This window comes from Aegilops tauschii, chromosome 2, assembly GCF_002575655.3.
Source record: "Aegilops tauschii subsp. strangulata cultivar AL8/78 chromosome 2, Aet v6.0, whole genome shotgun sequence".
In the NCBI taxonomy this organism is placed as follows: domain Eukaryota; kingdom Viridiplantae; phylum Streptophyta; class Magnoliopsida; order Poales; family Poaceae; genus Aegilops; species Aegilops tauschii.
The window spans coordinates 60,844,947-60,916,163 of NC_053036.3; the positions used below are offsets into that span (position 1 = coordinate 60,844,947).

At 47.4% G+C, this 71,217-nt stretch overlaps 3 protein-coding genes and 2 pseudogenes across 20 annotated transcripts; 3 read left to right on the top strand and 2 right to left on the bottom strand.

Moving 5' to 3' along the window:
- Nucleotides 1–3,169: 3,169 nt before the first annotated feature.
- Nucleotides 3,170–7,443, bottom strand: LOC109746388 (uncharacterized). Of its 4 annotated transcripts, none has more exons than XM_020305504.4 (6): nt 7,214–7,443; nt 6,408–6,449; nt 5,593–5,623; nt 4,794–4,870; nt 4,216–4,518; nt 3,170–3,407 (listed from the first exon to the last, which is right to left on the bottom strand). In XM_020305504.4, exons 1-6 carry the CDS (start codon nt 7,350–7,352, stop codon nt 3,346–3,348), a joined length of 654 nt encoding a protein of 217 aa, XP_020161093.1. In that variant the 5' UTR covers nt 7,353–7,443; the 3' UTR covers nt 3,170–3,345. The 4 variants fall into 4 exon arrangements, with proteins under 4 accessions (XP_020161093.1, XP_040257525.1, XP_020161091.1 ...); XM_040401591.3 differs by having other exon boundaries at nt 6,408–6,716; XM_020305502.4 differs by having other exon boundaries at nt 4,216–4,521; nt 7,214–7,442.
- A 4,994-nt stretch (nt 7,444–12,437) lies between these two features.
- Nucleotides 12,438–13,527, bottom strand: LOC109746383 (uncharacterized; annotated as a pseudogene).
- A 5,513-nt stretch (nt 13,528–19,040) lies between these two features.
- LOC109746400 (protein neprosin-like) lies at nt 19,041–28,592 on the top strand. Of its 15 annotated transcripts, none has more exons than XM_040401593.3 (11): nt 19,041–19,397; nt 19,488–19,800; nt 19,900–20,125; nt 20,365–20,443; nt 20,929–21,005; nt 21,492–21,580; nt 21,784–22,093; nt 27,404–27,559; nt 27,640–27,693; nt 27,779–27,931; nt 28,022–28,592. In XM_040401593.3, exons 8-11 carry the CDS (start codon nt 27,515–27,517, stop codon nt 28,391–28,393), a joined length of 624 nt encoding a protein of 207 aa, XP_040257527.1. In that variant the 5' UTR covers nt 19,041–19,397; nt 19,488–19,800; nt 19,900–20,125; nt 20,365–20,443; nt 20,929–21,005; nt 21,492–21,580; nt 21,784–22,093; nt 27,404–27,514; the 3' UTR covers nt 28,394–28,592. The 15 variants fall into 15 exon arrangements, with proteins under 15 accessions (XP_040257527.1, XP_045088521.1, XP_045088523.1 ...); XM_045232586.2 differs by lacking the exon at nt 20,929–21,005 and having other exon boundaries at nt 21,784–21,944; nt 22,021–22,093; XM_045232588.2 differs by lacking the exon at nt 20,929–21,005 and having other exon boundaries at nt 21,784–21,907; nt 22,021–22,093.
- Nucleotides 28,593–42,591: 13,999 nt separating this feature from the next.
- On the top strand, nt 42,592–44,546 carry LOC141040730 (uncharacterized). Its single transcript, XM_073506849.1, has 2 exons — nt 42,592–43,349; nt 44,012–44,546. Exons 1-2 carry the CDS (start codon nt 42,592–42,594, stop codon nt 44,544–44,546), a joined length of 1,293 nt encoding a protein of 430 aa, XP_073362950.1.
- A 5,346-nt stretch (nt 44,547–49,892) lies between these two features.
- LOC109746399 (putative serpin-Z8) lies at nt 49,893–50,952 on the top strand (annotated as a pseudogene).
- The last annotated feature ends 20,265 nt before the right edge of the window (nt 50,953–71,217 follow it).

Below are 71,217 nucleotides of genomic sequence, written 5' to 3' on the forward strand. Positions count from 1 at the left end.
GTTGCCGAGGATAGGACAACAGCCGTGGCGACCTCACCCCTAAAGGAAACCCCATACATCGCCACCGTCTCCGGCCAAGACCCAAACACCCACCGCAGCTGCCGAGCATGGACACGACTGAAGACCAGCAGACCACCACCGCACCGAGCCCTGACCATGAAGAGCTCCCAAGGTGGCGCCTTCAAGAAGAAAGCGACGCCGATGCGCTGCCGCCGCCCAATCCGGAGATTTTGGGCTTTCGCCCGGGACCAAGAGGCGAAGGGCCGGGTGTAGGTCTCGATGTTGTCCACAAGAAGGAGAACGGCGCCATGGGCGTCGCCAACATCGTGACCGGCCTCGCTGGTCAAGGGTTTCCCCCGACCTAGAGCCCGCACCCAATGCCCCTCTGACCTGCAGAACGGGAGAACCAAAGGGCACCCAAATCCCGGCCGGTCGTGGAGAACAAAGCACCAGGAGGCCACCACCTACAGATCGAAACCATACTCGCTGTCGCCTCGCAGCCCGGCGCAGCCAAGGACGGCACCCCGCAGCGCCAACGCCACCCCCCTGTCGAAGAGGAGGGGGCGCCCCCTCCAGCAGTGGCCGCCGCCACCCACGACACCCGCAGATCGACTAGATCGGACGCGCCCGACCTAGCCCACGCCACCACCAGATCGGCCTCGCAGCCGAGCCCGCGCCGCCGCCTTCCAGCACAGCAGCTACCAGATCCGCGCGTCCCCGCCACCGGAGAGCTCGCCGGACCCCCCCCCCCCCGCGCGAGCGGCTAACCCGCGCTGTCGGGATCCCGACAGGGGATGGAGGGGAGAAGCCCCGCCGCCGCCAGCACCGCACGGGCTTTGCCCGGCGGACGCCCTCAGGCAGCGGCGAGGAGGAGGGGACGGGGGGAGGGGCCTCTCGTCGGCGGCGGAGATGGGGCTCCCGTGACGCGCGCGCGAGGAGCGTCGCGGGAGCAGGGGGGGGTAAGGCGTTCTATGCTCATTCAAAAGTGTGGTTCGATTTTCCGGGCGGCCTTGAGGAGGTGGTGGTGGTGATGATGTTGGAGTATTTTTCGGCAGATCCCTCGATAGGGTATTAAGGCTAGGTGAGTAGACCGAGACTAAACATGAGATTGTTACCCAGGTTCGGGCACTCATGATGGAGGCAAAGCCATACTTCCTGCTGGTGTTGTATTGCTTGAGTCTAGGGGTGTAGAATTGAAAGTACTTTTCTCAGCTCGAGCTCAAATGTTCCTGGTATGAATAGTAAATTCCAAAATAAATTCAAAAAAACTGATTTTTTGGGTGGCAAAACATTAAGTAATGTTTGGAGTGCTTGCAAAGTTTCATCATGGAATCACATTCGTGGCAGAAAATAGAGCTTGAAAATGCTTTCGAAAGTACCATTTTCAGAGCATCAACCGAAACATTCCTTAATGCCCCCCCCCCTCCCAAACAATTCAGAACTTTTGAATTTTATTGTCATTTTTTTTCTGAATTTACTGTTCATCGAGGAGCATATGAGCTCGCGAGCAGATACTCTGCATCCGTGTACAATGACGATCTGGGGATTGAGAATAATCTCTATGGTTCTCTCTCTATCAACTAGTCTAGCTCCGACCTATATGGGTACTTGCGCCTAGGGTTACAAGATCCTAGTTGGTAAGGATTGCGAAGGAGTCCTCTTGAACGCCAATTGCCTTGCCATGTACTTCGAGTTTTCGAGTCCTCATCTGTAATGTGCCTGTAGGCCGGTACAACAGTTCAGGGCACGAACCGACTTAGGGGCCATGGGTCGGCTACTCGGCTTCCGGTATGATGAGGCACCCCTGGGCCATTACACCGTCTATAGCCCCTGAATCAGTCTTCAAACTTGACGGTTTCATAGTTGGCGCCAATCTTGAGGCACCGTCTTCTATAAATTTGTCGAGGTTGTACTGTTCACAAAGCTCTCCTGTAAGTAAACATGCATAACAAGTTCTCCTAAGAAAATGGGACATGCTTCACAGCTGATCCCTTTCAGGTGTCATGTCCTAGCTTTCCACTATATCCAGCGAAAGACACTTCTTTTAAGTGATAGAAAAAAAAGCAATGGACAACTACTGTTTTTTCTTTTTTTGAAAACGGGCAAAAGATTTGCCACGTATATTAATTAAGAGAGAATAGAGTTTGTGTTACCAACACCCCCTTAACAATACACGGAAGAATCACTCTCCCGACATGATGGACCCTAGTTTCTTAGCTCCGGCCGCGACCCAAGATGATGCCTCCCTTTTGATGTTGTCGAGAAGAACCGTAGGCGGAGCGGCCATGTTGCGGAATACGCGGGCATTTCGCTCGTTCCAGATCGTCCATGTAGTGAGCATGGTGAGCGAGGCCATGGCCTTCCGGTTGGGGACGGAAGCATCAATCAAGCCAAGCCAAGCCACCAGTCTGCCACGCCTTGACCAAGCCCCATAGGCAAATGATGAAACGGTATTTGAAGAATAATCCGATTCATTCATAAGGGGCATGAGCCAGAGTTAGGCCAACCGCGCTTGGCCAATCGATCCGCGGTCCAGACTCTATTTTGGATTACCAGCCAAGCAAAGAACTTACTTTGAGTGGAGCCCAGATTTTCCACACTGCATGCTCCAAGGGAGAGCGAATGAGGCCAAGCAATTGCGCTTTGTGATCTGCTTGGATGGACAACTACTTTTAGAACAATTGACCTTGGATGGACAACTACTGTTAGAACAAAGAAATAACCTCTGGTTTAGTGATCTGCTTGTTGGCAATCTTTCCACCATTATAGAATCTTGACAACAAGATAAATGCATTTTTTGAAACTTTGATCTTGTAAGTTTCCGTGGCAGTTAGCATATTTAAAATGCGTCTGTTTGACATGGGGTCATGGGTTGCTATGGAGGGTTCAAAACAGGTCAAATTTTGAGTCTTTGTGCAGGATTTTTTCCAGGATGTAATGAATGTAGTAGGAGCAGAGGATAAGGATTGGTGGTTTCTTCTCGCTCCCAAATCCATATCAGGGATGTATGGTTTCTACCAGAACTTTTCATAGTCTAGTAGCTGATACTCACCAAATAGTAATGAGGATATAAGCAGCTCGACCAAACAAATGACTTTTATGCCCTACCATTTTCATAACAGAATTTAGTAATGGTTGTGTGCAACAGAGTTCACCATAAACGACAATAGAAGACGTTCATAAGTTTGCCAATTAATTATTTAAGGGCTGCACTAAGCTCATGGACCCCCTAAAGCTGCACTTGGCACCTGAACATTCCATGAGAAGCACCATAGAGCAACGATACTTCCAGTACAAGAGAGTTACGATAAACCATAATACAAGACAAGTTCATAATTTTGCCAATTAATTATTATTTATTGAAGGACTGCACGACCTCCTCGACCCCCCAAAGCGGCACTTGGGACCTGACCAAAAGTAGATAGATACACATGTGTCAATCTAATGAATCATTTCAAAAAGTGTACGAAAGACACTTTTTTAGGTGATACAGTAGTAAAGAAAAGCAATGAACAACTACTGCTATAACGGAGAAATAAACTCAGTTTAGTGGTCTGCTTTTGCCAGTATTTTCACAATGACAAAACCTAAAAAAAACACAACTATTTTGTACATTTTTTGAAAATTTGGTCTGCCAAGCTTGTGAATCTCCATGGCAGTAAGAGCATATTTAAAATGCCTCTGTTTTACACGGGTTGCTACGAAGGGTTTTAAACAGGTCAAATTTTGAGTCTATGTGCAGGTTTTATCATGAAGTAATGAAGCTAGTAGGAGCAAAGGATAAGGATTGGTAGCTAACTAATTGCATCCTCTCTCTACCAAAACCATATGAGCGATGTATGGTTTCTCATGATCACAGCAGAACTTGAAATTTTCACCAGTCTTGTTGGCGATGCTCGGCAAATAGTACTGGGGATCTAAGCAGCTCGACCACACAAATAACTTCTATGCCCTACACTTTTCATGACGGAATTTAGTGATGGTTGTGTGCATAATGCAAGCTAAAGAAGACTGACTGAACATAACAGATTGATGGTGGCAAAAGAACTGTCTTTATTATACCCTAAAAAACCGAAACTGTCTGCCAAGTTCACTACACATAAGAGCGGAAGACATACATGCAAATACAGGAAATATAGCTTTTATTAAACTAGATGAGTTCGTATTATAACGAAGTAATGCACAGTAGAGAAGAGCTTGGATTATTTCTCTTACCAAGAGGAGGAAACAGCCGAGCAATCTCTGCCTTAGTCATATCTGCAAATGGGCCCAGTTGAGACACTTGCGACGATCCAGAATTGTTATCTTTGTACACAGCCATTGCACAAGCCCTAAATGACCTGAACCGGTGGGTCATTTCTTCATGGTCACGGGATACCTCATGATACTTGCACCAGCGTTTATACAAGTCCCACAGGGATTCCTTGGACTTAATGGAATTCTCATCAACCAGGGGAAAGGTTTCTGGATCCGCGTCCGGCACAAAGCCGCTGAGTAGTTTTTCTTCTGACAAAGAACCTACTGCCGATCAGTAGCACAGAGTTAAAATTTGATTGTAAAATAACATCATTTGTAATAATGCTCTCAACAGAATTAATTTGATTGAAGGCAGAGACATATCAAGACAAAACAATATGGGAATTTCAGGTATTAAACCTAGATCCAAGTAAGGACAATTGCTTTGGTATTCAGGATTCAGATTTATATTCCAAAAGAGTTAGGCCAACCGCGCTTGGCCAATTGATCCGCAGTCCAGACTCTATTTTGGATGGCCAGCCAAGCAAAGAACTTACCTTGAGTGGAGCCCAGATTTTCCACACTGCATGCTCCAAGGGAGAGCAAATGAGGCCAAGCAATTGCGCTTTGTGATCTGCTTGGATGGACAACTACTTTTAGAACAATTGACCTTGGATGGACAACTACTGTTAGAACAAAGAAATAAACTCTGGTTTAGTGATCTGCTTGTTGGCAATCTTTTCACCATTATAGAATCTTGAAAACAAGATAAATGCATTTTTTGAAACTTTGATCTTGTAAGTTTCCGTGGCAGTTAGCATATTTAAAATGCGTATGTCTGACATGGGGTCATGGGTTGCTATGGAGGGTTCAAAACAGGTCAAATTTTGAGCCTTTGTGCAGGATTTTTTTCAGGATGTAATGAATGTAGTAGGAGCAAAGTTAGGATTGGTGGTTTCTTCTCGCTCCCAAATCCAAATCAGGGATGTATGGCTTCTACGAGAACTTAATCATAGTCTAGTAGCCGATACTCACCAAATAGTAATGAGGATATAAGCAGCTCGACCAAACAAATGACTTTTATGCCCTACCATTTTCATAACAGAATTTAGTAATGGTTGTGTGCAACAGAGTTCACCATAAACAACAATAGAAGACGTTCATAAGTTTGCCAAGTAATTATTTAAGGGCTGCACTAGCTCATGGACCACACAAAGCTGCACTTGGCACCTGAACATTCCATGAGAAGCACCATAGAGCAACGATACTTCCAGTACAACAGAGTTTAACATAAACCATAAGACAAGACGAGTTCATAATTTTGCCAATTAGTTATTTATTTAAGGGCTGCACTACCTCCTGGACTCCCCGAAGCGGCACTTGGGACCTGACCAAAGGTAGATAGATACACATGTGTCAATCTAACGAATCATTTCGAAAGTGTATGAAAGACACTTTTTAGGTGATACAGTAGTAAGGAAAGCAATGAACAACTACTGCTAGAACGGAGAAATAAATTCAGTTTTGTGGTCTACTTGTTGCCAGTATTTTCACAATGACAAAACCTAAAAAATAACACAACTATTTAATTTTTTTTGAAAATTTGGTCTGCCAAGCTTGTCAATCTCCATGGCAATTAGAGCAAATTTAAAATGCCTCTGTTTTACACGGGTTGCTACGGAGGGTTTAAAACAGGTCAAATTTTGAGCCTATGTGCAGGGTTTATCATGAAGTAATGAAGGTAGTAGGAGCAAAGGATAAGGATTGGTAGCTAACTAATTACATCTTCTCTCTGCCAAAGCCAAACCCATATGAGCAATGTATGGTTTCTCATGATAAGAGCAGAACTTGATATTTTCACCATAGTCTTGTTGGCAATGCTCTAAGCAGCTCGACCACACAAATAACTTCTATGCCCTACACTTTCCTTGAAACAATTTAGTGATGGTTGTGTGCAGAATGCAAGCTAAGAAGACCAACTGAACATAACCGTTGATGGTGTCAAAAGAACAGTTTTATACACTAAAAAACCGAAATTGTCTGCCAAGTTCACTACACATAAGAGCGGAAGACATACATGCAAATACAGAAAATAATAAAAACTAGATGAGTTCATATAATAACGAAGTAATGCACAGTAGGGCTAGAAGAGCTTGGATTATTTTTCTTACCACGAGGAGGAAACAGCCGAGCAATCTCCGCCTTAGTCATATCTGCAAATGGGCCCAGTTGAGACACTTGCGACGATCCAGAATTGTTAGCTTTGTACACGGACATTGCACAAGCCCTAAATGACCTGAACCGGCGGGTCATTTCTTCATGGCTACGAGATACCCCACGATACTTGCACCAGCATTTATACAAGGCCCACAGAGATTCCTTGGACTTAATGGAATTCTCATCAACAAGGGGATATTTTTCATTTGGATTTATGTCCGCCGTAAAGACTAGTCCGAGAATTTTTTTTGACAAAGAACCGCCTGCCGTTCAGTAGCACAGAGTTAAAATTCGATTGTAAAATAGCATCATTTGTAATAATGCTCTCAACGGAATTAATTTGATTGAAAGCAGAGACATCAAGACATCATGAATCATCATAAACCAGTTTTTTAAACACTTAGTTTTACTAAGAAAAATATGCTTGCCAGATGTCCGAATGAATAGGGCCCAATCTCTGCCAGCTTATTCAAATAGATCTACTGACAAGAAGAAATAATATGGGAATTCTGGGTATTAAATTCAGATCCAAGTAAGGCGGATTCCTTTTCATATCCAAAGCCTAAGAATCCTTAGTATTCAGATACAAATTCTGAAAGAGTTATAATCCAATTAAGATTCAGATCCGATTTCGGAAAGAGCTATCAAAATAACATGGGAATTTTAGGTATGAAATTCAGATCCAAGTAAGAAGAATTACTTTGGGAATTTTGGCATTCAGGACTTAGATCCAAATGACGAAAGAGCTGTCTCGGATTACCTGCAGCTGCAGACATGCGACGGATGGAATCGCCAGTCAGATAGAGCCAGGGGAGACACGGCGAGATGCCACCAGCAGTATCTCCAATGGGGCGTGATGCTAGGGCTGCCCGAACGAGCTTGGACGCGATGAAAGCCATAGCCAGGGTACGTGAGGAGGCAGCAGAGAAGAGAACCTCCTCGTCACGGTTAAACCCTGTTCGTTAGGGTTTTTGCGTGTTGCCGGTCCCCGATTTATATAGATCGAGGGCCCTCTTGAAGCCGTTGGATCGCTCTCGCCTTCGATCTCCTCCGCACACAATCATACACCGAGCGTCAGCCCAGGGCATGTGTGGGCTGTGCGGCCGAAACTGAGAGGCTCCAGGTAGGATGTATATAAAGCCCATCGGGCCAACCCAGCGAATCCAGCAACCCAAGAGAGGGGGGGGGGGGGAAGGAAAAAGTCCCCTCATCTTTACCTAATCTTTATCTTTCCTAAATGATAACGCCCACACGTATGGCACAATTCAACATGGCCCAAATGCCTCCATTATCATTCTTTTTTGCCAAGTCAAAACAGGTGACATCAGCAGGAATATTTTTGGTTTTCAGACTTAAAAATGTTTTATCTCCTAAATAAAAAATCTCTTTAAAAATCCATTTTTCACCAATAAATCCATCTCGACGACATCTCAAAACTAGATCCTATGTTGATATGTTTCAACGACTTTTTTTGCCAAAAATTGCCATGATATTTACACTAAAGTTGTAATTGTGTTTACAATAAATTTGCCATGATATGTTTCGTCTATTTTTTCTTCTAGATCTCAAAACTAGAAGCACACATATTTGCTTTTCATGGATGCACAAATTTGCTTTCACGGAAAAAAGGAAACTGTGTTTTCATAAGAAACATATATTTGCTTCCGCAGATTGTGCTTCTCGAAAAGGAGAAATAGTGAAAACCGAAACCATGCTTCCGGCTCCAGGTTTTTTCTTCCTTTTATTGCCATTCATTTTTTCAATTCCCGGTTCTGGATTTTTTTCTATTTTTTCTACTTTAGTTTGTTTTTCATTTAAAAAAGTTCGTTGAAACCTATTAACGTGAAGTAAAGTTTTGAAGATCTTGACACGAGAAATCCAACGATAAAAACGGTTCAGGATTTGGACACACGATTCAAGAGATAAAATATATGAATAAACGAATTTATGAAAAAGGAAAAACTCCGGTACGCACATGCAGTTCGCCTCAGAAGTTGGAAGTGACAGGTAACCCTTAATTAGTGATTTGTGGTAGGGTTCCGCTTGCTAGGGGGCGCGCCAATGTCTTACTTATGGCGAAACGTAGGGTAGCCTTGCCTGGGCCGGCCCAACGCGCGGGTGGCCACAGGCCACAACCTCTTTCCCCCCATGTATATATATATTACAAAAATGCCCGTTTACATAAAACATCTGAGAAGTGTATACATTTGAAAGATGTTAAATGTGTATAAATAAATGATTCTGATGTATACAAAAAATGTACAATGTGTATGAAAAAATAGACATAAAAAATTTAAGTTTTAAAATGTTAATCATTTATTCAGATTTTTTAATGTGTATTAAAAAATTGTTCCCGATGCATACAAATGTACAATCTGTATGGACAAAATAGACCTAAAAATATAAGTTTTAGAAATGTTAATCATGTATTTGGAAAATATTAAGTGTGTATACAAAAAATGTATAATTTCTATGAAAAAATAGACCTAAAATATATGTTTACAAAAATGTAAATCATATATTCCAAAAAGTTAAACGTGTATATATAAAATTTTCCTAATGTATACAAAAAATATACAATTTCTATGGAAAAAGTAGACATCAAAATATTACATGTGTTAGAAAATGATAATCATGTACTTTCAAAATGTTAAAAGTGTATATAAAAGTTAATTTTTATGTATATAAAAACTATAAAAGATGTATGAAGAAGGTAAACCCAAAAAAAAAAGTTTTCAAAAATAATAGTTCTAATCATGTATTTGAAAAATGTTAAAGGTGTATATAAAAAGGGTTCCTAATACATATGAAAAATGTACAAAGAAAACTGAAGAAAACCAATAAAACCCCCAAAAAAACAAAGAAAAAAGAAAACAAAATGGTTAAAAAAAAGAAGAAAACCAAAAAGAAACCAGATCAAAAACCAGTACAGCAAGCAATCGATAGATCCCAAAGCGGCCGAGCGAGGAGAAGTGGGCCAGCCCATTTCAAAACGAGGCAAAAACATCTTCATGCAAATGAACCATAGGACTCAGAGAGCAACTTTGCGGGGCTCTTGCAAGGGTCACTTTTATGGTCTTGGAGCGCACCAAGTGGTCCGCCCAGCGATCGCCTCGTGTCGCGAGCCGGGGCTCCTCTGGATATCGGTTTTTTAATTTTCCTGTACATGTTTTCAGGGTTTACATGGTTTTTTTTTGGGTTTTTTTCTTCCTTTTCCTAGGTTTTGAAGTTTTCTCTTCTCTAAAACATGGTAATTTCTGAAAGTTTCTAAAACATGGCAAACTTGCCATCCTTCAAATATTTTGAGACCATTTTCTTCAAATGTATATATTTTTTATTTCTCTAACATGGCAAACTTACTATATGGACCATGGCAAAATTAGTTTAGGGATCATGGCAAGTTTAATTCAAGTATCATGGCAAAATTCTTTTGTCTTATCATTGCCAAATTATATTTGTCATAAATTACAATTTTCTTTAAAAATTTGACATGGCAAGTTTAACTCAAGTCCCATGTCTAAATTTGACATATTTTTAGACATCCCTAAAATTGCCATGACAAATGATCGCTACAACATGGCAAATTTTAAAAGTTTCTAAAACATGGCAAACTTGCCATCCTTCAAATAATTTGCCACCATTTTCTCCAAATGTATTTTTTTCTCTAACATGGCAAACTTCCTATATGGACCATGGCAAAAAATAGTTTATGGCAAGTTTAATTCAAGTACCATGGGAAAATTCTTCCGTCTTATCATTGCCAAATTATATTTTACATAAATGACAATTTTCTTTAAAGATTTGACATGGAAATTTTAACTCGAGTCCCATGTCTAAATTTGCCATGTTTTTAAACAACTGTAAAATTGCCATGACAAACGATCACTTAAACATGCCAAATTCTGAAAGTTTCTAAAACATGGCAAACTTGCCAACCTTCAAATAGTTTGCCACCATTTTATTCAAATGTATATATTTTTATTTCTCTAACATGGAAAACTTACTAGATGGACCATGGCAAGTTTAATTCAAGTACCAAGGCAAAATTCTTTTGTCTTATTGTTGCCAAATTATATTTTACATAAATGACAATTTTCTTTAAAGATTTGGCATGGAAAGTTTAACTCGAGTCCCATGTCTAAATTTGCCATGTTTTTAAACAACTCTAAAATTGCCATGACAAACGATCACTTAAACATGCCAAATTCAGAAAGTTTCTAAAACGTGGCAAACTTGCCATCCTTCAAATAGTTTGCCACCATTTTCTTCAAATGTATATATTTTTTTATTTCTCTAACTTGGGAAACTTACTAGATGGACCATGGCAAGTTTAATTCAAGTACTATGGCAAAATTCTTCTGTCTTATATTTGTCAAAAAAAATTATGCAAATGCTTTTTTTAGATTTAACATGGCAAGTTTAACTCAAGTCCCATGTTTAAATTTGCCATGTTTTTAGACATCTCTAAAATTGCCATGACAAACGATCACTAAACATGGCAAAATTTGAAAGTTTCTAAAACATGGCAAACTTGCCATCCTTCAAATAGTTTGCCACCATTTTCTTCAAATGTATATATTTTTATTTCTCTGACACGACAAACTTACTATATGGACCATGGCAAAATTAGTTTATGGACCATGGCAAATTGCTTTTATTCTTTACATATCATTCTTGCCATGTCAATCCACTATGCTGTATATACTTGCCATGTAATAGAAATATTTTAATTTAGAGATCTCTGAAAATTTCCATGACAAATGTCTATAATTCATATACCTTTTTCCTTTTCTCTTGCAACATGGCAACAATTACTTTCTATGAGACCATGGCATATTTAAGTTCATGGAGCATGGCATTTGTAGTTTATGCATCATGGAAAATTACCTCTCTTTTTGCAACAATGGCAAAAAATGTACTATCTAATGGAACATGTCAACCTAAGTTCATGGATCTTGGTAAATGTAGTTTATGGGGCACGGCAAATTCTTTTATTATGTTATACCAATGGCATTTTATCTTCACGCCGCATGGAAAATTTATTTTCAAGTACATGGCAAATAATTTTTTTCAAGCATTATTTTTCTTGTTGGAGCACGGCAACACATGTCCTCCTTTTTAATGCAGACCATGAAAATTTTGCTAGTTGTGCTCTGTCATGGCATGTACGTACTTTTGTTTGTGTTGTTGTTTTAACAAGTATAACAGTGCAATTTTATCATCTAATCCATGGCAATATATATATTTTTTTTCATCAACTTTTTCTATATGAACTTGTCTAGATTTCGTGTGATTTTTACTGTAAAGTTTTTTTCTCAGTTTTTAGTTGGTTTTCTGTTTTTTTTTTACGTTTTGGGTACCTTAAATGGGCATGTTTGGCATGTTAGCACGAAGCGACATAAGGTTGTTCGCGTTGGGAGGCCTCCCACTCAGAACGAAATTGTTCGATCGTTCCTCCCTGCCTTGGGGAAAGATTCGTTCGGTCTGGGAAGGGCTCCCACCGTACGTTCCCTCAATATTGGCGTCCTAAAAGAAATGTGATGTTTCATGTTTCATTTTTTTCTCACTACCCCTTCGTTCACCCCCTCCCCCCCCCCCCCCCCCCTCCCCCGCCCTAACGAAAATCAATCACCTCAATTTTACTTTAGTTACTTACCAAATTTCTCATCAAAATATAATGTAAATCACGGGCAGTTAAATCTCAAGTTAACATACTGAATATTTATATCCCATTGCAATGCACGAGCATTGTCGTAGTGATATATTAGAAATCGACTGCCCGTAGTCGATCTCTTTCTTCTGACCGCATCGCTCTACCCCGAGTGGCTTCCACTGCTAGTGTCCACCTAACTAGGTGACGAATTTGCCTAACTAGGTGACGAATTTGCCTTTTGAATTTTCGTATGCCGAAACCCTCTACAAATACTAGCATTTCCGAACTTTTATTGCCCCAAAAATTGAAATCATCTATAAAAAGCTACATCAATTGTTCCGAGAGCATCTATTTTCACACTGAAAATTGCACGTGGCAGCTACACCTTCTTTGCTGCGGATATAGACATAAACAAATGCAGTACTGTGCACGAAACATACATGGCAAATATTGAACATCGGTCGAACCACGAAAAACAACGTGCGGAGAGGTAGAACAGCGCATGCATGCATGCACGAACGGTCGCTGGCCTGAGAATCACATGATGGTGCACGCACTGGGTGGGTACTCCTCGTAGATGAACCTCCCCTCACGATCCGGCAGCCCTTGCACCCTCTGCACGACGACGCCGGCCCGCCGCAGCCCATCGGCGGGGGCTGCATCATCTGCAGCGGCGTTGGCATCGGCGGCGGCCACGCCCCGTACCCGCCGCCGCCGCACGAGCCGCACCCTCCTCCGCAGTACGCCGGGCCTCCGCACGGCTGCCTCTTCGGGGTCGCCGGCGCCGCCCAGGGCGGGTGCTGAGGGTGGTGGGGGGCGGGGTACGCCGGCATCTGCGGCGGCTCGCACGGCCACTGCGGCTGGGGATGCGGGTACTGATGCACGCCTCCCCAGTGGCTCGGGTCGCTGCATGGCCACGGGTAGCAGAGGTTGCAGATCTGCGTGAACTGCAGGTTCACCGTCGTCGACGGCGCGGCTGGTTTGGGTTCCTCCTTGGGCTTCGGCTTCTCCTCCGGCTTCTTCTTGTCCGGCTTCTTCTCGTCGGGTTTCTTCTTTTCCTCCGGCTTCTTCTCGTCGGGCTTCTTCTTCTCATCCGGCTTCTTCTCGTCGGGCTTCTTGCAGCAGCACTTGCAGCCATCGGCGGCCGGCTTCTTCTCCTTGGGCTTCTTCTCCTCCGGCTTCTTCTCTTCAGGCTTCTTGGCATCGGGCTTCTTCTCTTCGACGATCTTGATGTCCTTGATCGCCTTGCAGGCCTTGCATCGCAGCTTCTTGGACAGCTTCACCGGGTCGAACGGACCGGAGACGGTCACCGTGTTTTTCTTCGTGTCGAAATTGATGGTCCTGATCTTCTCCTTCTCTGATCCATGGATGTTAATTGCATCGAAGTCAATAAGCAAAACACAAAATGGATCCACGTCGTATTACAGGGTTAATTTGACAAAATTAAATCGAGTACTTGACTATTGTTCACAACACCACTACTCCACCCGCCAAATCAACCATGCATGCACGCATGCAGATGAAGGTAAGCATGTATGCATGAAACAGGGCGCTCACACCTTCTCTGCCATGGCTGGAGCTGAGGCGACCTCCAACGAACGTTTAATGGCCGAGTTGCCACAAAAGGAAGAGGGAATATATATATATATAGGGGATTCTAAGAAATATATTACGGCACGAACTTTCATTGTTGCAGTGCAGCATCACACTTGTGGTCATCTTGATGAGATGACGTGGCAGTGGTTACGTTCCACCGTCGCCATGACTCGTCACACACCGAAATCCATGCCATCATCTAATGAAATAACACATTTTTTTAGCTAGGCATAATCGAATAGGAGCACTACATCTGCCCACCCACCATATATTGCACTCCAAGAAAGAACAAAAGTATAATTGCATGCAAGGCGCCGGCATAGCCGGTGAAGGAGGAATATGGCATCACATGAGCGTGATGAAGACCTAATCAGTAGTTTAAGCATAAGATTCGGGGCAACAACCTTTCCCAGCCATGATCATCACGGAGCATGAGCTAGCCTGAACATGGGACAAATAAGTCGCCGTAGTTGGTCCGGACACTGCTGGCACTACGCCTGGGCATGTTGCCAAAACGCCACGAGACGAACCTTCTCACGACTCATTTCCCGCACCGGGGTGCATAGAAAACGCGCATGTCGGCCGCACTGATGAACTATCGTCACGTACGTACATGGAACTCGATGACGATTTGGAGCCGTTTTGACGCGATCTGTGCAGGTGATGGGTGAGCTGCAACAACCCATAGGCCAACCTCATGTCGAAATGAAAATGATCACGCAGCTAGCTAGGCTGCGTACACATGGATGCCAACAATGGTCAACGAGGACAGCTATGTCGAAATGATCAGCTGGCTGGCATGTACGATTGGATCGTCGCCAACCACCGATATGGATAGGCGGCAAGGTACTGCAAACCGGGGGAGAGCATGTCGTGGAGCATCTTTCTTGTGACCTGGGTTGTTTGCTATACTGATAACTGATTAACGTGCATTTGCCATGAGACGGGCGACCGCTTTTCCCGCTTGCTGCGGTCATGCACCATCCCCAAGCGCTGTGAGGCGGCCACGGCGAACGATGGTGGACTGGCCGCGGCAGCTCGCCGGATTTGGCTTCGGCGAGGTGACGGAGTGGACCGAGGTGCAGCCGAGGTGGTGTCATCACAGAATGAAACGACCGGCCGGGTATGTTTTGTGTTTGTAACAAAGGGCTTGTTGCAATCGTTGCAAAAGGGTGTTTCAGCCCGGAAAAAAACACAACTTTTTTCTTGCGAAGGACTTATGTTGCAGCTGTAACATGACCTCTATTAGACCTTTGTTGCAGAAAACTGCAACACCGCTTTTGCTGCAAAGGGAGGCTGCTCCCGGAGGGCGCGTTGGATGGTCATTGTCGGGTCCATCCAATGGATGGTCAGCAAGGCGGTGAATATCCCTCGGTTATCCATCAAAAGACGCACATAACTTGGTATCGAAACAACCCCTATGAGAGACTATAAAGGGACCGTGCCCTCATCACATATAAGATTAAGATGATTGCTATTTCAACCATAAATTGCGACTTTTGCATCGCTTGGCAGGTTATAACATTGATTATACTTGTCTTTGGTACAATGTGTTGAATATAAGGATTATTAGAAAGTATATGATAGATTAGGATTTGGTCATGCCTTGTCTTGTATTTCAAGTTGATCTTTGTACTTCTATATATATGCTCACGAGGCTCAAGCAATACAATAACAATTACACCAATCCTCTCTCTCTTTTCTAACATGGTATCAGTTTCCGGATTCTAAAACCTAACCGCCGCCGCTTCCGCACCCGCGCGCCGCCCTCGGGGCGGTCGACCTCCATGACCGCCGCCGGGGGCCGCGCCGCCCGTACCTAGGGTTCGTCCGCCACATGTTGACCGACTGCCCTAGAGAGTGCTTTTCCGATCCTTTGATTCGGGTTTTTTTCTCTCTCTCTCTCTCGCCGGTCGCTTTGATCGACGGTTTTCCTTTTTGGTTTTTCGATCTATACTTGATCGGTTTGCGTCGCCCGTCGCCGCCGTCGACACCCCGCGCCTCTACTCCGACACCGGCGTGACCGGCCGGATACTTTACAGACCCAGCGGCCTCGCGCGACAGGTGGCCCCTCAAGGCAGTCGTCCGCGCGCCGGCCCGCTCGTCGCCCTGCGCCGGCCGTCACCGCCCTGCTCCGACCCGGACACCTGCATTGCCTACACCCGGCGGCCTCACGCCATGCAGCGGCCAATCATAACCGCTGCTTGCGCGTCGGCCCGCCAATCGATCCACCCCACCCGCCTTCGCCGTGTTTCCACGGGGGCCCTGCGGGTTGTCTCGACGGCCTCGTCCCCGGCTGCGTCGAGCCGACTGCGTCATGCCCGTCGGCTGCCTTGAGCTCGTGCGCCGCTGCTCCGTTGGTCGCTCGGGCCTCGCTGCCCGGGCGCTGGCGCTGCTTTGGTGGCCCTGGTGCCGGTGCTGACGCGCTCGTCTGCACGTCGTCCCACGCCGTCCATCGTCGTCGGCTTCATCTCGGACTACGCCGCCACCTCGTCTTCACCAAGCGGCGTCCCCGACCTCGCGCGCGATCGGATTGATCACCCGCCCGCCGCTGCGATCCGCCTCATCTACGCCGTGCGACCGACCTGGCCCGTCGGTTGCGCGCGCCTCTCCAGGCCCCGTGAAGACTGTCCCGAGTTCAGCGCGCTCCTCTACCGATCGAGCAACGGGCTGCCACTGCGTCCCTCGTGCCGCAGCGTCGCCGCCCCGTGGTTCTTCTCCCGGCTGCACCGACCCGCGTCAACGCTGTGTGGCCCCTTCGGACCGCAGCGCCCCCGGTCCACCGCTGCCCCGGGGCCGTCCGCTCCAGGCCGTCCCCGTAGCTGCACCGACCCTCGCGCCACCACTGCGTCGCCCCGTCGGGCCGTAGCGAGCATGGCACGCGGTCCGCGCCGCCGCTCCGAGGCCATCCCCGTGGTTGCACCGACCCGTGCTCTGCCGCCCCTTCGGGTTGTAGCGCTGCGCCCCGCGGTCCCTGCGACCGCCCCGAGGTCTTTCGCCGTCGCCCCGACCTGCTCGCCGCCGCTGCGTCGGCCATTCGGGCCGTAGCGCCGTGGCCCGCGCTCCACTTCACCGTCCACGCGCGTCGACTTCCCGTGGTATGCGTCGCGCCGTCTCCCTTGGCGCGGGAACGCCACCGTCAGCGCCGGTCTTCGTCACGCTGTCAGAGTTCTTTGCCTACTTCGAGCATCGCCGCCGCGCTCCTAACCTAGTCGTCGCCGCCGCCGCCGCTACCCCCGTAGGCGTCGCAGCCGCCCGTCCACCCCCTTCATCTTCGTTCAGCACCAGCCCGTCGCCAGCGTCGCCGTCATCTACCCCGACCGCTTCGTCTACTCCGACAACCGCGGGCGACACTGGCCCCGCGCCGATTGGCGCCGCAACCGTCGTCGAGTCCTTCTCTGCTGGCCTCTCGGACTTCTTCGACATGGCGTACAGCTCGTGCAGGTCCCAGTCTACGCATGCCCGGTGCTGGCAACACCGCCGCGTGCCTTCGTCCGTGACGTGTCCCCGGGCCTGGCAAGCCTGGTGCGGCGTTTCGTCAACTTCGTCTTCGTCCGTCTACGCATGCCCGGTACTGGCAACACCGACGCGTGCCTTCGTCTACGATGTGTCCCCGGGGTTGGCAACCCCGGCGCGACGCGTCGTCAACATCATCTACTTCCTGGCGCACCACTACTTCGACACCACTGCGCCCATGACTAACTCGGCGCCTCCTTGCGCCCGCGGCTCCACGACGACTTCCTCGACATCGACCACGGCATTCTTCACACGGCTACTTCGACCACGGCTCCACCACCCACGCTCTCGGCCACATCGACAAACGGCACAAAGGACTACCGCCTGCTTGAGCAACCTCGTCGGTTTTCACTCCAGTCACGACTCCACGATGCATCAACCGTTACTATGGTGGGTGTCCGCCAGCTTGCCTTCGGATTCTTCTCCAGTCTCACCGTCTGCGTCGCTACCGTTGTGACTGCGGGGGGATGTTGAGTATAAGGGGATTATTAGGAAGTATATGATAGACTAGGATTTGGTCCTGCCTTGTCTTGTACTCCAAGTTGGTCTTTGTACTCCTATATATATGCCCACAAGGCTCAAGCAATACAACAACAATTACACCAATCCTCTCTCTCCCTTCTAACACAATGGGTGTAAACATACAAAATTGTGCATCAATGATATTCAGATTATCTAAAGTATTTGCTTCTACAAAAGTTATGTGTACCATCTAAAACCAAGTTTAATGAACAAGGTTATCTACATGTATCAAGATTTTGTGCCAAGCACCACAGGTTATTCATGCACAAGTTGAGCACATAAGAAGTAAGACCACCAGAAAAAAAGATAAAATATATAGCAACAAACCAAGTAGAGAGCAACAATGCTACGAGTAAAAAATACCACAAACCAATACAAGACAAGTTCATAATTTTGCCAATAATTATTTAAGGGCTGCACCAACTCCTGGACCCACAAAGCTGCACTTGGCACCTCAAGTGTCAAGTCAGTACAAAGAACACTAGAAGTAAAAATGACATCCAGATCCGTAGACCACAACTAACGACGACAAAAAGCACTAGAGCGAGCCGAAGGCGCATCACCGTCATCGCCCCTCCATCACCAGAGCCGGGCAACCTTGTTGTAACAGACAATCGGGAAGTCGTCATGTTAAGACCCAATATGATGGAGCAATATGACTTGCACGCCAGAACAACAACCATCGCCGATGAAAAAAACATAGATCGGAAGGATCCAACCTGAAGACACACGAACACATACAATGATACGAACGAAAACCGGATACAAGTGGATCCAACAAAGACAAACGCCAACCGAATCCCACGTGATCCGTCAGAGACAAATCTCCACACACCCTCTAATGACACTAGATGCACCGCCAGAACTGGGGCTAGACAGGGAGAACCTTATTCCAACTTCAAGGAGTCATTGTCGTTTCTTCTTCCTGAACTGGACACAAACCCTAGACGAACACAGAAAAGCAGCTAAAAACGAAGTAGGAGCCTCCCGCCGGCACAAGGGGCGAGATCCACCACACATTCATACAGAAATAAGAGATGAAAGCTCCACCGAGCCTCCTCAGCGATTTGAAACATCCGACCGTCCATCTCGTTTGCTTGATGAGTTTTGGGTCGTCCGATCGAGCGCATGGAAGAGTTGGGCCGTCGGATCTGGGGCTGGCACTATAGGAATGAATAGTTACTCCCGTTTTGTGCTACCGCTCGTAATTCCAGCGCCCCCACGAGGGCATTTTCGTTATTTCACGTCCTACAGTATAAAACGGGGCCGCTCTTGTGGAGAGGAAACCTAGCCGCCGCCTCCTCGCGCACTCCTGCACTCGCGCCCGCTCCTCCCGCACGCGCGCCGCGCCCTCACCTCTCTCTCCCCCTCCAAACCCTACCCCGCGCCGCTGTCCAGGTCCAGCCCCACGCCGCCATCGTCTTCTTCGCCCAGCCGGCCGCCGCCGCACCGCACGCTCGTGCGCAGGGGCGAGAAGTGGAACCGCCGCCCGCTCCCGGAGCGCGAGGAGGACGAGGTGAGGCAGCGCCCAGATCCACGGCGGCATCGACGCGCCGTCGTCGACCTGAGCCGCCACCGTCCTCGAGGTCGGCCATGGAGGGGGGGGGGGGGGGTTCCGACCCAGCTGCAGCCGTCGTCCAGACCAAGATGCCCAAACGTGAGTCGAAAAAAGATATTTCTATCACGTTGACCATTTTTGGATTGCATCTGCTCGTTCGCTGATTTGGATCTCGTGATTTGGATGCAGAGTTCCTGCTGATCCAGACGAAGATCCTCGATTTCTTCAAGATCCAGCGGCGCCCGGCAGCCGCGGCGGCCGAGCCGCCGGAGGGGAAGAAGAGGAAGCGGAAGGCCGCCAGCGCGCTGGTGGTGTCCGAGAAGAAGAGCAGGAAGCTACCCTTCACCCCCAGCAAGACCCCGTCCGGCGCCTCACGTAGATGGCCTCGCTCGCCACGGCGCTCACGGCCACCAGCGCCGTCTTCAGCAACGACCTCACCTACGTGCCCGGCATGGCGCCCCGGTCCGCCAACCAATCCGCCCTCGTGGCAGGAGGGATGCAGGTCAGACGTTTCCTCCAATTCCACCACCCGATCTCCATTAAATTCAGTGTCACGACGCCATTTCAGTTTTGCTGAAGCTTGGGTGCCATCTCATTTCAGGTGCTGCCAAGGGAGAATGCAGAGACATTGAGCCTATGGAAGAGGATGATGGAGCAAGGGGCCTCTCCTCGTCGTCTTCAATCCGGTGGAAGGGTTAGTACTGTCTGCACAATTCGCTGCTCATTTCTGATCTTGTATGTAGGTGTAGGAGGAGTTATGGGAGCTGATCCAGGACATGGGATGCTAACCATCTACTTGGGAAGGGTTTCTTTCAAATCAGTGAATGGTAACTAACTAACCACGTGTCCACGTCAGAGTTTGATGTTAAGTGCCGATGGAATTTTGAGAGTGGTGATCTGCTCTTTCTTCCTCTTTAGTGCCGACATTTTAATTACTCGGGATATTCTAATGTCATTTGAATTGATATCATTTTTTCACTCATGTTCTTGGGGACAAAATCTTTGTTTGTTTCTTATTGGTGATGCGGTAAGCTGACTTGAACCTTTTTCACCTTCGTCTGTGTAGGATTGGAGCCCTTGAAGAATTTGAATGGAGCATATGTATGCACGTTGCACTTCATCTTAGGCGCGTGCGACTGTTACATGTTAGTTAAGACTTAGTTTTTGTGATGCATACCAGAGATAATGTTTTCTTCGATGATTTAGTTATAGTTGTCGTCAATATTTATCAAAAAGTTAGGTCAGAAAAACAGTCAATCTCAAGCTTTCTAATGAAGTCAGTGGCAAGTAACAAGTTTTTTCCTGTTTGAATTTTCTGTACTTACACCTGCTTTTCGATCTTTTTATACACTGTGAGAGTTGATGTGGAGGTGAAAGCGTGTAATTCTGTAGAGGTTGCCAACACTAAAGTTTTTGACTTTTTTTCCTCTTCGTAGTTGATTTAGTTGAATCCAAAACAATTATCACCAACTGTAGATTTGACCTGGTGATTGAGTTATGCTTCTCAAGGATTATAACTGTAGTTGTTTCCTGTCTAATATTATTTGTCAGCAAATTTCTTTATTGAAATCTTGAATAAGGGAACTATAATAATGCAGAGAAATAACGGTTTTTCTTATTTTGCCAACAGGTGCATGTTATGATTATTGTGTTGAAGTGCTGATTGCTGACCTATGCCTTTGATGTCCATTTCAGTTTCCATTTTAGGTTCTGTTAGTTTACTGAATTAATTTTTCTTGAACTGAACTGTTTCTGTGCGGCCAGTCGGCGCCCCTCTATTTTGTGTGATTGATAAATCCTTCCTCACCTTATTTTGTGTGATTGATAAATACTTGTTTCAGTGGTGCAATGCTTTTTTCTGCTTAAGCATGGTTCTGAGTCTCTGAATCTCGCTGTTACACGAGAATTGTTTTTCCTATGATGGTGGTTGTTGCTTAAGTGTCTTCAGCCTACACCTTCAATATATTTATGATAATTCCTTTTAATAGCATGTTTTTCCAATGATCTTCTGTTGCTTATTTAAGAAACAAATTAGATTCTCATGTCCTTTAATAGTTATTTATGTACCTGCCTAAGAAGATCATGCCAATTTCTTAAGCAGTGGGTAGTGGTAACGAGTTTCCTAAGCTGACTTTGAGTTTCAATTACAACATAGGCCCATCTGTTACTTTCTAACGTTTGGTGTTTCCGCAGATATGTAATGATGTTGCAATTGCTAAGATAATGGAAGCAACACTTATTTTGCCAGTTCTGAAGCAGGACCAAATATGGAAAGACCAGGCGTAAGTGCTACTTTCTCTTGTACTAGGTGTCCCTCTTTTCTGAATAATCACATTGCCTTCGCTTAATCTGCTAATTTGAGTCGTTTGTGGTTCCTTCCTAAGCTCCTAACTAACTGCATAGATACTAATTATTAGTATATTGTGCTACACCATAATTAGTGCTAAGTGAGCTGTGTCTATGGTTTACACTGTCATCCGTGAAGCCGGCGCTGTCATCTTCTCGCGTGGCTGCCTCCAGCCCATCCAACCCTCTGCTCTCCTCCACCAGGTGAAAGCAGCACCACCGCACACGCCCTGCCGTCGTGACTGCCGATGACCTACGGGCCCGTCTCTCTCTCAATCTCAATCTCCTTGTGGACTGAAAGTTGGTGCCATGTGATAATTTTATGTGATTTGATGCCTCTGGTTCTTCCATGATAATTATGTTTGTTGTCTTGAAGGATGGCGTGGTTGATGCAATCCGTGTATCCCTCACGGATCCACTTGGAACTCAGGCTGCAAACCATCAAATAGGTGCAGTAATGAACTTTTCCTTTCCCAAGCATTTCATTTTCATCTTGTTTTTGGTTGCTATACTGTAATGTTTTTTTTTCAGTAGTGCTTTGCCTTATCTTTCCCTATAATTTTTTTTAATAATAAAGCACGGATTGACTTTGTCGGGTTCACCGTCACAATACGCTTCTTCCCGTGATTTTACGCTTTCAGTTTGAATTTAAAATATATTCGAGGTGGTACTAAATTTTATAATTTCCGTCCGTCTTGACTTGTCCGTACGTCAGCTTTCATCTCGCGTCCTCAAATATTAGATTCAACCTAGGCAGCCCATTATTCTGGTCCACGACCCATTATTCTGGTCCACCTAGCCCAACAACAAATAGAAATCAGAGAGCTAAGACGAGGGCGGACTCTCGATCAGTTTGGAGTTTTCCCTTGACCCTCCCATAAATATGGGCTCAAGATTCAGGAAAGAGAGAAGGGGAGGAGGTGGATCCCCTGGAGGCGGAAGGAGCCGGTTGACGGCCGATCTGACGGGGCACTTCATCTCGACCATGAGACCGCGGTAGTATACGGTCGCACACATCAGCCATCTCATCAAGCGAGGACGCGGGGGGCGCTGCCATCGCTGCTTTTGAGAACCCACCGGTCCAGCGGACAGCCATGGTCGATTGGAGCTGCTAAGACAGCGGCGGCGCAGGCGCGCAACCCCACTTTGAGGTGTGGTGGCTCGTGTCAAGGAACCAAGTGTCAGGCAGAGCCGGGGGAGGCACGGGGAGATGCCACCAGCAGTATCTCCAACGGGGCGTGATGCGAGGGCTGCCCGCGCGAGCTTGGACACGATCGAAGCCATAGCCATGGTACGTTGGCAGGCAGCAGAGCAGAGAACCACCTCGTCACGGTTAGATCTACTCGTTTGTTACGGAGATCGCGGAAGGGAACACAATCAGGAGCAGGATTCTAGCTGCGCGAGAGCTCTATCGGGCAACTTCAGGCCGTGCCCCGCACGCATGCATGGCCAGGGGAACAATTAGGGCTGACCGCTTTGGTCAGAACCCAACTGAACATTTTATTTTTGGACGGGAACCCAACTGACCATTAGGAAGGTGATTGTACGCATGTCATATGCTTCTTCCCCGCTGACGTGCATGTCAGAAGATTATAGCCATGGAATTGTGATAAGTAGTACAATATGTAATCTCTTTTGTATGAAACCCTATGGAAATGGTTCTGGATTTAGGGTTTGTGCACGACTGCACGTCGGCGTACCCAAGTTATATAGAGCGAAGGGTCTCTTGAAGTCGCTGGATCGCTCTTGCCTTCGATCTTCTCCGCACAGAATTATACACTGAGTCTCAGCCCAGGGCATGTGTGGGCTGTGCAAACATTTTCTCAACCCATGCAAAAAAAAACATTTTCTGAACTTGTGGATTTTTTTTAACTGGGACATTTTTTGAATCTGAGATTTTTCTGAATAAACACGAAGAATTTTGAAAATTCCTCGAACATTTTTTAAAACACAAACATTTTTTTAATTGTTCAGACAATTTGAAAAATAGGAACAAATTTTGAAAATAAGAACATTTTTAAAAATTCCCAAGCAGTTTTTCAAAAAGAAAAAGTAAAAGAAAAACAAAAGAAAAAAAGAAAAGAAAAGAAAAAAGAAAAGGAAATAGAAACAGAAACAAAAAAAAAAGAGAAAAGAGAAACAAAAGAAAACAGAAGAAAAAACAGAATTCCTTTGCTAGATGGATGCAAAATTCAAGTGGTATTTACGGATGTACCGATACGCTTCGTTTATGGCAAGACCTGCTTATGGAGGTGTGTACACGCTTGGAGGCCATGGCGAGGGATACTTGTATCCGACATGAATGGCAGCAAGATCTTTCGATTGACCCTCCTACGTCTTAGGCGTTATACATACTCCATATGATTACGTCTTTTTCGGGGTTTCTTTTTCTAAACTTGGACTTGGTTATGACTGTGTGCATCTTAATTATACAAGGCCGGGTGTAATGCTTAAACATTTTAAGTAATAAAGCACCCGTGTGTACTGTGTTCAAAAAAGTAATAAAGCGCCCTTTATCAGAAATTAGCCAACAAATGCATTATGTGTGCACAATTACTAGGTAAGAGTGAGAGGGTGCGGTGGAAGAAGAAGACTAGAAGAGTGATCCCATGGTAAAAAGAAAGTTGACAATGCTATGTAATATGCATGATAAGGATATATTTAGACACGATTGACATTGAATCATCAGGAATATTTGCCTTGTTGCGACGCACAGGCAATTAACTAGGACCCTGATATTCACTACACGTGTGGCATAATGGACACACGACCACACGACTCGTCCGATCGTATAAAAAACCAGCCCACACAACCCTGTGTGGGCGAACATTAAAACTATCCACACGTGTGGCAGGAGAATCCCATGGCCCGAACGCACTATCCATCTCCCCCGACAGGCCAGCCCAGATTTTATTTTGCTTTCACAAATAAAGCCAAGTTGTTTCGTGCTAGGAAAAAATGTCATCATCTTTAAAAAGCAGAAGAAAAAACGCCATCATAAAAAAAAAACTAAAAATGCCCATGGCAGATTCGTAGTAAAAATTAACCATGGCAGGTTCATAGTAAAAAATCAAATGTCCATGGCAAAAAAATAGATGGTTTGTGCACAAATCTTAGTTGCCGTATACGAATGATTTCTATTAAAAATTGTCATTGGTCTAAAAGTGCCGGAATTGACATGGTCTAAATATTAAACAATGCCAAAGCAAAACTGCATGTTGAATATACCCATGTTGAAAATTTGCCATGACATCTCTACTGTTATATGATGATTGAACCAAAAAAAGACCTTGATTGCAAAAGATGGCAAATTGTATGAATTTGCCATGGCAAACAGTGTTGTTTCCCAACCTAAAAACATGGCAAGTTTGCTGGGGGGGGGGGGGGGCATATCAACCTTGCCATCACATAAAATTTCAAAAAAAATTGCCGTGTGTTAAAAAACAAAACAAAATCCTAGAAACTTGACATGTACATTTTGAATCGTCGATTGATAGGTACATTCAAATTGCCATGACATGCATAGATTTCATCTTAAAATTACACAGAGACCTATCAAAAGGGGACAATTGGTAGGTGGAACACACACTTTTTGAAGGATGGCAAGTTTGCCATATTTTAGAAATTTTCAGAATTTGCCATGTTTTAGAGAAAGAGCATTCGTATGTAAAAAAAATGTAAATTTGCCATGTTTGTAGAAGATAAAATTGCAATGGAAAATAAGAAAAGTAAATTTTCCATGGTCCACAAAGAAGATAAAAATGCCATGGAAAAAAGGTTAATTTGCCATGGCTATGGAATAAGATTTGCCATGGCAAATTATATGGCCTAAAAGTACTAGAATTGCCATGGTCTAAGTAGTAAACAATGGCAAAGCAAAACTGCAGATTGAATATACCTATAGTAAAAAATAGGTTAAAAATTTGCCATGACATCTCTACTGCTATATGATGGCAAATTGTATGAATTTGCCATGGAAAATATTGTTGTTTCCCAAGATAAAAACATGGCAAGTTTGTCCGCGGGGGTGCATATCAACTTGCCATCACATAAAATTTCAAACAAAATACCATGTGTTCGAAAAACAAAACAAAAATCATGGTCGTCGTCACGGAGGACGACCTCTTGGTCAGCGTCTAGGCCGGGGGAGGCGCTACATTGCCATGGTCAAATAAAAAGTAATTTTTGCCATGTTGCAAAAGAAAAAGAACATTGCCATGATCCATAAACTACATTTGCCATGCTTGAACTTAATTTGCCATGATGCAATAAAATTGCGATGGTATTAAACAAGAAACATGAGTAAATCTAATGTTGCCATGGGCCATGGCAACTTTGTTGGAAAAATGTTATATATATCATGATCCATGGACTACAAAATGCCATGATCCATACAATATAATTGCCATGATACATACATTAAATTTTCCATCGGCATAGGTGCCACATGGCGGCTCCTGGGAGCTCAGGCACATGCTATGCGGACGGCTTTGCCAGCAGCATAGTTTTGGTCAATTTTCTGAGGAGTGATAAACTATCCGAGAATCACTCATGGTACATTCAACTCATTGGTCAGCGGAGCGGAGCCCAAGTGGATTAAGGGAATAAGATTGAGAAAGTTTTAAAGGCATTTGAGCAGTAGACATTGAGAAGCAGCAAGCTGGTTTCACTAGTACAAAACCATGCTTTGCAGGCGATTTTTGTACATGGACTGACGGCAATTACCCAATCCACCTGAAAGCCTACGCCGCTAATACTCAGGAAGCCAGAGAAGGTTATCTGAACTGCCTCGAGTGGTCAGAGCACTAAATGCGGTTTCGAAACTAAGAGGAAGAAAAAAAATTCCTCTTTGTGATCTGCGTAGTGTGTATCCTCCTATAGAGTTATAGACATATACAATATGCGTATATACCGGTGTCTGTGTCCGCTCACCAAAATACCCGGACCGACCAATCTTAATCCCCCAGTAGTAGCAAAGCAATCTTAATAACCATTATTAAGAACAGCCTCTGCTTCGTGTGACGCCAGTACATAGGCCAGCTAATTAAGTGAGCGAGCAAAGCATATGCCCGTTCTCACTTCACTATCGTCCTCTGCCTCTCTTGCTCGTCCTCTTCCTCCTCTAAGGAAACACGTACGTACATGCTGTCCATGTCGAAGCATCGAACACACAATCGGGGCTTCCGTAGCTAGGCAGCATCCTGTCGCCGTACGTGCTTCGTCTGTCGATATGGTGCACGACAAAAGTACCCTCTTGATCTTCGTCGTCGTGGTGGCCGCTCATGCGAGAGCTAGCGCCACCGTACCGGCTATTTGTTCCGCTCATGTATGTGTTGTCCGGACGGGTACCTACAGTCCTTCACACATCAGAGGCGCTCCACTAGCTTAACTGCTCACGAAAAATGGCCTCGAAACGTCTCGCTCTTCCTGCTGTGGTTGCTTGCCTCGTCCAACTCATGCTACCACAAGCTCGGTGTCATGGCGTTGGAAGGGCTCTAATGCCTGGAGGGCTGCGTCATGTATCCGGCGCAAATAGCAGCAGCATCAATCATGTATTGCCTAATATTTCCTTTTTTCTTGCGTGTTTATTTTTCACTCAAGAACTCACAAGGATAATGCATATGGTCTGACGTGGCAATAAGATTGCTGTTACACATACAATAATACGAGTACAGGACTCTGCAATTGCGTGGGCATTCGCTGTTTCAAGAAGTTAAATACTTTGTGTTAACTAAATAACTAGGGTTATTTTGACGCAGTGGGCTGGGTACCAGACCGGAGAGGGGCGGGGAGGAGAGTTCTACGGCGGCAGCGCCAGGATCAACGCGTGGGACCTGGAACTGAAGCCCGATCAGGCCAGCTCGTCGGTCATGTGGCTCGCCAGCGGCAACAATCAGATCATGTCGGGTTTCATGGTACGTTCCTGCTTCACATCCCTCTCTCTCTCTAATCACCACAGGATCCACACGTCCATCATCACTCTGTTGCGTTGCAGGTATCCCCCGAGCAGTACAACGACACCGATCTCCATTTCTTCGTGTCATGGACGGTACGTGCGTGCGTGCACCATTGATAAGCTGCGCAGCTAAACCAGGAGGACTACGTGCTGATGTGGTGTTTGTTGTCTCGATCAGGCCGATGGGTTCAACGCCACGGGCTGCATGGACACGGACTGCCAGGGCTTCGTGGGCTCCACGCCGCCGGCCAGCGTCTCCCCCGGGTCGACGGTCACGCCGACGTCCGTCTACCACGGCAACCAGACCGAGTACACCGTCACCATCCTCCAGGTTCGACCCTGACGACGGCCACCGGCGAGCTGGTCTCACGTACCCATCTGCTGCTGTGCTTCATTCGGTTCGTTTGGTGCTTTGCCGCAGGTGGCTGGGAACTGGTCCCTCATCGTGGACCCGTCGGGGGAGAACGAGACGGTCGGGTACTTGCCCGGCTCACTGTTCACGGGCCTGGCGAGCAACGCGACGGTGGTCGGCTGGGGAGGCAACGCGCAGTCGTCGTCCGGCGCCGGGCCGCCGATGGGGAGCGGACACGGGCCGGACGAGGGGGACGGCGTCGCGGCCTACGTGGCCAGCATCGCGGTGTACGATTCCAAGGGGAACGCCACCGCCCCGGCGGCCGGGAACGTGACGTCGCTCACGGACGCCGGAGACTGCTACGGTGCCAGCGATTACGAGGTCGGAAAGGACGACGGCGGGTTCTTCTATTACGGGGGGCCTCAAGGTTGCAACCACTAAAATGTGAGGATGGCTTCATCATGGGTGTCGAGACTCGAGACCAACAGTAGTCATCAGATATGATGAATAAGTGGATGATTTATAATTACAGTACTACATTTTATCTAGCAAACATGCATGTGCGGTTACAAATAATGTATGCTCATAGCACAATGAGCACGACTCAAGACCCGCTTTAGGTCCACGTTACCTATTTCAACAGTCTCCTCCGTGTTGTTGCTTATTCTCCTTGATAGCAACGCATCTGAGCGTGGTTAATTATGTGATGATCTGGGCCACCGCGCGCGCGCACACACCCGAGCTAGAGCCTACACCTAGTCCATAGACCATCCCTCGTACGCCCACTTACTTTCTGCCAATAGATGCAAATGCAATCCTGAAGATACCTACTTGCACTAACAACACCGAGGATTTCTGGGCTTGGTATTCGGACAGAAAGGGCAGGTTCACGGTAGCCTCCGCGTACAATTTCTTGTTAAAAACGAAGCTGCAGAGAGAAGAGTGGTTACAGGGAAGAGGTGGTTCATCAAGTGTTCAGAGAGACGAAAAGTCCTGGTGCTCCTTGTGGAAACTAAAGATTCCCTCGAAGATCAGAATCTTCTTATGGCGGCTGACGCCCCATCATTCACTCCCTACCACCGATGTTCTAAAGAAGCGCAACATGTCAGTTCAAGATGCATATGTCCGCTCTGCGGATGTCAGGATTCATGGAGACATGCCCTAGTTTCATGCACTATGTCCAGATGCATTTGGGCGTTGTCCGATGATGTGATGGTTCAGCGCATGTCTGCCAACATGGAACCCAATGCGAGATTGTGGTTATTTGAACTCAGCGATGAATTGGATCAAGCGAGCTTCACGGCGATGGCCGTCACTCTCTTGTCCATATGGTATGCTAGACGCAAAGCGGTCTATGAATCCATCTTTCAAAGTCCCCAACAGACAATTTCCTTTGTAAACAACTTTATAGCAGAACTGGGGCAGCTTGCTAATAGCCCAGAGAGACAAAGTGCAGCAGCAATACCATCTGCACAGCCTGAACGGTGGTTACCACCTCCTAATGGCGCTGTGAAAGTAAACGTTGATGGTGCTGTAGCAAGATCCCGTCGTGGGGGAGGAGCGGTAGCAGCTGTTTGCAGAGACCAATTTGGTATGTATCTAGGCTCCTCGGCGGTGGTCTTCCAAGGAATAAATGATCCTCTAATTTTGGAGACTTATGCATGCCGTGAAGCGTTAGCACTTGCTGATGATCTCGCCGTCCAAACTATTTGTGTGGCCTCAGACTGTCAAGGAGTGGTGAATGACATCAACAAGGGGACAGGAGGTCCAAATGCTGCCATAGTACATGAAATATTGACTCGTTGTGAGAGTTTTTCTTCTTTTTCTTTTATACATGAGCGTAGGAACTTCAATTATGAGGCTCATAATCTCGCCAAGTTTGCTTGTAATCTAGGTGTAGGTGGACATGTTTGGTTGGGCGTCCCACATGACCCAAACAGTGTACCTATGACCGTTGTTTCGAATGAATAAAGATGCGAGATTTCTCAAAAAGAAACTTACTTTTAAATTGTATACTCCCTCCGTCTCGGTTTAGAGGGCGTGCGCGTAGTTCTAGGTCATCCATTTGACTAACTAAATATGGTCACATGTCACCAAAAGTATATCATTGGATTCTTAAGCGGATGTAGTTTCTAAACATATATTTTTATCACATATAATACATATATAGCTAGTTAAATTCTCAACCTAGAACAACGTGCATGCCCTGTAAACCGAGACGGAGGGAGTATTTTTTTTGAATATGCATCAACATCACATTCTTCTAAAACACAAACACGTTTATATCACATGGAATTCCTTTTAAAGAGCGTGAATATTTTTTAAAATTACCAATATATTTTAAGCACATAATCACTTTTCAGGATTACATGAACTTTCTTTTTGAGAAAAGGGTGAACATTTTTTCAATTATATGAATATTTTTTAATATGTGAACACGTTTTTCTTAAAACCGCACAAACATTTTAAAATGCATGAACGAGTTTTAAAAATTAGATGACATCATTCAAAAGGCACAAACACATTTTCAATGACACAAAAATTAAAATGTGTGAACACTTTCCGTCATTCAAAAGGAACAAACACATTTTAAATGACACACAAAATTGAAACATGTGAAGACATTTCGTGAGTTAACTACACATATTGGATTCGGAGTGTAATAGTTCTAAAAAAAGATTTGGAGTGTAATACACGTGCGTGTGGCATTTTTTTTCTTTTAATTCATTTTCTTCCTGAGACGCGTCGGAGTTTAATTCTCTTTTTTACACATCATTCTTTCTTTTAATTCTTTTCCTTCCTTCGTGAGGCGCAACTGAGTTTATTCCTTATTTTTTAGTTCCTTTCCTTCCTGCTCATATTTGTGAGCAAACGAGGACTGAATCCTCACCTTCTGCTTAGGTTCTTGAGGGCTGAAGCTGCTTATTAATTTAAATTATACTCCCTCCGTTTTAAAATAGATGACTTAACTTTGTACTAACTTTGTATTAAGGTTAATATAAAGTTGAGTCATCTATTTTGAAACAGAGGGAGTAGATGTATAGTATTAATCACTGAGATGAGATGTAAGTGAGGTGGGACAAATAGGCAAACGAATCCTACATCGCACACACAATCATGTGGTATCTCGTGGACCATGGCCTTTCTGGCTCTGACATCGGTAGCTAGTTTGGTCTCGGAGACGACAATGCCTATTTTTTGCTCTCCCGGGTTGCATGATTGGCTGGGCCGCCATTGCAGCCGGGTCACACAACACCGGGCTGTCGCAACTCACGCGAGGCCCAGGCGAGAGACGGGTGCTGCATCTCTGCTTAGACTAGTCACAACGGAAAATAACATACACTAGTAACATACACATATTCCTAGACTATATTACTACCTTTCATAATGGATAGTAACATAAAGTATGGTAACATGCAAAGTCTCATTTATTAAGTTATAGACTCATATTGCATTGGGACATGTGATGTTACAGTAACGAGCTAAGTTACTCAAACTACCTCTCTCCTCATTAACTCATTGCCACATAAGCAAATTTGTTGAGTTGGACACGATGTTACTGCTGAAGTTACTCCCACTGTGGCTAGTCTTACCTGCCCGATGTCCAGCAGTGTGTTTGGGCGCTGGCTCCGGAGCAACTTGTCCAACAGCTGGTTGACCTAGGACGTACCAGAAACGGATGGAACGTTTTCTTCCCCTAGGCGAAAACTAGGGCTTCTCTCGCTTTCGGCGACTCCGCCGGAATTTATCTTCTGATCCACTCCGTACCCCTCTGTTTTTCACCTCTCGGCTCTGGCTGATCAAGGGGGATCGCTGAGATCCTACCCGGCCTTGGTCGTGAGGAAGATCGGGGGCGCATACGGGGGACTATTTTTCCTAGGGTTTTTTCTGGTGGCTGGATCCGGAGGTGATGGCTGGTGAGAACATAGGATCGCAGGGGAGGAGGGCTAAGGAGAGCGCGGACGAACTCTTGGCTCGCCTGAACCTGCATGAAGAAGAGGACGATGACTTTGTCTGGGAGGAGGAGCTCCCAGATCAGATGGCGCCGGCCAAGTGGCTAGCTATAGCTAGGGTTCATACCCCAAAGACCTTTAGCCCGAGTGCGCTATATGGAGATATGGGCTCGGCGCGGAACCAGCCAGACCTGTGGCGTGGAGAAGGGTCAATGAAAACCTATTCACAACGCAACTTGGTTGTTTAGCGGATTGGAACAAGGCGATGTTTGAGGGGCCATGGCTTTTCAGAGGTCATGCTATGATAGACTGAATCCATCCAGCTGGATAGACTGGCAGTTTGGGCGCAGATTCATCGTCTCCCAAAGAACTTCTTGATAGAGGCAGCTGTTCAGGGGATGGCCTCACGCATTGGTGAGTGGCGGAGGTCCAGCTAAGGTTGCCTGCGGTTTTTTTTTGGCGAGTTCGTCAGAGTCAAGGTCAACATTGATATCAACGCCAAAATAAAACGCTTTGTCACAGGAAAGAAGGGCGATGAAAGAGTAAGGTACCAAGTGAAGTATGAAAAGCTCCCTACGTTTTGCTTCAACTGTGGAGAATTTGGACACTGGTATGAGGAATGTGGTGATGGGGTGCATGATGAGTCCACCTTTGAGTGGGGAGAATTTGTACTAGCTGTGGGGCTAGGTTAAACAGTGGTGGGCGTGGGATGGCTGGACCTCAGAGAGGACGGGCGGCAGCGGGAGGTACAGGAGGAAGAGGAAGGGGTAGCGGCACTTATAACCCTAACCAAAGTTGGCGTTTCAATGCTCAGAACCATAATCCTGTGAACACATGAGATAGAGAGGCGGCTGGAAAGGGGAGGAGGTTGAGAAAGATGAGGAAGCAGTGAGGAATGCCCTGGACAAGGCGAAGGAGGGCATGCTTGCCTCATACAAGCGCCCATCAATGGAGAACAACTCGAGGCCTAGCTCGTCCTCGCAGAACACGGTAGCAGACGGGGAAGGTGGTGAAGTGGACAGCTCTCTGGCAGTTGAGGGAGTCCTGGACTAAGGGGTCCTCGGGCGTCCGGACTATGTAACGTGGGCCGGACTGATGGGCCATGAAGATACAAGACAGAAGACTCTCTCTCCGTGTCCGGATGGGACTCTCCTTGGCGTGGATGGCAAGCTTGACGTTCGGATATGAAGATTCCTTTCGCTGTAACCGACTTTGTACAACCCTAGTCCCCTCCGGTGTCTATATAAACCGGAGGGTTTAGTCCGTAGAGGCAATCACAATCATACAGGCTAGACTTCTAGGGTTTTAGCCATTACGATCTCGTGGTAGATCAACTCTTGTAATACTCATATTCATCAAGATCAATCAAGCATGAAGTAGGGTATTACCTCCATAAAGAGGGCCCGAACCTGGGTAAACATCGTGTCCCCTGTCTCCTGTTACCATCGACCTTAGACGCACAGTTTGGGACCCCCTACCTGAGATCCGCCCGTTTTGACACCGACATTGGTGCTTTCATTGAGAGTTCCGCTGTGTCGTCACTGAAAGGCTCGATGGCTCCGTCAATCATCTACAACGATGCTACCCTGAGGGATGTCTTTCTCCCCGGCCAGATCTTCGTATTCGGCGGCTTCGCACCGCGGGACAACTCGCTTGGCCATCTAGAGCAGATCGACAACTACGCCCCTGGCCATCAGGTCAGGTTTGGAAGCTTGAACTACGTTGCTGACATCCGCGGAGACTTGATCTTCGACGGATTCAAGCCCATGGCAGCCGCTCCCTGCCACCGTGATGAACATGACCTAAATCTGTCATCGGATAATACCCAGGAGATAGCGCCTGTAACTGCTCTGGCCCTAGATCCGGAGCAGATTGCGCCATTCGAGGACGGGAAGCTCAACCCCGCCACGGAGGCCGTAGACTCAGCGGCGTTGGAGCCGCACACAGACCCAACCTCGAGCGGGATCCGTGTCACCAGAACCTCGAATTCGTCTCCGGCCATAGGTTCCGAACCACGTGCATCCGCATCCGTCGAGCTTGATCAGGCATCGATCGTGAATTCAGCTCCACGGACATCTTCCAGCACTCACCTTTAGGCGATGTGCTAAACTCATTAAAAACCCTCTCCTTAGTGGGGGACTCACAACCGAATTATATCCGGTTTGAACTGGGGGCTGATGATGGGGAATTTCGCTTCCCACCCACCTCCCACTTAATAGCCACTGTCGATGACTTAATCGACATGCTCGATTACGGCTCCGAAGACATCGACGGCATGGACGACGATGCCGAAGAGGAGCAGGCCCAAAACCCGCCGTTTACCGGGCGCTGTACGACCACCTCCTCATACGACGTATATATGGTGGATACACCCAAAGAGAATAACGGTGATAACGAGAAGGATCCAGTCTAGGACAAACCTCCTGAGATACAACCAAAGCGCCGATGTCAGCGGCGCCGCTCTAAGTCACGCCATGGAAAAGTTAGCAATACCGGCATGGGAGAAAACAATACTCCGGACGATGTCGAAGACAAAGAAGACCCCGTCGAGCCAACTTCCGAACAGGACGATAGGGAAGATGGGCAAGTCAGCCCTCATGAACATGCCATAAACGAAGACACGGAGGACAGTAACTATCTGCCACTCTCCGAGGACGAGGTGAGCCTCTGCGACGAATACTTATCGTGCCTGAGGAACCCGTCGAGCAGGAGCGCTTTAAGCGCCGGCTAATAGCCACTACGAGGAGCCTGAAAAAGAAGCAGCAGCAGCTTCAAGCTGACCAAGATCTGCTCAATGACAGATGTACTAATGTCCTGGCAGCCGAGGAATACGGCGTCGAGCGCCCCACCAAAAGTTACCTGAAGCGTAAACTGCTACCCCAATTCGACGACGAGGCACCTGAGCCTAGGCCATCAACACATAATGCAGCTGACCGACCACCATGTGGCCGGGACAAAGCGGCAACTCAAGCCGAACACCAGCCCATACTACCTCGCCGTAAAGGCAGAGACATAACTACTCGGGGTTATACACATGACCTGCGGCAGGACCTAGACAACAGAGCAGGTCAGACTAGATCGATCTACGGACCACGGGGGTGTGCCCGGACGCGCGACGACGGCCATCTAGCCGGACGCGACAAATACAACCATGCCCGGGCCGAACATCGCAGACGAACTCCATCCGAGCTACGCCGCGACTTGGCCCGATATAGAGGCGCGGCACACCCCCTCTGCTTCACCGATGAAGTAATGGAGCATGAATTACCAGAAGGATTTAAACCCATGAATATCGAATCATACGATGGAACAACAGACCCTGCGGTATGGATTGAGGATTTCCTTCTCCATATCCAGATGGCCCACGGTGATGACCTCCATGCCATCAAATACCTCCCACTAAAATTAAAAGGACCAGCGCGGCACTGGCTAAACAGCCTCCCAGAGAACTCCATTGGCAGCTGGGAAGACTTGGAAGACGCCTTCCGTGATAACTTCCAAGGTACATATGTCCGGCCTCCGGACGCCGATGACCTAAGTCACATTATCCAGCAGCCCAGGGAGACAGCCAGGAAGCTCTGGACTAGGTTCTTAATTCAAAAGAACCAAATTGTCGATTGTCCGGACGCCAAAGCCCTAGCGGCCTTTAAACATAGCGTCCAAGATGAGTGGCTCACCCGCCACCTCGGCCAAGAAAAACCAAAATCCATGGCTGCCCTTACCACTCTGATGACCCACTTTTGCGCGGGAGAATACAGCTGGCTCGCTCGTAGAAGCAACAACACCATTGACCCGGGCACTTCCGAAGTTCGAGACGGCAACGACAAGCCACGATGCAATAAACACAAGCGTCGAAATAATAATGAAGGAACGCAAGACACGGCGGTCAACGCCGGATTCAGTGGTTCCAGTCCTGGCCAACGGAAAAAGCCATTCACGGCAAACAGAGACAGACCATCCAATTTAGACAAGATACTGGATCGGCCCTGCCAGATTCATGGCACCCCCGTTAAACCAGCCAATCACACCAATAGAAGCTGTTGGGTCTTTAAACAAGCCGGCAAGCTTAATGCCAAACAGAAGGGGAAGGGGCCGCCCAGTGACATCGATGACGAAGAGACTCGCCAACCGAACACCGGGGGTCAGAAGCAATTTCTCCCCGAAGTAAAAACAGTAAACATGGTATACGTGACGCACATCCCTACAGGGGAGCACAAGCGCGCGCTACGGGATGTCGACGCCATAGAGCTAGTTGCCCCAAAATTAAGCCAATGGGCGGCCTGCCTGATCACTTTTGATCGCAAGGACCACCCAGCCAGTATCCATCACGAGGGTTCGGCAGCTCTGATCCTCGATCCAATTATTGATGGGTTCCATCTCACGAGAGTCCTTATGGACAGCGGCAGTAGCCTTAATCTGCTCTACCAAGACAATGTCCGCAAAATGGGCATTGATCCTTCAAGAATCAAGCCCACCACAACTACCTTCAAGGGAGCAGTATCCGGCGTAGAAGCTCATTGCACGGGTTCAATTACGTTGGAAGTCGTTTTCAGCTCGCCGAACAACTTTCGAAGCGAAGGCTTGACCTTTGATATTGTCCCGTTCCGCAGTAGCTACCATGCACTACTCGGGTGTACCGCTTTTGCTCGTTTTAATGCGGTCCCACATTATGCCTATCTCAAGCTTAAGATGCCCGGTCCACGCGGCGTCATTACGATAAATGGAAACACAGAATGCTCCCTCCGTACAGAGGAGCATACTATGGCGACTGCAGCCAAAGTACAAAGCGGCCTTATCAAGCCACGTATCTCATCGGCCATCAAGCCGCCGGTCTCTATTAAACAGGACCAACCAATCTCAGAGCTGGATTAGCAGTTCGGCCTCCGTCGTCCGCCCCATATAGCCACGAAGTTTGTACCACGCATACATAATTATGCACTTAAAATACCCTGGTCATCGGCGGAGGCTCAATACAGACAGGCCTACAACGCGGTCCGCACTCTTATAGTCTTTTTCCTTTTTCTAACTACTTTTTTATTTTTACCACAGGTGACTCAAAGCCTGGTCATCTTACGGACTCCTTCTGAGTTCGGCTTTGTATAAATAGCCAAAGGCTATTCTTGCTGAGAAGTCCTTTAACCGAGGCAAGGCAGCGCAGACGTGCGACAGGAGGTCCAAATAATTTTTGTAGACCGCACTCTTTATTTCAAACCTGTAAAGTGCCCTTTTTCTCAGCCTTCGACCCCCGGCATGTCAAATAGCCCGGATAGGGGCGTCATAATCTATAAGACTGCGTTTGACGTATCAATCAGATTCCAGTGAACATAACCCTTATTCAGTATTCTCTTTTCTCTAAGAACTGAATTTTGCTTCTGTGGTTATTTCACGCACGCACCTCGGCATATATTGCCAGGGGCTCGATACGGCAACTTACGAGTTGCCGACAAGTCTGAACAGCTTTTTAGCACACTTCAGCGTCACAAGTTTGGCCTTATATGCATCAGCTCCGAATCATGTCTTTGCTCAATAGTTGGGTTGCCCGGCTCCTGTGCTTACTACCTTACGTTCCGTTCTACCGGCTAGGGTAGTAAAGGGAGAACTACTGCGATTGTGTCCTGGTTTATCCGGATGAGCACTTTAGTAGAGAAAGCCGAAAACTGACTGTCATGATGCGGCGAGAGCTGGTCAACCACTCGATGACTCACCGGAATCTTCGCGATTCCTTCTGTATTACACGAAGGACCGTTCTTCTGGTCACCTATGTAACGCACCGTATTCGGATAATCACGCACATACCAGGGGCTATGTCGTAGACCCACCGCCAAACTCCTATGGCTAAGTGAAAGTGTTAAAGCCCTATAGTCCGATTGCCTAGTTCACCGCATTGACACCTCCTTCACGGACCAAGACGTTGGGTCAAGAGTGATCAACTGCTTTTCCGAACACCCCTGTATTATATGCGAGGGGGCTGAAGCCGACGACTGGTAAACTTTCAGATTATACAAAAAACAACCGCACAGGAGGAACCAAAACTCTCAGGCAAAATTATAAAAAACATAGCCTTAATATATCATAAATATTGTTTTTACAATTTCGGTACATTCACTCGAACATCATATCCTTCGAGCACTGACCCTCTATCAAGCGGGCACCCTCTAGGACATCTTCAAAATAATGCTCCGGCGTGTGATGGTCCTTGCCCTTGGGTGGACTCTTCGCTGCAATATCGGTGGCCTTCATCTTCGCCCAGTACGTCTTGACGCGGGCAAAGGCCATCCGCGCACCTTCAATGCACGTTGACCGCTTAACGGCGTCGATACGCGGCACCGCATCAACAAGTCACTGCACCAACCCGAAATAACTATTCGGAATTGGCTCAGTCGGCCACAGCCGGACCACGATGTCCTTCATGGCAGATCCGGATATCTGGTGGAGCTCGGCCCACTGGGCCATCTGTTCATTCAGCAACAACGGACGATTTGGCATGCTGAATTGCGACCAGAAAAGCTTTTCCGTTGCATGTCCTTCTTGCGCTTGGAAAAAACTGCGTCGCATCAGAGACACTTTTCGGCAAGTCCAAAAATGCGTCTGTAGAACTCCACATTTGATTAAGCGGGGCATACTTCGGATCTCTGAATTTAGTTTGCAATAAGAAGGGCTTACCGACCGCGATCTCCCCAGCTTGCCGGATCTCCTCCCGAGCCGCTCTAGACTCGGACCGTGCTTCTCTCGCCTCTTGTAAGGCCTTGTCGAGATCGGCCGTTCTGGCTTTGTTATCCTTCTCGAAGAATTCGCATCGGACAGTGGCATCCTTCAGCTCGCGCGCCGTGGTAGATATTCTCTCCTCGCACTAGCGCCGAGCAGCCTGTTTGGCTTTTAGCTTAGCAGCTGCCTTAGTGGCAGCCGCATCACTCATCCTGGCTTGCTCCTTGGCCCGGGCAAGCTCAGCCCAAAGGGTCTCAACCGCGGTAGCACTATCTGCAGTTATGCATATCTCAGTATATAATTCTCAGTGTCATGCTCATACTTACATATACGGACTGCCCCAAAACATACCTTGCGCCTCGTTGAGCCGCCTGTTAATAAGCGTGATGTCGTCATCCGCTACATCAAGTTTTTGCTTCAGACCTGCAATCTCTGCAGCTTGGGCAGTCGCCATGGATGTAACAACATGTGTTCCAATTAATTGGATTATTTCCTGGGTATATCTTTTTGATCCTCTGATCGCCTCCCTTTGGATGCCAATCAGAGTCTCAGGGGCTACTATCTATACACAGGTGTATTTTCCACGTAGAAGTGCAATTGAAGATATTACATTGCATACCTCGTAGCCTCTTAACAGGCCCATGAAGGCTTCATTCAATCCGCTTCTCACGGACAGAATCCTCTCAACCACCGTACCCATTAAGGTACGTTGTTCCTCTGAGACGGACGCATGTTGCAACATGCCCATCATTGTATCCGGCACCTCCGGATTCCTGGGAGCGGCTGCGGGAGTACGGACTCCCTTCGAAGGGATATGTTTACTCGACTCTAGAGTCGTCCCCAGCTGTAAACCGGATAGTCAGAGGCCTTTATTGTTGGTCCCCGTAGGGGCCGAAAGCCCCAAACCTTGGACGGCCGAAGTATCACCTTCGGGCGTAGTCTTCATTATCCCTCGCACCACTTGTTGATCGGGAGAGATCCTTCGGGACGACACCTCGGAGCCGTCTGCCCTATTGGGCGGAGAGGTCTGTGGAGGCGTCTCGCTTTCCATCATCTCCGGAAGAAGATCCCCCGAGGAGGAGGACTGTTGAGGAAGACTGCGTGCCGGACTGCAAACATATATTTTAGATGTTACCCTTGTAACCTGAAAGGAACGGGACATGTTTCGGACACCCTTGTTCACTTACGATTCGGCTAGGGGCTTGTCCTTACGGAGGAACTGCGCGTCAACATCGTCTTCCGAACCACCTGATGGGAACATCTTCCATCGCTTAGGAGCGTTTACCTCCAAATCTTCAGAGGCAGTCCTCTTCTTCCCATTGGGAGAGGGGATGTCAATTTCTCCTTCTCTTTTGTCTTCGGAAGAGGGAGTTCCAATCTCCCCGGACAAAGTGTCCGGTGTACCTTTAGAACGGAGGCCACCTTTGGCCTTCTTGCTCTCCTCCTTGTCCTCCTTCGCCGGCACTTGATATGGCGCTGGAGCCAGCATCCTTGTTAACATAGGATTAGCTGAGTCTTCGGGAAGAGGGGCTAGACACCTAATTCTTTACGCTTTCTTTATCCATTCCTAGTCGAAGATGGTTTTCTCAGCATATTGTTATGGGATATTTAACTAAGTTGTGTTCGGGAGTCGAGTGCTTACCGAGGTATCCGGATGATTGCAGTCGAGGCCGATGTCCTCGGTAGTATCTGGCCACTATTTTCATGTCCCGAAGAATAACTTCCACATGCCTCGGTGCATCGTGCCGAAGAAGTGCTGAAGGGTCCGTGGTCCTTCCGGATTGAACTCCCACATGCGGAGGGGCCGTCGCAGGCACGGTAGGACCTGACGGACTAGCATTACTTGGATTACGTTGATGAGGCCGGTGTCCTTTTCGATGAGGCTCCGGATGCGGCTTTGTAGCGTCTGCACTTCGTCAATTGATCCCCAGTCCAGCCCCTTATTGATCCATGAAGCAAGCCGTAATGGAGGGCCCGATCGGAACGCAGGTGTAGCTGCCCACTTGGTGCCACGGGGTTCAGTGATGTAAAACCACTCCCGCTGCCATAGGTTGGAAGTTTCCGTGAAAGAGCCTTTTGGCCAAGGAACATTGGTGAGTTTGCTCACCGCAGCACCGCCGCACTCCGCTTGCTTCCCCTCGACTACCTTCGGCTTCACGTTAAAGGTCTTGAGCCATAAGCCGAAGTGGGGGGGGATGCGGAGAAAGGCCTCACATATGATGATGAACGCCGAGATATGAAGGAAGGAGTCTGGAGCTAGATCGTGAAAATCTAACCCATAATAGAACATGAGCCCTCGAACGAAGGGATGGGGAGCGAACCCTAGCCCCCGGAGGAAGTGGGAGATGAATACGACCCTCTCGTCGGATCTGGGAGTAGGAATAACCTGCCCTTGAGCAGGAAGCCTGTGGGGGATTTCCGCGGTTAGGTATCTTGCCGCCCGGAGCTTCGCGATATCCTCCTCTGTGACAGAGGAAGCCACCCACCGGCATTGAGGGCTGGGTCCGGACATGACTGGGAGGATCGGAGCAATTTAAACCTTGGGTGCTGGAAATCGAGGGTGGAAAGGTTGAGGAAGGAGTTGGCATAGGGGAGAAAGGCGGGTCTGTGCCCCTTCATAAAGGTGATGAATATCAAGCGCCTCCCCTAAGGCCTTAAAACCTGCCTATTCCCAAGGAATCATGCCAACGGAACGGTTGGATTACCCACACCCGTATTGATGAGAATCCCGTAATGAGGGGACACGATCTCTGCTTCGACAAGACGTGCAAATAAAACCGCATCTTGAAGCGTGGAGCGCGGGCTAAAAAACGGTTCGAAATAATGACCGGGCAGCGATGTAATGTCACGCTACAAAAAGTTGTCAGCAGATTGGACTCGTGAAGTATTATACTCTCTGCGGTTGTGTGTGGTACTTGTTTTGCAGAGCCGGACACGTTTTCTGTACTTGAAGTCTGTTTTGGAGTATTCGGAGGAGGAACCCGCCTTGCAATGTCGAAGATAATCTGCGCGCCGGACACATCGTCATTGAAGCCTGGTTCAGGGGCTACTGAGGGAGTCCTGGACTAAGGGGTCCTCGGGCGTCCGGACTATGTCACGTGGGCTGGACTGATGGGCCATGAAGATACAAGACAGAAGACTCTCTCCTGTGTCCCGATGGCACTCTCCTTGGCGTGGATGGCAAGCTTGACGTTCGGATATGAAGATTCCTTTCGCTGTAACCGACTTTGTACAACCCTAGTGCCCTCCGGTGTCTATATAAACGGAGGGTTTAGTCCGTAGAGGAAATCACAATCATACAGGCTAGACTTCTAGGGTTTTAGCCATTACGATCTCGTGGTAGATCAACTCTTGTAATACTCATATTCATGAAGATAAATCAAGCAGGAAGTAGGGTATTACCTCCATAAAGAGGGACCGAACCTGGGTAAACATCGTGTCCCCTGTCTCCTGTTACCATCGACCTTAGACGCACAGTTCGGGACCCCCTACCCGAGATTCGCCGGTTTTGACACTGACAGTGGTTACCTCTGCTGCGGCGGTGCCCCCACTACCACCAGTGTATGTATCACCCCGGAAACATAACAAGAGGCACAAACAACTGCAAGACAAGGGAGATGAAGATGAGCACGGCAGGTCTGAAGGTCATGTTAATCAATCACATGTTGCATTATCGGCGGGCTCCTCGGAGGAGCACCGCCGGGCACAATGAGTCTCCTAGTATGGAACTGTCGCGGGGCAGGCAAACCCACGACAGTTCGCGAGTTTACGAAGAAATTTGCCCCCTCTGTATTATGCGTTGCTGAGACTCAGTTAGAGGGTATGAGAGTTGAGAATCTAGCAAGCACAATAGGTTTTGAGAGTAGTTTTGCAGTTAGCAGTACTGGTAGAAGTGGTGGTCTTGGTATTTTCTAGAATAACTCAATAAAGGTTGAGATTGTAGGTTATTCGAGGAACCATATTGATGCACTGATAGATGACATGGTGGAGTGCAGAACTCGCGTCACGTTTGTTTATGGGGAGGCACAAGTCCAGGATAGATACAAGACATGGGATATGTTGAGAGGGATTGCAGGCAATAACAATCTCCCATGGGCGGTCATTGGGGACTTTAATGAAGTCTTGCATGCTCACGAGCATGATGGAGTGGGGCAACACAACCAAGCACAAATGGACGCGTTCCGCGTTGTGATGGACACCTGTGGCCTCATGGATATTGGATCCAAAGGAAGTTGTTGGACTTTCGAGAAGAAGGTCGCAGGAGGAACGTACACGAGAGTACGACTAGACATGTGTTTGGCAAATCCGGCATGGTGTATGGCTTTTCCTACACCAGTTCTTGAGCACAAAACTGCAGCGTCCTCTGACCACGCCCCAATATTGCTAAAGTTCTCTGATGTGCAGGCATGTAAGAAGCCCCCAAGAGCTTTTAAGTATGAACTGATGTGGGAGCGTGATCCAGATCTTTTTGAATTTGTTGGAACGGGGTGGAAAGAGAAAGAGGGTGGAACGGTAGCGGATGTCCGGGATAAACTAAGCAAAATGTCCAGAAATCTTACGACATGGGATCGTACGCATTTTGGGTCGGTGAGGCTAGAAATTGCACACTTGAAAGCTGAGCTGGACCGGCTGCGCTCCTCTCGTGCTGGACAAGGGCCCAATCATGCGGAAATAAAGATCACCGACCGGCTTGTCGAGTTGTATCACAGGGAAGAAATCCTATGGAGGCAGCGAGCTCGGTTGGATTGGCTTCAACACGGTGATAAGAATACCTATTAATTTCATCTAAGGGTGAGTCGTCGGAGAAGAAAGAACAGAATAAAAGCACTTCATCGTCAGGATGGGCAATTGACAGAAGAAGTAGAAGAGATGAAGGCGATGGCGACAACTTTCTACAAGGAGTTATATACCTCCAATGGAGTGCATGATATGCACCAGGTTCTTGATACTCTCCCATGCAAGGTAACAGAAGAAATGAATTTAAACCTGAATGCACCATACAACCAAAAGGAAGTAAAGGAGGCTCTCTGTCAGATGTACCCAACAAAAGCGCCTTGCCCGGACAGTTTTCCAGCACACTTTTTCAGCGACACTAGGAGGTATGTGGGGAGGAAGTGACAAGAGCAGTCATAAGAATAGTTGAAGGCACGGAGTCAGCTGAGTGCATTAATGAGACTACGTTGGTATTGATCCCTAAGGTAAAGAACCCAACTCTCCTTGCACAATTTCGCCCTATAAGTTTGTGCAATGTGTTTTACAAGATATCATCAAAAGTTATCTCGAACCGGCTGGAGCTTGTTTTCCCTAACATTATTTCGGAGGAACAATCTGCCTTTGTGCCAGGGAGACTACTTTCGGATAATATCATTACTGCTTATGAGTGTTTCCACTTCATGAAAAGAAATAAGGCAAAGAAAAATCAACACTGCGCTCTAAAACTTGATATGACGAAGGCATATGACAAAGTTGAATGGGCGTATCTGAAAGATATAATGCTAAAGTTGGGTGTCAAGGAAAAGTGGGTGGAGATAGTCATGGGAATGGTAAGCTCAGTGAAATTCTCGGTGTTGTTTAATGGGAAGAAACTCGAGCAGTTCAAGCCATCTTGTGGTATTCGACAGGGTGATCCAATTTCACCATACATGTTCTTGATTGCAGCTGAGGGCCTTTCGTGCCTGCTAAAATCTAAAAGTAAGTCATCAAATCTTCATGGATTGCAAGTGGCACCTTCGGCGCCACCCGTAAGCCACTTATTGTTTGTAGATGACAGCCTGTTGTTTTTCAAGGCTAATGGTATGGGTGCTAATGAGGTGAACCAAGTGTTGGATGCTTATTGTCAAGCTACTGGAATCAACTATGACAAATCATCGATCTTCTTCTGCAAGGGGGTTCCTGAAGCTGCCCGAGATGAGATTAATGTTGGAAATTTGCCCTAGAGGCAATAATAAAATGGTTATTATTATATTTCCTTGTTCATGATAATTGTCTATTGTTCATGCTATAATTGTATTAACCAGAAACCGTAATACATGTGTGAATACATAGACCACAACATGTCCCTAGTAAGCCTCTAGTTGACTAGCTCATTGATCAATAGATGGTTATGGTTTCCTAACCATGGACATTGGATGTCGTTGATAACGGGATCACATCATTAGGAGAATGATGTGATGGACAAGACCCAATCCTAAGCATAGCACAAGATCGTGTAGTTCGTTTGCTAGAGCTTTTCGAATGTCAAGTATCATTTCCTTAGACCATGAGATTGTGCAACTCCCGGATACCATAGGAGTGCTTTGGGTGTATCAAATGTCACAACGTAACTGGGTGGCTATAAAGGTGCACTATAGGTATCTCCGAAAGTGTCTGTTGGGTTGGCACGAATCGAGGCTGGGATTTGTCACTCCGTATGACGAAGAGGCATCTCTAGGCCCACTCGATAATGCATCATCATAATGAGCTCAATGTGACTAAGGAGTTAGCGACGGGATCATGCGTTACGGAACGAGTAAAGAGACTTGCCGGTAACGAGATTGAACGAGGTATGGGGATACCGACGATCGAATCTCGGGCAAGTAACATACCGATGGACAAAGGGGATTGAATACGGGATTGATTGAATCCCCGACATCGTGGTTCATCTGATGAGATCATCGTGGAACATGTGGTAGCCGATATGGGTATCCAGATCCCGCTATTGGTTATTGGCCGGAGAGATGTCTCGGTCATGTCTGCATGGTTCCTGAACCCATAGGGTCTACACACTTAAGGTTCGGTGACGCTAGAGTTGTTATGGGAAATAATATGTGGTTACCGAAGGTTGTTCGGAGTCCCGGATGAGACCCCGGACGTGACGAGGAACTCTGGAATGGTCCGGAGGTGAAGATCGATATATTGGACGAAGGGTATTGGAGTCCGGAATTGTTCCGGGGGTACCGGGTGACGACCAGCGTGTCCGAAAGGGGTTTCGGAGGCCCCGACAAGCGTTGAGGGGCCTTATGGGCCAAGGGGAGGGGGCACATCAGCCCACTAAGGGGGTGTGCGCCCCTCCCACCCCATCTCACGTAACCTGGAGAGGTGGGGGCGCCTCCCCTAGGGCAGCCACCCCTCCCGGCTTGGGGGGCAAGTTTCCTAGGGGTGGGGGCGCCCAAACCCATCTAGGGTTTCCCCTGTGGCCGCCGCCCCTCCCCTAGGGAAACCCTAGGGCGCCTCCTTCTCCCCACTTCCCCCTATATATAGTGAGGGAGAGAGAGGGCAGCCGCACCCCTTCCCCGGGCACAGCCCCTCCCTCCTCCAACACCTCCTCCTCCGTAGTGTTTGGAGAAGCCCTGCAGGAGAACCGCAAGCTCCACCACCACGCCGTCGTGCTGCCTGAGCTCTCCCTCAACTTCTCCTCTCCCCTTGCTGGATCAAGAAGGAGGAGACGTCCCCGGGCTATACGTGTGTTGAACGCGGAGGCGCCGTCCGTTCGGTGCTAGATCGGATCTTCCGCGATTTGAATCGCCGCGAGTACGACTCCATCAACCGCGTTCTTGTAATGCTTCCGCTTAGCGATCTTCAAGGGTATGAAGATGCACTCCCTCTATCTCGTTGCTAGCATCTCCTAGATTGATCTTGGTGACACGTAGGATTTTTTTGAATTATTACTACGTTCCCCAACAATTAAAGGGTTACTCAATGTGCCAAACGAGACCCTAAACGAGAAATATTTGGGAATGCCTTTGGATATTGGTGCCTCAAAAAGTGGTGCCTTCAAATACTTAAAGGACCGACTTTGGAGTAAAATCCAGGGCTGGATTGAGAGCACAATGTCTACGGCAGGGAAGGAAGTATTGGTTAAAGCAGTTGCTCAAGCAGTTCTTGTATATTCCATGTCCTGCTTTAAACTCCCTAGAGGCCTTTGTGAGCACCTTAACATGCTCATAAGGAAGTTCTGGTGGGGCAGCAAGGACGGGCACCACAAACCGCACTGGGTTTCGTGGAAGGAAATGACCCAACCCAAAGCTATGGGGGGTTTGGGTTTTAAGGACTTTGAGCTTTTAAATATGGCAATGTTGGCGAAACAGGCGTGGCGTGTCTTACAACAACCTGAATCTTTAAGTGCTCGGCTTCTTAGAAGCATTTACTATCCAAACTCCACCATATTGGAGGCGACCATAGGTAACCATCCGAGTCAAATATGGAGGGCTATCCTGGAAGGGAGAGATGTGATGAAGCAGGGCTTGATAAAGCGTATTGGCAATGGTTAAAGTACAAAAATCTGGGTGGACAACTCGCTGCCTAGGGATGAAATGCTTCAACCTTATGGGTGTATTTCAGCTAACCCTCCGGAGCTGGTGTCTGAATTGATAGATACGACATCGGCGACATGGAATATAGGGCACGTGAAGCACGTCTTTATGCCGATGGATGTCTCGTTGATCTTGAACATCCCTATATGCACGCAGAATGTGGAAGACTACTGGAGCTGGAATTTTGAACGCTCGGGTCTGCTCACTGTAAGATCGGCGTACAACATGTTAGTCTCAACGAGACGGAGGAGGAAGGCTTGGCTGGAGGGTACAGCCGGGTCCTCAAGCTCAAACAGAGAAGAGGGAGCATGGAAAAGGTTGTGGAACACTCAAGTACCAAGGAAGATCAAGATGTTTCTTTGGCGGTTATCAAAACACTCTATTCCAACAGAGGATGTACGAGCTCACGGGCATATGTCAAATAGAAGCTCGTGTGCGCTATGCGGAGGACCTGATTCTTGGAGGCATTCGCTCCTAGAATGCACAGTGGCAAGGTGTACCTAGGCACTTGCTGATGAAGAATCGACCAACAGTATAATAGTAGCCGTTGATCGTAATGCAAAGTGTTGGCTCTTCTCGCTGATGGAATCTTTGCCACACTCGGAGTTCATTAAGATATCAGTAACACTTTGGGCAATCTGGTCTTCGCGAAGGAAAGTAGTCCATGAGGGCATCTTCCAAAGCCCGCAGAGTATGCACTCTTTTATTCAGAGATATTTGGGTGACTTGGAAATCATCTGAGAAAGAAGCTCAGGTCAAGGGAGAAATACGGCACAACAAGCAAGTAGAACCGTCCGCGCAAAGGCACCCCCGGCGGGGTCAGCCAAGATTCATGTTGATGCCGGATGTCGCTCGTGGGGAGGCACGGCAACGGCAGTGTGTAGAGATGATCATGGGAAATACCTTGGTAGTTCTGCAATAGTTCTCCAAGGCATTACAGACCCGGCCACCCTTGAGGCAATTGCGTGCCGGGAAGCGCTATCGCTAGCGGAGGACCTGAATATCTAGTGCATAGTCATCTCGTCTGATTCAAAGCAAGTGGTAGGCGACATAATTTCTGGAAACATGGGAAGATATGGTACGGTTATCAAGGAGATTCATAGTAGAGATCATCATTTTATGTGTAATTTCATGTATGAAAGCCGAAGTTGTAACGTTGAGGCTCATAGTTTAGCAAAACATGCACTTTCTTTAGGCCCGGGACGCCATGTGTGGCTAGGCCGGTCCTATAATCCAAGATGTATACCACAAATTGTAGCTTTTGATCGTTAATAAAGCTTGGATTATCCCCCAAAAATAGCTAGTTGACCGACAAGAAGAGAGCTCGGAGGACTGGCTTTTTGCACTACATGAGATACTAAGCAAGGATGCGTTTATACGGCTAGTTGTCACTTCATGGGCAATCAAGAAGGAAAGCAATCCATGAGAATATTTTCTAGTCATCATTGTCAATCCACGGCTTCATCACACGATACTTGAGTGAACTACAAGTGGTGAATACAGTGTCGCCGAAGCTGGTGGTAACCAGGGCCCAGTTTGGCAGCCGTCGGTTGCAAACAATGTGAAAGTGAATGTTGATGCGGCTGTACCTCTGCATAGAAGATATGGCGCGGTGGGGGCAATAAGCAGAAATGCTGATGGGATGTTCTTGGGAGCCTCGGCGCTAGTATTCAGATATATTGCTGAACCACAAACTCTAGAAGCCTTGGCAATAAGAGAAGCTCTTGCCCTATCAGATGATTTATATCTACGGAGTATCCATGTGGCTTCGGACTGCAAAGTTGTGGTTGAAGATATTCGAAAGGAAAACGCCTCTCGTTACAGAGCAATCATACATGAAATAATAGATCACTCTTCGACTTTTGATTTTTGTAAATTTAGTCATGAATTTAGGAGTTCAAACTTTGAAGCTCACAATTTAGCGAAGCACGCACTTTCTCTAGGGGTTGGCCGCCATGTTTGGTTAGGCCATCCCGGAAACCTACCATCCGTCCCTGTAAACAATGTGACGAATTAATAAAAATTTCGCAAGATTGTCTAAAAAAAAATCTCACGCGAGAGGAGGATACTCAATTTAAAGTTAGTAAACAAAATTCCATACTCAATGTTATAGATCCCTACAGAATTATGTGGAAAGACGTATTCAATGAAAGTTGTATGTACGGCTTGGAGGGATATCTTTTCTATCTTTTGAGATTCACCCTACAAGAAAGACTGATTCATTTGGATCGAATAAGGACCCAACCCTGTTGCATTGTCGGAATGGGGGGAGATGGATAGTGCGTTCGAGCTATGGGGTTCTCCTGCCACCTGTGTGGTCAGTTTTAATGTTCGCTCACACAGGGTCATGTGGAATACGACCGGACGAGTCGTGTGGTCGGGTGTCCATTGTGTCACACGTGTGGTGAATATCGGAGTCAAAAAAGAAGGAAAGTAAAAAGAGAGAAGGAAATCTAACATGAAACCCAAGCCGAGACGATAAGTACAAATTTGAGAACGTATACGTAAGCATCACGCATTGGCTCAACTCTGCAATACAACTCCAAACCTAACCTTAGCAACTCGTATAATCACAGCAACCGAAGCAAAGTAATCAGATCCGTCAGCGATTCTAAACCCCCGGTCGATTCGATTCGATACGATACGATGGACTTCCGAGGAGGCGGGCCGACGAGGTGGCATCAGCCGCAGCCTGCCGTTTCCGCCGGCTCCGAGGGGCTGGCGGCGCTATCTGCCAGCCTCGCGCGGGCTCTGGCCGACAAGCACGCAAACAGCAACCTGGTCTTCTCGCCGCTGTCCATCTACACCGCGCTCGCGCTCGTGGCTGCCGGCGCCCGCGGCGCCACCCTGGACGAGATCCTCCTCGTCCTCGGCGTGCCATCCCGCGGCGAGCTCGACGCGTTCGTCGCGCGCGCGGCGGGGGCCGCGCTGCAGGACCAGTCGGGCTCCGGCGGCCCGCGCGTGGCGTTCGCGTGCGGCGTCTGGAGCGACATGGCCTGCCCGCTCAAGCCCGGGTTCCGCAGGGCCGTCGTCGACGGCCCGTATGGGGCCGAGGCCTCCACCGTCGACTTCCGCGGCGACCCCGAGGGGTCGCGCCAGCTGATCAACGCGTGGGCGGCGCGCGCCACCAACAGCCTGATCGACTCCGTCCTCGGCCGGAACTCGGTGAACGAGCTCACGCGCGTCGTGCTCGGCAACGCCGTCTACTTCAAGGACAAGTGGGACCAGCCCTTTGTGACACCTCCGACGCGCCGTTCCGCCGGGCCGGCGGCGCCGGCGCCGTCGACGTGCCCTTCATGCAGAGCTGGAAGAGGCAGTTCGTGGCTGTGCACGACGGGTTCAAGGTGCTCAAGCTCGAGTACAAGATGGGGGAACTGCGTGCGCGCCCGCGCCCGCCGTTTCATCCCAGAGACGTTGATCGTGATCCCACGAAGCCCGCCCCGTTCTTCCCTAACCGTGCCCCGCTCGGCCGTCCTGGTCGCTTCTCTCATGCTGCCGCACCTTCCCGTCTCGCCGTCGCCGGCTCGTCGTCCAACGACAGCTACAGCTATAGCTCCAGTGCCACACAGTTCTCCATGTGTATCTTCCTCCCGGACACCAACGACGGCCTGCGCAGCCTGCTCGACGCGATTGCCTCCCGGTCGGGCTTCCTGCACGAGCACCTGCCTACTCAGAAGGTGGACGTCGGCGAGTTCCGTGTGCCCAGGTTCAAGCTCTCCTTCCACGACAGCGTCGTCGGCGTCCTCAACAAGCTGGGCCTCCGCCTGCCGTTGAGGCGGCCGACCTGTCCGACATGACGGACAACGACCAATCCGGCCTCCCGCTGGTCCTCAGCGAGGTCATCCACAAAGCGGTCATCGAGGTGAACGAGGAGGGCACCAGGGCCGCGGCCGTCACCATGTGTCTTATGGAGGAGGGGTGCGCTGCCAAGCCGAGGCCACCGCCACCGGTGGATTTCGTCGCCGATCATCCATTCGCCTACTTCATTGTGGACGAGGGGACGGGCGCCGTCGTCTTCGCCGGCCATGTCCTAGACCCCTCGACACAATAATATAGAGCAACAACATAGGATGTTGGAATTTCTGGATTTCGAATACATTGCATGCGTTTGAAATAGATGACCAGCTTTTACACATTAATAATTGCACTCCATGAATCCATATTACTCAACGATAATTAATATGGATGGAAAAGAGTATTAAGGTTTATTGGTTTACGAGCAGAAGGGCCCGTTCGTTACAATGGGAGAAAAAAAATCATAATCTTGAAAGACAATGATAACATTTTGCTGCATCACCCATAACATTTTAATGACCTTTTTGTTCAGTTTCATTAACATTTTTAATACACGATTTTTTTATAAAAATCATGAATATTTTTTGATTTCCCAAACATTTGTTTTCAAAATTGCTAACATTTTTTGAATATGCGAACATTTTTAAAAAATTACGAACATCTTTTGAATCCACAAACATTTTAATAATTTATTGAAAACTTTATTTAAAAATTACTTAATTATTTCTAAAACTTTTCTGAAGTACCAAATTATTTAAAGGTCAAAACTTAAAAAGGAAAATAAAAATTCAAAAATTAAATTTCAAATCAGGCCGCCTGCACATGGGCCGGCCCAAACGGGCGCAATTGTATCTTCCCTAGGCATGCAGAGCACCATAAATAAATATAGGAGGTCCTATTCCGTGGGCCGGCCCAGGCGGGGATTCCCCTTTGTGAAACTTTTTTTGTCACTTATAGGTGACATCAGTGGTTAATATTTAGCAACTCTGGGGGCAATTTATGTGACGTGCCGCCAGAAGTACTAATAATGACTTTACTATTAGGTAGACTAGCAAACAGTCACGTGCATTGCAATGGGAAAAAAATAATAATCTTCAATGGTCATGACCATATTTTGCTGCATTATTGTGATACACTATCACTCTCAATTTCATGAAATCATGAACAATTTTTTAAATCTTCAACATTTTTTAAACTCGTGAACATATTTGAAATCATGAACATGTTTCAAATTCATTAACACTTTTACAAATTTTTGAACATTTTCTAAAATCAAGAACAATTTTCGAATTCATGAACATTTTATATTATTTACAAAAACTTGTTTCAAAATTGTGAAGAAATTTTTTAAACAATTTCTTGAATCGGAAAACATTTCTAGAATCGACAAACATTTTTTGGAAATTGGTAGAACAATTTTTGAAATTCACGAACATTTTTCCAATGCATGATCATTTTTTTTTGAATCAGCGAGCATATTATGAACGAATAAACTATTTTGTAAGTTACGAAAAAAATTGAATGTATATGATATTTTTTAATTCATGAACATTTCTAGAAGTGGCAAAATTTTGTTCAATTTCATTAACATTACGAACTTTTTAAAATAGGACGTGTCTACCGAGCGGCCGTTGACTCGGTAGCACTCCATGCTAACCTTCCTTTTTAGTATGTTTTTGTCCTAATCAAAGAGATTAGGAAATACTTTGTCCTCCTAGTAGAAAGAAAAAGACAAAGACCATACAGGGTGTTTAAATAAAATTGCAAAAGTACGCATGCGAACAAGTGTGAACGCCTTTAATTTGAATTTTAAAACTTTTCCTAAAAGTCATAACTTTTGAACTGAACACTGAAATTAAGATCCGTTTTCACCGTTGAAATCCTAGCGATGTGCTTTTCAAAACTAGGCCCCATATGAGTATGCTTCGACAAACTCTTTTTTGTGCCATTTTGTCCCCATTTTGTAACTGCCTAATAGTTGATGTGTAAATTTCTCTATATTCATTGATGTGCAGTTTTCACTCATGGCACCTCGCCCCAAACTACCCATTATCAAGTGAGATGTGCAACTTCATCTGTTGCACCGGCCAACTGCTTAGTCCTCGATGTGCAAACTTTTCCCCTCTAGTTCGAAGTACAATTTTCATTCTTTGGTACCTCGGTCAACTACCAAGCACTGGATGTGCAACTTCGGAAACTCACAGCCAACTACCTAACGGTCGATGTGCAACTTCGGAAACTCACAGCCAACTACCTAACGGTCGATGTGCAACTTTTCCCCTTATATGTGGATGTGTAGTTTTCATTGCTAGTATCCCTTCCCACCCAAACCCCAGCTAGTGAGATGTGCATCTTTAGGGTCTCACCTATAAACGACTTTTCTCTACCCTCGTGGTCTTATCGATGTGCAGTTTTTCACCATCCAACAAATCCATGTCGGTGAGATGTGCAACTTTATCTGTTGACCTGGCCAACTACCTAGCATTATCACTAGTAGAAAACTGGGCTTTGGTTCGGGCCTGGCCAGCCCATTAGTCCCGGTTTAGTCACGAACCGGGACCCACGGGGGCATACGTCAAGGTTCGTGAGCCTAGGGGGCCGGCCGGGGCCTCGTGGGCATTGGTCCCGGTTCGTCTGGACCCATTTGTCCCGGTTCCTGGCAAGAACCGGGACCAATGGGCCTCGCTCCTGGCCCACGTACATTTGTCCTGGTTCGTGGCTCGAACCGGGACAGAAGGGGGGCCTTTAGTCCCAGTTCCAGCCACGAACCGGGACAAATGAGTTGCCTATATATACCCCATCGCCGCAGCAAAGCACTCCACAGTGCTCTTTTTTTTGGCCGGCGAGGGGAGGGCATTTGGGTGCTCTAGCTCACCTCCTATGCACATGAGGTGTTCGATGAAATGCCCGAGCCATAGTAGTTAAGCTTTCTCCTCTCGAAGCTCGACCTCCAAGCTCCATTTTCCCCGAGATTTGCATAGGTTTAGCGATCCGTCACGTCCTGTCCCCGTCTTCACCGCCGTCGATCGCCCGCGTCGATCTCGTCGCCGGCACCACCTGGTGAGCCTATTGTTCTTATCTTCTTTCTGAAAGAAAAGAATTCTTATTTTAGATAGATACTTGTCTAATTTTCTTACTTTTATTATTGCTTGTCAATGAGAACTATGTATGTGCATTGGTTTTAATGTGATGATGAACTTCTATTAATTTGGTCACTTATCTATCCATGATATTCTGTAATGGTTTTTGACACACTTAATTATATATAATTCACGCAGATGAACCGGTAATGGATGTATGGTGACAGACACACCTCCGAGTACGTTAAGGGCGTGCATAATTTTCTCGAAGTGGCTGAGGCAAACAAGCAGAATGGTTTTATGTGCTGTCCATGCCCTATATGTGGGAATACGAAGTCTTACTCTGACCAGAAAATCCTTCACAGCCACCTGCTATATAAGGGTTTCATGCCACACTATAATGTTTGGACCAGGCACGGAGAAATAGGGGTTATGATGGAAGACAGTGAAGAAGAAGAGGACGATGACAACTATGTGCCCCCTGAATACGGTGATGCTGCAACGGGGGAAGCTGCTGAAGATCAAGAGGAACTAGACGATGCGCCTGATGATGATGATCTCCGCCGGGTCATTGTTGATGCAAGGACACAGTGCGAAAGTCAAAAGGAGAAGCTGAAGTTCGATCGCATGTTAGAGGATCACAAAAAAGGGTTGTAACCCAATTGCGAAGATGGCAACACAAAGCTCGGTATCGTACTGGAATTGCTGCAGTGGAAATCAGAGAATGCTGTGTGTCATGGAATTGTCACGGCAGATGTCCTAGCGAAAGGACTTAGTCGTGGAGCCATCGCAACTAGGAAGCAAGAAGGGGTTAATCGGGACAAAGGACACGGGGTTTATACTGGTTCGGCCCCTTACGGTGAAGGTAAAAGCCTACGATCCAGTTTTGAGTAGGATTGCTTATGCCTCGATAACCAGGGAGCGAATCCGCTTGACCTAGCTCTCGATTTGATGTTACTTGCCCTGAACCGCCGCCGGGTCGTCCCTTTATATCCAGAGGTCGACACCCAGCGGCTCATAAAGTCCCGGCCGGCTCATAAACAGTGTCCGGCTCGGTTTCTCTCTATTCCTGCCTTATAATACAAGTTACACTCATATGGTGGTTTATCTCTACGGGCCTTAAGTCGCCTTTTGGGCCTTGGGCCCTTAACTAACCCGCCATCTCCAGGAGTCGTCTTGGGCTTCATGAGTCGTCATAAGTATAACCCGGCACCTCCTGACGGGTCATACTAATAGTTATATCCCCAACATTAGGCCCCAGATTGATTTGAAGTGGTTCATGGCAGTCTTCAACACTCAGAAAAACTTCTGCTCTCTATTGCATGGCAATTTGTAACCCGCCATGACGTCATTTTCTGGATTTGCAATAACCCGCTATGACGTCATCTGTCATTAATTCATATTTTATCCAATATATCTCAACGGATCCTTATCTTTAATAACCATCCCGAGAATCGAGGCGTCTTGACAAGCTGGATACCCATATTTTTTGGCCTCCTCGTTTTTCGCGCCCACTTATCAGTCTTTCCCTTATAAATAGGCACGACTGGTCTTTCTTCATTCTCCCCCTTTCCATCGTCTTCTTCCTCTCGCGACCCTACTGCTGCTCGAGCTCCGCCGCCGCTGCAGCGCACTTCGTCTTCCTCGACCCCGGCCGCTGCATCAACCTGAGCTTGTCCAGAGAACGACGGCGACCCTCCGCAGTAGATCTGCGTCCGTAAGTCTTTGCTTTTCCGCACCTTAGATCCACATTAGGGTTTGTGAGTTCTTCTGTGTTCTTCGCTGTTCATCACGGATTCTTCATAGTTTCTCCACCGCATCCTCTTTTGATCTAAAAGAAGTATGAAACTCATGCGGTAGCTGTTTCGCATCCATTTGAGATGCTAGTAAATCCCCTTTTCTTGTATAAAGGCCTCTTTAGAACTGATGAACTCCTCTATACTGGTTTTTTAGGTCTAGAATATTTTCCTTTTCTAAGCATCCGTTGATCCAAAATAATGATTGCAATCTATGAAAACTGTTTTTGTGACACTTAGTCAACGTCTGTGTTTTGATAGATCCACCTAGCCATGGCGGCTCATACCACCGGCTTTTAATTACAATGCTCAATAGATAACCTCAACCACACATGGCGGCTCAAATAACTTAACTGCTCATTGCGGCTTAAATAATCTGACATAATTAGCCATATACCATTAGGCCCCTTTATAAGCCGCCATCTTGAATATGCATTGAAATATTTCTCTCCGGCTTAAATTTGAACCAGGAACTTTTACTCTGTCTTAGGTTTTCATCACAATGGCACCAAAAGCACCCACTACATGCAACTGGGTTAAATCCATCGTCACAGACAGCACGCTGGATGACTTTGTAAAGACCGGCTATCTGCCGAAGAAGGAAGTCATCTCTTATCGTGCTCCTAATCCGAAGGAAGAAATTCCTCAGCCCAAACAGGGGGAAGTTATTATTTTCACGGATCACATGAACCGGGGTTTTTCACCACCCGGCTCAAAATTCTTCAGAGATGTCCTGCACTTCTTTGACCTCCGTCCTCAAGACATCGGACCCAATTCCGTGTCAAATATTTGCAATTTTCAAGTGTTCAGTGAAGTATATCTTGGAGAAGAACCCAACATACTACTCTTCCGAGAGCTATTTTACTTGAACCGCCAGAATGAGTGTGCCAACGGCCCAAGCTTGGAGCTTGGTGGTGCCTCAATCCAATGTCGGAGAGACGCAATTTTCCTTATGCCAACCCGCCGAGTCATCCCAAAGACTGGAATCAGACATGGTTCTATTGTCAAGATACTTCTTCGGCTAATGAAAATCCTATGCCCGGATTTCGTGCTCTGCGCTTGGAGTCCAAACATCCACTTCCTGACAAGATAACAGCCACTGAACGCAAGACACTCGCCCCCACCCTGGCTAAGATCAAAGCTCTTCTGGGGAATGGGCTAAATGGCATCGATTTAGTCTGTGTTTGGCTCGCCTGGCGGGTTATTCCATTGAGCCGCCGCCCCGGCCTGATGTGCACCTACACAGGCAAGAAAGATGATCCTCTGCGGCATAGCCCGGATGATTTGCCTGAATATGTCATCAATGATATGACGAAGTCACTTTTGAACGAGAGCCTAACAGATTGTGGTAAGGTGGGCTTAAGCCCCTTCTGCGAGGCTAATCCGACCCAAGCGGTAAGCTGCCTATCGCAATGAATTACCTTCAACTTTTAACATTTTATCTATATTCATACCTTTGCTAACTTTCACAGGCTAGTGACAATTTCTGGAAAGTCAAATATGATCACGAAGCTGCAAAAAGGGCCAGGAAGGCCAAGAGAGCCGCCAGAAAAGAGGCTGCGAAGAAGAAGGGCAAGAAGGCCACCGCCTCTGACTTGCTTCGGCTAGAAGAGTCTTCTGAGTCAGAGGTAGCCCTTGACTCTCTTGGCTCCTTTTTTAACCACCTTATTGACACTGATTATCAGCAGGAGGACACAGGAACCAGTCATGGAAAAGCTGAAGAGGTAACTATCATTTCCTCCGACTCCAAGCCTTTGCCAAGACAGAAAATCCGTAGCGTAACCCGGAAAGTAAGATTTTCACATCCCTTGGCTTATCACGATCCTCAATTTCTTTTGAAGCGACAAATTCTTGAGAGCCGGAGGCAGACCCGGACCAGCAAAGATGCGGAACTCTCCTTCGGCTTACCCAATGCACCAAAGAAGCGCCGGAACAAGGTCACCTCCGATTTAAATCCCTTTTACCCTTTGGCGGGTCTCACTCGTCAACCACTCAATTCTTCTGACTCAAATTATCAGGAAACTTCACCTTCCTCCGGCGAGTCAATGCAGTCCCATTTGCCGGCTTATCCTGTGTTCATTTCAATTTGTTGTATTTGCACTGACCTTTTGATCTTATGCAGCGGAAAAGCAAAGCCCAGCAAAAGGGCGAAGAAGAACCAGCCGGCCGAAGAGCCGATCTTAAACGAGCCGGAACTTGGAACGGCCGCACCTGAGGCCTCCACTCATGAGCCGCCGCCTGAGCTAGCTCGTGATAAACCAACGCTAACTGTTGACTCTTCTGCCAAACAAGCCGTCGACGATTCTGAAAACCCGGAAATCCCTAGCCCGGCCAAGACGGATGATCCTCAAAGTCCTAATGTCGAAATCACCAAGACCGGCTTTGCTGAGCCGGGGAGGCCAACCGTGTTGGCCAAGTGTTCTGCCAAGGAGGAACTTCTGGAACGCCGCCGGGTTAAGTTTGATGTCGCTGATTATACTCACATGAGTATTGGAGAAGTCTTTTCTGGCTATATGAGCCAAGTGCACAGCAGTCGTGACATGGAAATTGACATGGTGAAGCAGATGCACCAGAAATTTGAGGTACAATCCTTTCTCTGTACTCATTTATCCTTACTATGCCAGCCCCCAAGTCGATTGCTTATGATGAAATATGCTGTAGACTTAGAAACAAGCTTGATAACATTAGTAATATATCTGGACAAGTTATGTAAGAAATCCGGCTTACTCCGTAGCCCCCAAGGGCCGGCTTAAGTAGCATGTTTGAGCTGGTCCTTATCATGCTTGAATCAAATAAAATACTTGTAAAATGTATAACAGCAATATGCATTAGCCCCCAAGTGCCAAGTATTCTTGCTTGCAAAGTGCTTGGGACTTACTGTCATGAACCGCCATTTTTCAGCAAAATTCTTCAGTATACATTAGCCCCCAAGTGCCAAGTGTATTGCTTGCAAAAGGCTTGGGACTTAATATTGCATCATGATAATCCTGACTTTGACCCGGTATTTGTATAGGCCACCACTAGTCAACTTGAATCAGAAATATCTGATTTGAAGAACCGCCTGGAAGCACAGAAGACTGAAACCCAAAGAGCCAACTCCAAATTTGAATTCAGTGTATCTGAACAAGGAAAACTGAAAAAAGGTTTTGAAGTGGAAAAGAAGGCCTGGGTTGATGAAAAGATCGCCTTGACCAATTAGGCTGAGAAAGCAGAGGCGGCTCTTGAAGAGGCGACCGCCGAATTATCCGGCTTAAAACACCGTATATCTCAGATGGTCTCAGCAATCTTTGGTAAGTCGCCCTGCAAGAGTTAAATATTTGAAGTTTCCTAATGAGCATATAAATTGTCATTAACTCACCTGACATTGTAATGCAGGTCCCGGGAGTTCAAATCTTAACCAAAATATGCTGATAAAGCTGAAGGCGGTTTATACGCTGGTGGAACAACTCTACACCGGATCTCAGTGTGCCTTAGCCACAGTGGCCCTGTCAAATGAAGTTCCCACACTCTTGGCGGATGTACTAAAGAATCTTTCTGTGCTGCCCCAGCGGTGCAATGAACTAATGCGATCGTCTGCAAGAGCCGGAGCCGTGGCTGCCTTAAGCCGGGCCAAAGCTTGGTTGCCGGAGTTAGACCCGGCCGACATTGCCATTGGTTATCCCAGCTTTAAGGAGGACGGTACTCTCTTTGAACAGGAAGACTTCGCCACTTGTATGAAGGATATACGCCCCGTGGCCACCCTGATAGGGGATGAAGCAGATCTCACCAAGTACCAGCCGGGCTATGACGCAGAGAACCGGAGGATTCCAACGCCACATTATAAAGTGATCAGCCTGATTCCACCAATCCGTAAGCATACCTTCGCCCCTGAAGTTGACCCGGCCGGACTAATTGATGATGAAGCTGAATTTGAGGCTTTGAATGGCATTGACTGGTCATCATCAACCTTCCAGGACAGGGAACAGGGCGAAGAGGCGGAGAGGGCTGACCCAGAAACGTCAGGTCAACAAGGAAAGTGATCCGCCCAGCGGTTCATATCTGTGTTTTACTGAAAAAACAATGTTAATCATTTGGACTCGGGGAGTCATGTAATAGGGTAAAAATAACTTTGTTTTGCCGTGCCATCGTGCACGTGTTTGGTGCTCAAAACTGTTAAGCCGCCATCTTATATTCACCCGTATTATACTTATCCTCTGTTTTCCTTATGCTTAAGAAAGTTTTTGAACTGTCCTGCACACAGAAATAAAATCACAAGACCCTTGGCGGCTTACCACAGGGCGGGTCATATATCTTACATAAAACCCGGAATATGAAAAAGAGTCATAGATAAGCCTGTGATAAATTATAGCTTTGAAACACAACTATAATATCATACATGTGATCCTTTGATTTGTCCTGCCGGTTTATGTGACCCGAACAGTAAGGGTGATAACCCAATCTTTAGAAGCTGCCCACTTCCAAATATATGATGCTTGTTGTGTGTTGGCGACTTATCGTCCAAAACCAAGCTGAGTTAAATTTACACCACACTTATACTTAGATCTGAATCAAAAAAGTCTCAAGACAAAATCAAAGATTGTGTTCAAAAATCTTAAGGCAAACAAGAAGAAAATCAAGGCTTCTGATTCGAATACGATCAGTAAACCGTTCCAAAGGGGTTAAGCTAGGATTCAAATACGATCATGTAGCCCCTAGTGGCTTTGGCGTTGCGCCTATCAAAAGGGTACCGACAGCTATGTTCTCTTTGGTTCGAATACGACCTATGTTTGAACAGGAAGCCCCCTAATGACCTTGAGAGTTTTTTAACGATGCTGATTCGAATACGATCAACATCGGACCCAAAGGGGTTAAGCTATGATTCGAATACGATCAAGAAGCCCCCTAGTGAGTTTGGCAGTGTGCCGATCAAAAGGGTACTGACAGCTATGTTCTCTTTGGTTCGAATACGACCTATGTTTGAACAGGAAGCCCCCTGGTGATCATGAGGTTTAATGGCTAGATTCAAATACGATCATGAGCCGGACCGAGAGGGTTAAGCTAGATTTGAATACGATCAGCCCCCAATTGGTCGTTTTAGAATTAGAATAATAAAGACATATGATCATTGAGGATGAAAAGGACAGAGGTCCTGCTTTATTACTTATCATAATATATACATCGTCAATATATGTACATCATGGGAGCCGGTGGCTCAAGTGTAGTAAGGCCGAAGATGAGCAATATTCCACGGCCGGCGGGTCTCCTCCTCCGACTTACGTGAGTTTTTGTGCTCTCGAACATCGATAAGGTAGTATGACCCGTTGTTCAAATTCTTGCTGACCACAAAGGGTCCTTCCCAAGGTAGGGATAGCTTGTGCGCATCAGACTGATCCTGGATGAGCCGGAGCACCAAGTCACCTTCTTGAAAGGTTCTGGACTTAACCCGGCGGCTGTGATAACGGCGCAGGTCCTGTTGGTAAATCGCCGAACAGGCTGCTGCTAAGTCGCGCTTCTCATCTAACAGGTCAAGTGCATCCTGACGGGCTTGTTCATTATTAGCTTCAACGTAAGCCGCCACGCGGGGCGAGTCATGACGGATGTCACTAGGTAGAACCGCCTCTGCACCATAAACCATGAAGAAAGGCGTGTAACCCGTAGACCTGTTGGGGGTAGTATTGATGCTCCATATCACAGAAGGTAACTCTTCTACCCAACAACCCGGCGTCCGTTGCAAAGGAACCATAAGCCGGGGCCTGATGCCTTTCAAGATTTCCTGATTGGCTCTTTCAGCTTGCCCATTGGATTGGGGGTGAGCTACTGATGAAACATTAAGCCGAATATGCTCACGTTGACAGAACTCCTCCATGGCACCCTTGGACAGATTAGTACCATTGTCAGTTATAATGATGTGTGGAAAACCAAAGCGCTTTTTCATGAATTGAACCGCCGTGGCTGCATCACACTTACTGACTAGCTCTGCCACAACCCACTTTGTGAATTTTTCAACCGCCACCAAGAGGTGGGTCTTTTTATCTTTGGACCTTTTGAAAGGCCCAACCATGTCGAGTCCCCAGACTGAAAACGGCCAAGTAATTGGAATCATCGTCAATTCTTGAGCCGGTACGTGAGCCCGTCGTGAGAATTTCTGACAACCGTCACATTTACTAACCAGATCTTCCGCGTCGGCATGAGCCGTCAGCCAATAAAATCCATGAAGAAAAGCCTTGGCCACAAGAGATTTTGAACCGGCATGATGGCCACAATCTCCTTCATGAATCTCACGAAGAATTTCTTGACCCTCCTCAGGAGAGACACAACATTGAAACGCCCCAGTGACACTGCGATGATGTAACTCCCCATTGGCAATCGTCATTGACTTAGACCGCCGGGTTATCTGCCTAGCCAAGGTTTCGTCCTCAGGCAACTCGCCCCGGGTCATGTAAGCCAAATATGGCACTGTCCAATCTGGGATGACATGAAGAGCCGCCACCAATTGTGCTTCCGGGTCAGGAACAGCCAAGTCTTCCTCTGTAGGCAACTTGACAGAAGGGTTATGCAGAATATCCAAAAAAATGTTAGGTGGCACCGGCTTACACTGAGACCCTAGCCGGCTTAAAGCATCAGTCGCCTCGTTCTTTCTGCGATCAATGTGTTCCACCTGGTAACCCTTGAAGTGTCCAGCAATGGCATCAACTTCACGGCGATAAGCCGCCATGAGGGGATACTTGCCTGAGACTTGCTGAGCCACCAAATCTGAGTCGCCAAAGCACCTTACCCGGCTTAAGTTCATCTCCTTATCCATCCGTAGACCATGGAGCAAGGCCTCATACTCAGCTGCATTGTTAGTACAAGGAAACATCAACCTTAGCACATAACAAAATTTATCACCTCGAGGGGAGCCAAAACAACTCCAGCCCCCGAGCCCTCCAATTGCCTGGACCCGTCAAAGTGAATAGTCCAATATGTGTTGTCCGGCTTCTCTTCAGGCGTCTGTAGCTCTGTCCAATCATTGATGAAGTCCACCAGTGCTTGAGATTTGATAGCAGTGCATGGCACATACTTTAGATCATGAGGCCCAAGTTCAATGGCCCACTTGGCGACTCGTCCTGTGGCTTCTCTATTTTGAATGATATCTCCTAAAGGAGCAGAACTAACCACAGTGATGGGATGACCCTGAAAATATTGATTAAGCTTCCGGCTTGCCATGAACACCCCATAAACGAGCTTCTGCCAGTGTGGATATCTTTGCTTGGACTCAATGAGCACCTCACTGATGTAGTAAACCGGTCGTTGAACCGGATATTCCTTACCAGCCTCCTTGCGCTCCACTACAATAGCCACACTGACAGCACGTGTGTTAGCAGCCACATATAGCAATAACGGCTCCTTATCAATGGGAGCAGCAAGGACCGGCGGCTCAGCAAGTTGTCTCTTCAAATCTTCAAAGGCAACATTAGCAGCATCACTCCAGACAAAGTCGTCTGTCTTCTTCATCATTTGATACAACGGTATGGCCTTCTCACCTAACCGGCTTATGAACCGGCTTAAAGCAGCAACACAACCTACCAGACGCTGAACATCATTGATACACGCCGGCTTAGCCAAAGAGGTGATTGCCTTGATCTTCTCCGGGTTAGCCTCAATGCCTCTATTAGAAATCATAAAACCAAGAAGTTTGCCTGCTGGCACCCCAAAAACACATTTGGCCGGGTTAAGCATCATCTTGTAGACCCGAAGATTATCAAAGGTTTCCTTCAGATCATCTATCAAGGTCTCCTTCTTTCTGGATTTCACCACAATGTCGTCAACATAAGCATGAACATTGCGCCCAATTTGAGTATGAAGACAGTTCTGCACACATAGCTGATAAGTCGCCTGAGCACTCTTGAGCCCAAAGGGCATAGACACATAGTAGAAGGCTCCAAACGGAGTAATAAAAGCCGTCTTCTCCTAGTCCTTAACTGCCATTTTGATCTGATGATAACCAGAATAAGCATCCAAAAAGCTCAAACGCTCACAACCCGTCGTGGCATCGATGATTTGATCAATACGAGGGAGAGCGAAAGGATCAGCCGGGCAAGCCTTGTTTAAGCCTGTGTAATCCACACACATACGCCAGGTGCCATTCTTTTTAAGCACGAGCACCGGGTTAGCCAACCACTCTGGATGAAAAACCTCAATAATAAACCCGGCCGCCAAGAGCCGGGCCACTTCCTCGCCAATGGCCTTACGTCTCTCCTCATTGAACCGCCGAAGAAACTGCCTGACCGGCTTAAATTTTGGATCAATATTGAGAGTGTGCTCAGCGAGTTCCCTCGGTACACCCGGCATGTCAGAAGGTTTCCATGCAAAGATGTCCCGCTTCTCACGGATGAACTCGATGAGCGCGCTTTCCTATTTGGGATCAGATTAGCACTGATACTGAACTGCTTAGATGAGTCGCTTGGAATAAAATCAACAAGCTTGGTGTCATCAGCCGACTTAAACTTCATCACCGGCTCATGTTCTGTGGTTGGCTTCTTTAAAGCCGTCATGTCCGCCGGGTCAACATTGTCCTTGTAGAACTTCAACTCCTCTGTTGCACAAACAGATTTTGCGTAAGTAGCATCTCCTTCCTCACATTCCAAGGCTATCTTCCGACTCCCATGCACTGTGATGGTGCCTTTGTGACCCAGCATCTTGAGCTGCAGATAAACATAACACGGCCGTGCCATGAACTTTGCATAAGCCGGCCGTCCAAACAGGGTGTGATATGGGCTCTTGATTTTGACCACTTCAAAAGTCAGCTTCTCAGCCCTGGAATCATGCTCATCCCAAAAGGCTACTTCTAGCTCAATCCTACCCACTGGGTACGCCGACTACCGGGCACTACTCCATGAAAAACAGTGTTGGATGTCTTAAGATTCTTATCAGTCAACCCCATACGACGGAAAGTCTCATAATAAAGGATGTTGATGCTACTGCCTCCGTCCATGAGCACTTTAGTGAATTTATATTCACCGACCTGAGGAGCCACCACTAAGGCCAAGTGACCCGGATTGTCAACCCGGGGAGGGTGATCCTCCCTACTCCACAAAATAGGCTGCTCAGACCATCTCAAATAACGAGGAACTGCTGGTTCAACAGCGTTCACAGCCCTCTTATGAAGTTTCTGGTCCCTTTTGCATAAACCGGTGGTAAACACATGATACTGCGCACTATTCAGCTGCTTTGGGTTACTTTGATACGCGGATTGCTGCTGCTGCTGACCTCCTTGGCCAGATTGCTGATTATAACCACCTTGGTTACCTTGAGGGCCCTGAAAGTTGGAATTTGAACCGCCACCCGGGCCATGAAAACCGCCGCCGCCTGAACCGCCGCCAGGTCCATGATTGCCGTCGAACATGTTAGAATTCTTGAAAGCCCTCATGATCATACAATCTTTCCATAGGTGAGTGGCCGGCTTCTCCCGGGTATCGTGCCTTGAACAGGGCTCATTTAGCAACTGCTCAAGGGTGGGACCTGACCCGCCAAACCGAGGAGGTGGCCTCCCCTTATGCCGTTGATTGTTGCCCTGCGCATTAGCCACAAACTCCGAGCTACTGTCAGCCTTACGTTTATTGTTGCCTCCTTGATTTGCCGGGTTATGCTGAAGACCCTTAGCGTTGCCGTTCTTCTTTCCCTTCCCTGTCTTCTCTTCATCAGACGCGGGATCCTTGGTACTATCAGAGTCGGCGTATTTGACTAGAGCCGCCATCAGCTGGCCCATGTCATTACAATCGCGCTTGAGCCGCCCCAGCTTCTGTTTCAGAGGTTCAAAACGGCATTTTTTCTCCAACATTAAGACCGCAGAGCCGGCCTTCATTTTATCAGATGAATGTATTATGGCCTTCACCCGGCGCACCCAATGGGTCGTGGACTCACCTTCCTCTTGATTGCAATTAGTCAAGTCCACAATCGACATGGGCTGCTTGCATGTGTCTTTGAAGTTCTGAATAAACTGGGCCTTTAACTCGGCCCAGGAACCAATGGAATTAGGTGGCAGTCCCTTTAACCAAGTGCGGGCCGTTCCATCCAGCATCATAGTGAAGTACTTGGCCATTGCCGCGTCACTGATCTCCAGCAATTCCATGGCCATCTCATAACTTTCAATCCATGCCCCGGGCTGTAAGTCGGCCGTGTAATTAGGCACCTTTCGAGGCCCCTTAAAATCCTTGGGCAAACGCTCATTACGCGGTGCTGGTACTAAGCAAGGGACACCTCCCGTTCTCATGGTCGTGCCTGCCTCAATAGAAGTCATCGGATAAACCGGAAAAGACTGGTAAGCCGCCCGCTGAGCCGCCTGCTCAATCGCCTGCTGAGCCGCCCGCTCAGCCTCTTGGCGTATCCTGTCCTGATCAACCAAGTTAGGGGCCCCATCACGCGCCGGGTCTCGCCCGCATGGCTGGTCACGACGCCAGGTGTTACTCGAAACGGCTGCGGAATCCATATGCCTGCTATAACTCGGACTCCGGCTTGGTCGAGGGGTCGAATGAACCCTCTCCCGGCTGTAAGAATATGCCTCCTGCTGCGCCAGAGCCGTCTGAAGAAGTTCTCTGGCCCTTCGTGTTTCAATCGCCGTTGGAGAGTCGCCCTCTACTGGAAGAGCCGCCAATCGTGCCGCCGCAGCGACCATGTTCTCCAAAGGGTTAGAATAATGACCCGGCGGTGTTGGTACATAATGAGGTGGAGCAGTATTGATACGAGGATCCATCACCCGCGGTTGAACCGTCATCCCAGCCACGGGTGTTGCAACCCAGTTTACCTCCGGCGGGTTACTGGGGCCTGCACCGGGTGTGTGGAAAAGGTTTCTAGGATCGTAAACCGGAGGCAGACGGGATTGATACTTCTGGTGCCTTCTCCTCATGACCTCGTTTGATGCGTTCAGATCCATCATAAGCTGGAAAGCTTCTGATTGAATCTGCTAAGCTCGAGCATCCAAAGCCGCCCGCTCTGTGGCCAATCTGGTGTCCTCAGCTGCTAGGTTTTCCTTGGCTTGTGCTACCTCCTCACGTACCCGTGCCACCTCTGCATCATGTTCAGCTTGATTCGCCGGATTAACCGCGGCGGTTAACAGGGTTGTCAGCCTGTCCGTGAGATCTATCAGCACCTGAGCCGGCGGGCGCACAGGGCCTCCTGCCCATGTTGCCGCTGACCCGGAGGTTATTGCTGCCGCAGCTGTAGAGTTTTGACCGGGTTGCGTGCCAGCCATGAAGATCCCTACTCTGCTCGGCGGCTCAAAGGGGTCCGGAATACTGCTGCCATCGGAACAGCCCCCAAGCCCGCCGTCTTGCAGTTGATACAACGAATCCGTCTCTCCCATGGACGACTCACCGTCAGAATAGATGGCCGTCTCACCGCCAGACACGGATCCTTCAGGAAATTCCCCTCCATGGATGCATCCCACGAAGGCGCGCTTCATGGCGGGCGGAGCCCGGGCGGGTCTCGCACGCTGAGCCCTCTCGATGATGTCGATGCAGATGTCCGGCTCAGGGCCCGGCTCGCCGATCCGGCCGATGAAGACGTGAATTCCACCGAAGGGGACCCGGTACCCGTACTCAATTGAGCCGGCATTGGGGCCCCAGCCTGCGTTGTCAATGTAGAGCTTGCCGCGACGACTCTTGATCATTCGGCCCACAGCGTATCCCTTGAACCCTTCGAAGCTGCCCTTCAAGAACTCAAATCCACCGTGCGCTGGCCCCACGGTGGGCGCCAACTGTCGTGGAATTTTCATGGCAGATGTCCTAGCGAAAGGACTTAGTCGTGGAGCCATCGCAACTAGGAAGCAAGAAGGGGTTAATCGGGACAAAGGACATGGGGTTTATACTGGTTCGGCCCCTTACGGTGAAGGTAAAAGCCTACGATCCAGTTTTGAGTGGGATTGCTTATGTCTCGATAACCAGGGAGCGAATCCGCTTGACCTAGCTCTCGATTTGATGTTACTTGCCCTAAACCGCCGCCGGGTCGTCCCTTTATATCCAGAGGTCGACACCCAGCGGCTCATAAAGTCCCGGCCGGCTCCTAAACAGTGTCCGGCTCAGTTTCTCTCTATTCCTGCCTTATAATACAAGTTACACACATATGGCGGTTTATCTCTACGGGCCTTAAGTCGTCCTTTGGGCCTTGGGCCCTTAACTAACCCGCCATCTCCAGGAGTCGTCTTGGGATTCATGAGTCGTCATAAGTATAACCCGGCACCTCCTGAAGGGTCATACTAATAGTTATATCCCCAACACTGTGCCTGACAAAGGATTTGAGAAGCTACTGGAAATATTGAAGAAGAAGCTTCCAAAGGATAACGAATTGCCCGATAGTACGTACGCAGCAAAGAAGGTCGTATGCCCTCTAGGATTGGAGGTGCAGAAGATACATGCATGCCCTAATGACTGCATCCTCTACCGCGGTGCATACGAGGATTTGAACGCATGCCCGGTATGCGGTGCATTGCGGTATAAGATCAGACGAGATGACCCTGGTGATGTTGACGGCGAGCCCCCCAGGAAGAGGGTTCCTGCGAAGGTGATGTGGTATGCTCCTATAATACCATGGTTGAAACGTCTGTTCAGAAACGAAGAGCATGCCAAGTTGATGCGATGGCACAGAGAGGACCGTAAGAAAGACGGGAAGTTGAGAGCACCCGCTGACGGGTCGTGGTGGAGAAAAATCGAGAGAAAGTATTGGGCTGAGTTTGCAGGTGACCCAAGGAGCATATGGTTTGGTTTAAGCGCGGATGGCTTTAATCCTTTCGGGGACCAGAGCAGCAATCACAGCACCTGGCCCATGACTCTATGTATGTATAACCTTCCTCCTTGGATGTGCATGAAGCGGAAGTTCATTATGATGCCAGTTCTCATCCAAGGCCCTAAGCAACCCGGCAACGACATTGATGTGTACCTAAGGTCATTAGTTGAAGAACTTTTACAGCTGTGGAATGGAAATGGTGTACGTGTGTGGGATGAGCACAGACAGGAGGAATTTAACCTGCACGTGTTGCTGTTTGTAACCATCAATGATTGGCCCGCTCTCAGTAACCTTTCAGGACAGACAAACAAGGGATACCACGCATGCATGCACTGTTTAGCTGACACCGAAAGTATATACCTGGACAAATGCAGGAAGAATGTGTACCTGGGCCATCGTCGATTTCTTCCGACCAACCATCAATGTTGAAAGAAAGGCAAGCATTTCAAAGGCGAGGCAGATCACCGGAAGAAGCCCGCCATGCGTACCGGTGATCACGTACTTGCTATGGTCAATGATTTACACGTAATCTTTGGAAAGGGTCCCGGTGGACTATCTGTTCCGAATGACGCTAAGGGACGCGCACCCATGAAGAAGAAATCTATATTTTGGGACCTACCCTACTGGAAAGACCTAGAGGTCCGCTCTTCAATCAACGTGATGCACGTGACGAAGAACCTTTGCGTGAACCTGCTAGGCTTCTTGGGCGTGTATGGGAAGACAAAAGGTACACCGGAGGCACGAGAGGACCTGCAATGTTTGCACGAAAAAGACGGCATGCCTCCAAAGCAGTATGAAGGTCCTGCCAGCTACGCTCTTACCAAAGAAGAGAAGGAAATCTTCTTTGAATGCCTGCTCGGTATGAAGGTCCCGACTGGCTTCTCATCGAATATAAAGGGAATAATAAATATGCCAGAGAAAATGTTCCAGAACCTAAAGTCTCATGACTGCCACGTGATTATGATGCAACTGCTTCCGGTTGCATTGAGGGGGCTTCTACCGGAAAACGTCCGATTAGCCATTGTAAGCTATGTGCATTCCTCAATGCAATCTCTCAGAAGGTGATCGATCCAGAAATCATACCAAGGATAAGGAGTGATGTGGCACAATGTCTTGTTAGTTTCGAGCTCGTGTTCCCACCATCCTTCTTCAATATCATGACACACATCCTACTTCATCTAGTCGACGAGATTGTCATTCTGGGTCCTGTATTTCTACACAATATGTTCCCTTTGAGAGGTTCATGGGAGTCCTAAAGAAATATGTCCGTAACCGCGCTAGGCCCGAAGGAAGCATCTCCATGGGCCATCAAACATAGGATGTCATTGGATTTTGTGTTGACTTCATTCCTGGCCTTAATAAGATTGGTCTCCCTAAATCCCGGTATGAGGGGAGACTGACTGGAAAAGGCACGCTTGGAGGGGACTCAATAATATGCAGGGATGAGCATTCTTGGTCTGAAGCACACTACACAGTTCTACAGAACTCTACCTTGGTGACCCCGTATGTCGATGAACACAAGAACAGTCTACGCTCCAAACACCCGGAGCAGTGTGACGACTGGATTACATGTGAACACATCAGGACTTTCGGCGGTTGGTTGGAAACACGTCTCAGAGGTGACAACACTGTTTGTGATGAGCTGTACTCGTTGTCCAAGGGACCATCTTCGACTGTATTGACTTACAAAGGATACGAGATAAATGGGAATACATTTTACACGATTTCCCAAGATCAAAAGAGCACCAACCAAAACAGCGGTGTCCGCTTTGATGCAGCAACCAAGAGGGGAAAGGACACATATTATGGTTACATAGTGGACATATGGGAACTTGACTATGGACATGATTTTAAGGTCCCTTTGTTTAAGTGCAAACGGATCAATCTGTCAGGAGGCGGGGTATAGGTAGACCCACAGTACGGAATGACAACAGTGGATCTGAACAATCTTGGGTACACAGACGAACCGTTCGTCCTAGCCAATGATGTGGCGCGGGTTTTCTATGTGAAGGACATGTCTACCAAACCGAGAAAAAGAAAAGATAAGGAAGCGAACACATCATACGATGAGCCAAAGCGCCACATAGTTCTTTCAGGAAAAAGAGACATCGTGGGAGTGGAGGGCAAGACAGACATGTCCGAAGATTATGAAAAGTTTCATGAAATTCCTCCCTTCAAAGTCAAGGCTGACCCAAGCACCCTGTTAAACGATGAAGATTATCCATGGTTACGGCGCAATAAGCAAAGGACAAAAGCAAAGAAAAAGTGAAGACTTTCTCTCCACGACTATTATGATGATGCCTTTGATCTGGAATATCCATGTAATAGAGAGTTTCCGTATGAAACCCTGATACTTCAAAAGAGATTGTCCGTCTTGTACACGAAGTGCATCTAGTTTTTGCCGTAACCCTCTCAACTTTTTAGCACATGCTATTTGGGTGAAATGATGATACCATGCCAACTTTCAGCCTTTTCAGAGTTCATCTGTAGTGCTTTTCAATTTCAGGGTCATTTAGCTCAAAAAAATCAGTAAATGCATGAACAATAACAAATGACGTCAGAAAGGGTTGAAAATTGATGATGTGGCTTTGAATGGTGCATTTTAAACACACAAAGAGTCTGGAGTTCAAATAAGTTCAAAAAATGAAAATTGATGTAGTGCTTTTCAATTTCATGGTCATTTAGCTCAAAGAATGAACTAATATAAAAAAGAATGAACTAGAAAACTTTTATGAAACTCTAATAGCAAAAATAATAAACTAAAATTTATGCAACTAAAATTATCAAAGTATTTTCTGTTCCAAACATTAAAAGCAAAAAGAATTTTCATAAAGAACTTTTTTTGTTAGAAACTTTAATAACAAAAAGAATTATCATAAAGAATTCTTTTGTTAGAAACTGAAATAA

Coding starts and splice junctions, on each gene's coding strand:
- LOC109746400 (XM_045232587.2), top strand. CDS start 27,515: ATGTGGCTCGCCAGCGGCAACAATCAGATCATGTCGGGTTTCATG. Junction 27,560..27,639: donor AGATCATGTCGGGTTTCATG/GTACGTTCCTGC, acceptor GTTGCGTTGCAG/GTATCCCCCGAGCAGTACAA. Junction 27,932..28,021: donor ACACCGTCACCATCCTCCAG/GTTCGACCCTGA, acceptor GCTTTGCCGCAG/GTGGCTGGGAACTGGTCCCT.
- LOC109746388 (XM_040401590.3), bottom strand. CDS start 7,352: ATGGCTTTCATCGCGTCCAAGCTCGTTCGGGCAGCCCTAGCATCACGC. Junction 5,624..6,407: donor TCGGCTGTTTCCTCCTCGTG/GTAAGAAAAATA, acceptor ACCTTTGGTCAG/GTCCCAAGTGCCGCTTCGGG. Junction 3,408..4,215: donor TCGGCTGTTTCCTCCTCTTG/GTAAGAGAAATA, acceptor ACTTTTGGTCAG/GTCCCAAGTGCCGCTTTGGG.
- LOC141040730 (XM_073506849.1), top strand. CDS start 42,592: ATGGTGGAGTGCAGAACTCGCGTCACGTTTGTTTATGGGGAGGCACAA. Junction 43,350..44,011: donor CTATGGAGGCAGCGAGCTCG/GTTGGATTGGCT, acceptor CTTCATGAAAAG/AAATAAGGCAAAGAAAAATC.